Source organism: Lonchura striata, chromosome 2 (genome assembly GCF_046129695.1).
Source record: "Lonchura striata isolate bLonStr1 chromosome 2, bLonStr1.mat, whole genome shotgun sequence".
In the NCBI taxonomy this organism is placed as follows: domain Eukaryota; kingdom Metazoa; phylum Chordata; class Aves; order Passeriformes; family Estrildidae; genus Lonchura; species Lonchura striata.
Genome location: NC_134604.1, coordinates 103,608,137 through 103,680,225, shown reverse-complemented (window position 1 = coordinate 103,680,225; position 72,089 = coordinate 103,608,137). Strand labels below are relative to the sequence as shown.

Genomic DNA, 72,089 nt, shown 5'->3' with positions numbered 1-72,089 from the left:
AGCTCAGGTTGGCATCACAAAACAATCTGGTCACAGGGCAGTGCAAATCCTTTGCTGCTTTCACAGTGGTGCCAAACATGTCCCTTCCTTGGGCTCTCAGATGAAAATGCTGCTCTGCTCTCCACCTAACTTCCTAACCCAGCTAGGTGTGGAAATTTTGGTGATTTGGGCATCTTCCAGTGATGCCTAGATATTTGGAGACCTGTTAGACAAGTGGTTTCATTTCAAACACAGGAGGCAAGCTTGTCCCCAGCCCAGGGGGAAAGAGCTGCCCACACAAAAGCAGGGGCTGAGGCTGGGGCCACAGTGTCTTTGTAAAGGGAAGAGCCACTGAGGAGCTGCTGGCTGCCCATGGAATTTGGCAGTCCAGGGGAATGGGTACAGCTGCAGGGCATCCACGGTTGGGTCTGGTCTATAAGCAGCTTTTACTGTGTTCGTTTCCTGCCCTGTGCTCACCCCCAGAGGTGTCTGCTTGTGGTTTGGCTTTTCCTGGCTGGGAGGAGTTTCTGTACCCATTGCCTGTTCTCCAGTCTGGGCATGTGGAAGTGCAGGAGAGAAGTTTCAGGAAAAAAAAATCATGTGTGTTTGTCAGAAAAGGTCACATTGGTTTAAAGCTGCAATTTACCTTCCCTATATCTGAAAGAAATGGTGTTTTGCTTAGCACCAGAACTGAAAAAGGAGTAGTCAGATTTTTTGTGTATTTCTTTTTAAAAAAAATAATTTCCTGCTTAAGAAATATGCTAAAAAAAAAAAAAAAAGCAGCTGCCCTCACAAACAACATGGGGGAAAGAGAGAGGCTGCAATTCTGCCCACTTTTGTTACGGTTCCTGCGCTGGCACAGAGGTATTCCTGTCAATTCTGCAGGAAGAATGTTTCTGGTGCAGCAATGAAATCTGCTGAATGGAATTCTGGTGCAGCAAAATCAACATGCAGCTTTGGCACTGAAGGTTCAGAAAGAAGTGTTTGGTGTTGCTGTGAGAGGTGCTCAGCACTGCAGCGGCAGCATCTCACTGGGAAGACACTACCTAACAGAACCAGCTCATTCTTGTCTGCTGTGCAGAAACAGGTGTGTTAAAGAAACTGGAGAGGGAATGGTAATTGTGACAAAAGTGCCAAATTCTCAGATGGAAAAAAATCAGTAATGCACAGGAAAAAATCCCAACAAACCTTTAAAATTATAGAAATCTTTCTTAGAATAGAGTGTAGTTTAGTTGAATAGTTCTGCTTCAGACTTTCATTCCCTTTATTATCAAAGCAACATGAAAGGCATAGAAGCTTGGGCAAAAGAGAAATGACTGTGCAATCTTACTTCTCCTTGAGTTGTGCCTTTTGTGCATTACTTATTTCAGTGTTTTCAAAGGTATTGAGGAACGGGATGAAGAAGTGTGCATATACATTTATGGTTTTATTCAGATCTGGAATGCATTTTGAAACAGCTCTTCCAGTTGCTTGCACTAAGGTCATTTGGTTTGTGGTACTGAGTTCCTCAGAGCTTGTGAACTCAGCTCCTCCTGGATGGAGACCAGTGCTCCCATCGCTAATCCAGCACATCAGATCAGACCAGACCATGCCTGAATACATCCCCACTCTCCACCCTCCCTGTTTCTTTTTTAATAAAGTGGCATTAGGTCCTCAGCACTAAGTGTTTATCTCCACATAAATCTTTTAATTGCAATACAGACACAGCTTTAGGCAATGGAAATGGTTTCAGTTGCTACCCCACTGCTCCCCATCTACATCTTTGGAAGATCTTTGGCATTCCCTCATTTAGAGGGTTGATAGTAGGTTCCCAGTAAAGCTTTTTTTTTCAGGAGAAAATGCTATTTAAGTAGCAATTATTATTGGTAAGCATTCATGGTACAACCTTTTGCCTTCTCTCTCCTGAATATTCAATGCACAAAATCCCCCTGGGAGGCAGGGTCATTAAGGAGCTATCTAGATACATATGCTTTTGCAAGTTTTTCATCTAACTCAAAGGTGGGAATGCAAATTCTGAAACTTGGGGACATCCCGTGGCTTTGTGACACTCTCTAGGAGAGAAGTGCTCGTTGAGATGAATAGCTCTCACTCATTCATATTCCTCATTTACTCATGTAACATTTATAATAGGGATAATGCTCCTCATTTTATAACAGCTCAGGGTAAGTTACAGATAGAGTTACACTTCCTCGTACTTAGCTCCTTCAGATGAGGCTTTGCAGAACTGTGCAAGGGGCAGAGCAAAGGCTGCTCTGTTGCAGTGGGAGGCTGGGGAATACTGTGCTGCAGGCAGATGTGAGCACTGGATTTCCTTCAGTGTGCTCACAGAGGTAGCACAGGAGGTGGGGACTCTGGCCTCCCTGGTCTCCCTCAATGCTTTGGGTTGCTCTGGGAGCCAAACTTCCTTATGGTCCTGCCTTCCACCTCTTCTATCCCTTTCCTGGGATCTGCCTTTTGGGCTGGGAGCCAGCAGAAGCTGTTCTGGTGATGCAGGGAGGACATATTAAAGGAATACTTGTCCTGTGGGCTTCTCACTCCTACTTCACGTGGGTCTGGCTCCACGTTATTCTTCACATGCAGAGATATGTGGTTTGCAAAGTCATGGCATGTGACAGCTTAATATTTTTGATGCAAGAGGACACAAAGAGCTGTTGTATCTCAAAGGACACCTCCCCTGTGCCATACAGCTGGATGATTGGACTCAGTGATCTTAGAGGTCTTTTCCAGCCTTAATGATTATATGATGACTCTACGCTTCAAACAAAGGGTTCAGGTGCTGTCCTGTTTCTCCCTCAAGCTCTGCACCACCATCCTTCATCTCACTAGAGATGTACATTTTTACATCAATATCTACAACAAACATTCTAGTAGACACCCTAGTTATGCAGTCCTTGAGTTTCTTCTTTATTGAGATATGAACTCTGCTTCAGGGTAGTATTTTCTGTATTATGATTTTTTTTTTTCTTTTTCCTCAAAATGGCTTTTTTTTGTCTGTCTGGTTTTGGAGGAAGATCATGGCTATTTCACGGAATCAAAGCCTGTGAAAAGATTTCTTAGTCTTTTTGGACGTAAAATTTTCAATAAATAATTTTCACAGACATTTTGAGACTCTTGCTTGCCTCAGTAGCTATAGCACAAAGACTTGAAGAAGTATTTGAATTAATGAAAGTCATTAAAATAGTTTTTTTAAACCATAGAACAAGAACTTTCATAAATTACAGTGTCATGTCAGGGGTGAAAATGGTTGGTACTGGTGACAGAGACAACAAGAGAGGAAAGGAAAAACAAAGCACCAGCAATAAAATCAAGCAAGTTTGTTTAAGAACAGCTGCTCAGTCCTTACAGTAGATTTTTCAGTTCATCTCTAGGACTACAAATATTGTGTATGCAAAAAAATCCGCCTCGTTCTTCTCAAAACAAAAACTAATTACTTGTCTGGCTTCATTGCCAGTATAAATTGGGCAGTAAATTGAAAACCTGTGAACAAGACTTTGAACAATTGTCCCAGTTCAGGGAGGAGTGAGGAGGAGCTTGGGATGGGACTGGTGTGGTGCTGTTGTTTGGAAAAAAGGCTTTTGTTTCCATCTCTTTCTCATGTTGTTAAGACATGTGTGGGAAATGCTTCTGACATGATGGAATCTAGTGGTTTGATGTCCTGCACTGGCTTTTGTCTTAGCAGAAATACAGGAATGTTTTCTAATCTGAAATAAAGAAATAAAAAATCCATCTTGCTTTCCATCTACTTGAATAGGAGTTAGATTGGACCCTAAGTACTTTGAATAGCTTTGTGTTCAATTTCAGCATGAGCTTGGTCAAAATTAAAACATTAACTTGGAGACAGAAATGAAGGCATGGGTGAGGGCACAAATGACAGCTGGGGGAAAAAGACCATTCAACAAGTTATTAGTTTTATCTTCCCTTTCAGTTTTCATTGCACATGACCTGATACCTAGGAGGGATCAGTTTGCTGTTGAGAACTGTAGGCACTCCCTCAAAACAAAGAACAATAACTGTGAAATGCAGAAACCCTCTAGCACTTGAGTTCAAGATCTTGTGTAGCCATGGTGTTTTTTTGTAAGTGCCTTGGATGGTGGCACTGCTGTCAAATCCAGAATCTCGAGGTCCGTAGATTACAGTAAATGGAGGAGGATGATACAAACAATGGTAGACTCTTAGATAACCTATGTTTTACTGATTTACATAAAAAATATTCAAGGAAGACATTTCAGAAAAAAAAAATCCCACAAAAAGCACCATGATATGACAAAACATATTGTTCAAAGAGCATAAGTCAATATTTTAAAAGATGAGCTATTATTTTAGGCTAAAGAAGCACTGACTAGCCTGCCATACAGGGAGTTACTAAGGAGTTACTGCTCCGAGTTACTAAGGAAAGCTAACGTTGTTCTCCCAGAATAATTAAAGCATATCTGGAAAGTTTTAAGAATCTCTTAATCTAAGGAAATGAAATATCTTGCTCAATTCCAATTTCAGTTGCTCCATTTCAAATGTAAAAAAGCAACTTAAGTCAATAAATGTGTTTGAAAAAGGGAGGAAGCAGTTCAGAATACCTATGTCAGAAAAAATCAGATTCCACTTGATTATAAAAAAAATATTGAGAGAAGGGCTTAATGTGTACATTTATCAGATTAAAATGGAAAGATAGGAAAATAATGAAAGAATTTTACAGCACCATAGTATATATTTCTAAAAATTGCACAGTTTTTCCTTTTTTTTTGTTTAAATCTATGTTATAATTTTGGGGATGCTTTGTCAGACTGTGTGTGCATACAAATAACAGAGAAAAGAAACTTCAAGTGCTAGAATTGGCAAGCTTAATTTAGGTTTTTTAAAACAATCAATGCTTGTGGGGATGGTAGTAGTTCTCTTTCTATGTACTCTTTCTAACATGACTCATTTGTTTGTGATTAAAAATTTAAAAAGCCACTTCAGGCATCCCGTGAGGATTTTCTGCAAATCCCTGTATTTGTGTCAATGGGCCCATATGCAATTTTAGCTCAAAAAATGCCTTTGTAAATCTGCCTTCTGGCACCTAGGATGTTAATAAAAGCTGAGGTCATGGACAAAATTTGCCTCTTCTATCATTGCTGCTATAAATGGGAGATGAGCTTGTACTTTCAGAGCAGAGTTTGGCTTTTAATTGGTGTTGGCTCATCCTGTGTGATCGTGAAACACTGTAGTAACACATGGGGTTTTTATTGTAATTCCTTTGCAAGGGATATTCTTGCTTTTTCCCCTTCTCTCTGGATTGCTGTTTAGCAGCTCTGCCCAAAGGAGAATGCCATTTATTCTGTAATGATAATTTGTTCTCTAGCCCAATGTGTGTGATGCATCAAGATTTGCCTGTTCATGTTTATCTCAGCTATTGGAAGCAATTTTGCTAAACCCAGCCTCTGTTTCTTTGGCTTTATTCATGGGGCAATCTTTTTTTGTCTGTATTACAAAGGTGTTCATTACAACTTTTCCTCATCTTGTAACCCAAATCCGCCAGTTCTCAGCCAAAGCATCAGAACCGTGCTCTTAACTTTTGAAGGATGTGGAGATCTGAAAAGGTGATTTTAGTCAGCTGCTTGTTTTGTCTGAAGGTTCTTTGTGGGGCTGCACAAAAGGTTTTTATGGTATGCATTTCCAACTACTGAGAGGGTTAAAAGGGGACTTGTGAATTTGCAGTATAGAGTAGGAGAAATTTATACCTTAGGAAGGCTGAAGAAAAGGTTGGGAAGTCAAAAGGGATAAGGAGAAATTTTGATAAACACTTTTGTCTGCTTCTCATCTGTGATTATGTGGGCCATCTTGTACTTAATTATGCATCTGGTTCTGGTTTTGGAGTCTGAGGTAAAAAGGCTGTTCTATACTGGAAGTATTTTAGATTTAATTCCTCCAAATCTTTTATTTTGTTCATTGCACAATGGTGTTGTGTGTTATTTTAAGATGAAGACTGTGCTAGCATGACTATGCTGAATTTTCTCAAGGGTAAACTGCTGCATATACCTGAAGCCACACTGAAAATCAAGGTAGAAATCCAAGTCAGGACAAGGCAATTTGTTTTATGAGCAGGGTGATTCACCAGAAGCAAATTAAAGATCCAAGAGAATCAGTCTGATGTCAGCAGAAGATTAGTAACACATGAGGATTTCTCATAAAAATCCAGTTCTGACTAAATGTTTTTGTTGTAAACAACTGCTGCTGAAATGATACACAAGAAGAAATACCCTACTTCATTACAATGCTTGGAGTCTTTTTCTTTCACAATATAAATGCACCAATTTTCTTTGGCTTTTATAGCTCTGGCAGATAAAGTGTAGAGGGCTGCTTGAAGGATCACCTAGTTTAACCTTTATTAGCACATGAATGCATGAAACAGTATTAAATAGAAAATAGAAATGCCTGAAGATCGTATCAAGTGCTCTGTTTGTATTTACAGGTTGGACTGTAATTTGTGAAGATACTGGATGACAGGTCTTTGTCTGCCTGGCTGTTAAAAAGAAGAAGTTGACATTCTAGAGGTAATAAAGCAAGAAAGATCCTCTCTTGCATTGTTTTGAATGCCTTACTTTTTTTTCCTTAAATATATTTAACAGTTTCTCTCTCTCCTGGAATAAAAATTGTAAATTCTAAGTGTGTCATTTGGCTTTCATGACTTTTTATTCAGTGTCAGAATGTGACAATGCTCATTTGTTTCTATCCTTTGACATGATAAATATGAAAGTATGAAGTATAAATCTTTTTCTGGAGATGCTGTTGAATTAAAACCCTATTGTAATATTCCTTAAAATGGAAAGTTTAATTGTGAGCTGAACACTGTGAAAACATGCAGCAAATACACAGATTTTTTTTCCATTTGTATATTGTGTACTGGGCTCTTGAAATTAACCTTTTGAGTTGAATAAGTTCTTTATAGTGAGATTTGACTGGTGTGAGTAGGTTCTCTAGTGAGGGAATTCACACACACAAGCTGAAGTTATTTTCTAAAATTCACTACTAAGCTCCTTCCTTCTTCTTGGAACTCAGAAAGACAGATGTAAAAGAGCAGAAGAGGCTCCCCTATCAGCCAAAGCACATCAGTTTGCAACTCATGCATGATCCAGAGGTGTTGAACAAAAGATTCCTGAGCTAGACACCAGGAACTCATTTTCCATGGGATGTAAGGAGGCATTTTCCCGTTCAAATTCCATTTGCTGCAAGTAATTTAGTTTTCTGCTCTTCCTAATTGTGCATGAACAAAAATGAAAGGGTAGCCTATAAATAAACCTTACCAGAAGCTGCGAGCAGGTTGGCCAAAGGTAGCTTTGCTGGGGCAACAGACGTGGCAGACTTTCAGTGCCAAGCCAGGTTCAACTGCTTCTAACCCCTATTCTGCTGCAATTTAATATCCATGTCCTGCTCCTTCAAAGTCACTCCAGCCTTTGTGCCTGCTTTTGCTGCTGGTGCTGCAGGGCTGCGGGCAGTGAGCTGTGCAGCCTCCTGCGCGGGGCAGTGGGGAGGTGAAGGGGGATTCCCGTGTGGGAATGGGTAAAGGGGGCCCACAGAGCAGAATTGGGAGAGGGATGGGGTCTGCTGGAGTGCCCCAGGGGTCCCCTCTGGGAACACAAGTCTTGTTTGAAAGGATTGTGGCACCTTGTCCTCGCCCCATGCCGTAGTTTCCCATCTAATCACAGCTGTCATTCAGACAGATGGAAAAGATTTGAGATTTTTTTTTTTCCCCAACTCCAATTTTCCTCACAGAGCCACATAGCTCTGAGTAGAGCTTTCTGTTTTGTGCAAAAAAAAGGGGTCTTTTGCTTTGTTAGAGCCTGTGCTGCTCTCAGAGGTTTCTGTCAGGGTGGCATGGTGAGGCTGTGTTCTGGTGGCTTTGCTGTACATTATGGCAGGAGGGGAGGCAGCCCGGGGTGGTGGGTATGGGCACTGGGGCCAGGGGGATGGTGCTGGATCCCTGGTGGCAGGCAGAGCTCAAGCTGACAGGGTCACCTTTGGGGCTTCACCTTCAGCATGCTGAGCTCTCTGACCTCTCAACATTGCCCAGATGAAAAATGCTCTACTGGGAACTTGACCTTTTCCTTCCTGGTCACCAGAAGTCTGGGGGAAACAATAAACTTTTATCAAAATTGATATTTTCTTGAGAAAAGGTCACTATTGTTTAAAAAAGAGGAATTTTTTGTTTGTTTTTACTGGCTGGTTTTGTTGCTTAGCTTTTTTTGTAAGGGGAGTGCAAAAAAATCTATCTGTTTCAAGGAATGGATCTGTTTGCTATAAATCAAAGGGAAGTGGAAATGGGCTGGGCACTCCATGAGAATCATAAACCTTGGCTGAGGAACAGATTTCTTTGTTTCCATTAAAGTTAGCCAGTTCAGGACTTCCACCTTGTCTTAACAAATCATTAGTGAATGCCCTCCTCTCCCCCTATAATTTTTTATATTAAAGAAGAAAAGCTCAGCAGAGGTTATTTGTCGCCTTGGTGGAGGCTGAGAGAAAGGGTCCTGTGTGAACAGGTCCCAACATACTTGCCACTTGAGCTGATTAAGATGGCTTTTAATACAGCACTTAAAAATTGGAGGAACTCAGAAATTTTATGTTAGTTGACTGCTGAAAGTCTGAATTTTGAGAGTAAAATAAAACCAGAGCCACTGAGAAGTCATGAAATGTTCGCTGTGTTTTCTCTTTCTCTGTTTTAACCTTGTGAATGTAGAAAATATTCAATAAATCACTGAACTCAAAACATGAGCTTTTGGGGAGTAATTCTTAATTACTTAGAGCTTAGAGGCTGAATTATTGTCTTTCTTGAAAAATCTCAAAAATGTCAAGTTCTAAAAAGGAGAGTGCATGGTAAACATTTGAGGGTGATACCACATGTTTTTCATGTTAAACAACATGATAAAACATAATGCAGCTTAACTGTGGCACAGCAACTTCCAGAAATAACTGTGCTAGATGCAAATGAGTCTCACCAATTTGTTCCAAACTAGGCTGGGGCACCAAAGTATTTTAACCAAAGTCTAGAGAAGAAAACAACCCTTGGATGAATTAGCAATATACTAGAAAAATACAGAATGATAGGAGAGGTTGGGTTTTTTTTAAGTTTTTCAGAATATTTCTTCTCTCAATCTATTAAGAACAGTGTGATTGGTTAGATGCAGACTTAGATAAGACTTTCCAGCCTTAATGATTGTATGATTGTATGATTCTGTGTCTTGGTCTTGTCAGAGGTGTCCCTGTCACGAATGCCATTTCATAAGCAGTGCCAAACAGCTGCAGAGCACTGTCATTATTCAAACGTCCATAAAAACAACCTGGTTTTAGAAGTGAATATAAAGAATCCTGGAGATGAAAAATGAATTGAAGAGTGAGTAAGCAAATTCAAAGTCAAATGGATCTTTTTGGTGCAGAACCATTTTACCTTGTTAATGTCTCTTATTTAGATTAAATCTTCTATACTATGGATCAATGCTGTGTGGTGGTAGGGCTGCAATAGCAACGGTGCTTCCATGGGGATGAGCAGCACAGGCAGCCCCAAGAATTTCATGGCACCAGTGTTTCCTATAAATTAAGTGTGCTGCATTATATTTTATTGACAGGAAATAGCTAATTTGTCTCAAGGCATCTGGCTCTTGATTTTATTAATCTGCTGGATGCCTAAACAAAGAAGCCAATATATAACATTATGTCAAAAGGATAATTATTTCTGGAAGGGTATTGCTTACATATGAGACACACTGGTGTTTCATGTAACAAGCAGTGGAATAATTGTCAAGGCTGTACATAATCAGAAAGTATCTCAGAAGGGGATAAAAAGTCAATAACTTTTCGCTGGCTTCTTGAGAAAAAACATTATGCATACATACATACATACATACATACATACATATATATATGTATAATTGTTACATATCTATACATGGGCAACTTCATCCTATCTTTAGTTATTTCTGTGCATGTAATAATAGTATTTCATCTTCTGTTAAATTCCATCCAAGCAGTTAACAGACATTAATTGAGATCCATGGTCTCACACCTGTCACTTTGATGAGAGATGGTGGAGTGGAAATGGAAGAAAAACGAAGGGTCTGACAGCCAGAGAGGAGGGTGTCCCTGGGAAAGCAGTGTGCTGAGAGTCTGCCTGTGATCCCTTCCTGGTGCTGCCAGCTCTGAGAGCTCTACTGCAGCTTTTGGAGTTTTCCTTGAAGCTTCCCTTTCTGAAGTCACTAAACTGCATTTTAAGGAGGCTTCCATTGCCAAAGAGACCAGGTTGAATAAGGGTAGTCCAAAGGCTCAGAAAACAGAGTGTAAAAGAATATTTAAAATATAATGAAGGATATTTCATAGATTTCATAGAATCAAAGAAAGGCTTGGGCTGGAAGGGACCTTAAAGATAATCTAATCCCATTCCCAGTGACTTTGGCAAGAGCAGGGCTGTTGGGATGTTTCCCTGAGCCAAACAGGCAGTCATGAACCTTGGGAGAGCACCAGCAATTTTCCCCTGAATCCAGGAACAGGCTCCAGACCCCACATTTTCTTTCCCAAGACTTTCAGTCCAAGCCTGTGGTTCTTGGCTGGATGGTGACGCCTTCCAGCTCCTGTTGGATCAGTTCTGCTGGAGACACACAGGGAGTTTGGAATTGGTCCTTTAAATCTATGCCTGTGGTGCTGGATCACTGAGTGCCAGTGGGAAGCAGTCCAGGGCACTGGCACTGGTGCTAGAAAGAGCTCAGAGCTGTTGAACAAGTTTGAGCTCCTTAAGCAGAGGTTGTGGTGCCCAGCTGAGTGAGAGTGACTCCTTGCTGACCCAGCAGCTTCTTAAGCTTCTTGCACATTACTTTGCAAATGAACATATGCCCTGCTTGAACTGTGTTCCAAAGTCCCCCTTGTCCTCATGGGAGCAACCTGAAGCTCCAGGTGCGAGGGGTCCAGCCAGAGCACTGTGGTCTTAAACCAGGTGCTTGCTGATGAGTTTGTCAAGCGGTGAGGTTCATTGGGAGTCTTGCCAGGCTGGCTTCTCATCCCAGACCTCAGGGTTAGGCCTAGAAGGCAAGATAGACATGTCATGGAAAACCAGGCCTGTCTGTGTTTGAAAGGTGATGCTGCAACCCACACTGAACTGTGAACAGGCACTATGACCACCCAGCATCTTGTATCCAGCTGCAGTGATGGAGTCACTTGGAATCACTATAACATCCTTTGTTTGACAGATTTGAGAAAACTCCTTCTAAAATACACACAGCACACTCACATGAGCCTCCTCCCCTGCTAAGGCTATCCATATCTCTGTAGCCAGTATATATGGCAGATGACTCCAGAAAGCCTATAGCTGTCCCAAACTTCTATTTACACCTAAAGATGTAGTTGGGCTAACAGATTATAAATTCAGCATCTAAACCAACCAACCAACCAACCACCCAACCAACCAACCAACCAACCATTATGTAATTTATCATTGCATTATATTATCCCGATATATTATTTATTAATGATAATAATAAATAAACACACACCTATAAAATAGATTATATAAATGAATACTATACAGCTGGGCTAATGTTACAAGAGTAATGCTTGTTAGTCAGCCAAAACCACTTTTAGGTGTGGATAGCAGGTATGATGTTTACAGAGCAGATGCTGCTTTTGTTGAGTGAAGCTGTCTCCAAGTGCCTCTACAGTAGAGACGGGCACGATCATCTGATTCAGCTGGGATTAGGACTGTGTAATTTAGTACTGTAGAGAGATCAAAAGATTTTTAAGAGGATGCTGCCTGTTAGTGGAAGGGATAAATGGGAAGTGCTACTAAAAAGCTTTGGGTTTTGCTTTCAGATATAGAGAAATGATGCTATAGAGAGTATTCTTAATCTCTGAGTAGGAGAGAATTGGCCACCTGACAGAGAGAATTAAACTGAGTACTGTGGCAGTTTAGTTACTGTTTTGTCAGCTGAGGTTGTCTGATTATCCAGATATCACATGCATATTCTTTATTTTTGTAAAAGCTTTCCTTAAATAATGCAGCCAGGTAATCAAGCCTCATTACAGGATACAAAAATATTTATAATTGTTTTTCTATGTTTCATAACTTTGCTAAAATGTAAGCGTTTATATTCAAAACTGTCATTGCCAAAACATGTGCACAATTTCTATTCTCTGAAACAAATTGCCTGTTTGCAAGAAAGAGGGGACAGCCTTGATCAGGTAGAGCTTTAGGGCAGGGGAAAGCTGGGTGAGGAGCAGGGCTGATGTCAGGATCTGTCCCTTACTCCCTCTGTGAAAATACCCTTGAGAGTCTGAAGTTTCTGCTGACTGATTTCATTCTGTGTGCAGAATGGTCATTGTGTGTGTGTGTGTGTCTGTGGTGGAGAGGGACATGGGAATGGGAAGGTTGGGAAGGTTGGGGATGAGGAAGGGGAGCAGGATGGAGCCCTGTGGGATGAGGGTGGGGCTCACCGAGCCCGAGGCATTGAGAGTCACAAGGTGTCAGGAGGGCTGAACTTGGTCTGAGGAATAGAACAGCTCAGGGTGCAAGGGCAAAAATTCACTTACTGCCATTGTGGAGTGTAGTTCCTTTTGCTAAGGAACCAAGAGTGGCCATTTGCTATTGTCATCTTTGTGACATCTTTGCAGAGGATTATTCCTGCCTCAGGGTTGCTTCAGGGCTGCAAGCATGAAACCTGGAACTTCCTAGCCCCTTCTGCACTTGTCCTAAGGGTTTTCTTGCAGCACCAGAAGAAGGTATGGAACTAGAAAAAAAATACCAGTTTTCAACTTGCCTGTGCAAAACTGACTTTATAATCCTGAATGGTAACAAGTGCAATTTTGGGTTACTTGCTCACCCTTCACACCACACACAGGGTTTTCCACAGCGCTGTAAATAGTTCAGGGTACAATGGGCTGGGGGATGTGTCACAGCTATGGAGAGAAACTGTCACCTTCAGGATCTCTGCATTTGTTGTGGGAACTGGGAATCTGTGCAATGAATAAGATGGAACAAGAGGAAGTCTTCTGTGATGGGCTGTTAAATACAGCCCTGGAGAACTTTCTTTCCTTCCTGACGTGCCAGAATTCCACTGGGATTTTAATCACATCACTTCACTGATATTTCTCACAGGTGATGCCTGTGTGTTCTTCAATTTCTGAATTTCTTATCTGAGCCCTTCAGTCTGACTTGTTGAAATGAAATGAGGCATGCTTGGAGTTTCCAATGGAAACTGCATTGCTGTGGAGAAACATAGTGCAATAAAATGCCTGGTTCCCTAAGAAAGTCAAACCATAAACTTTTAAAGTGAGTTAGCCCTGTTGACATTAATATCTCTGTGCCTCAAGCCTCTATTTGTAAAATGGATCTAAGGAAGTTCCTTCATTTCACAGGACATCTGGGAGAACAAAGTCATTGTTCTTGAGAAAATGCTCATATGCTGAGAAGTGGTAGGGAAGTCAATAATTCTGTTTTACAATGGAATTTGAGTGACTTGGAATAAGGGTGGCATTGGTGGAGAACTGAACAAAGATGGAAACAATACAGGGACTTAACAATGTACTTTGTCATTCCCCAGTGGGGAATATCAGGCAAGCAGTGCTGCCCTGTCTGTTCTGTGTAGAAAGGACAGGAGCATGCTAGAGAGGATGATTAATGCAGTTAAAAGGTACCACAGCACACGTGATGGACCTGAGCCAGGTTTACAGGAGCACAGCCCTGCCTCAGCAGCTCCATGCTTGGCACTGTCCCTGGGCTGTGGATGTGTTGCACAGCATAGCACCCACTAAAAGGTGCCAAAAGGAAGTGCAAAAAGGGTGACAACAAAACCCTGTGTAGCAAAGCCAAGTGTCCTCACCCTCGCTGCTCTCTGCACAGAAATGCTTCTGCCCAAAGGTGCTCCTGCACTCAGAGCCTGTGGCTGGGGGAGCTCAGGTACCAGTGGAGACACGCACATGTGGCAGGGCTGAGGTGGAGAATTAATTTGCAATTCAAATGTAGTTACTGAGGTAGATAAATTTAATTATTTAGAGACATTCAAGCCAGATTTCTGAGTGCCACGCTCATGTGTATTTGTCAAAAACGATCATTTGCTTCATTTACTCTGCAATGATTTTCATATTTTGAATTGTCACCTCTGCTCTTAAAGTTGTGATGTATGGCTGGCACTGAAACATCTGAGGAGCTCCAGACAAAGAGTAAATGCTTGGGAACGTGGCCGAGGCTGTTCTTGCTCCAGTGTGATGATGAGCAGGCTGCACTGCTGGGTGCTTGCCGTCAGAGCTAATGCTCACCACCATCTGCCAGGTGTAACGGGGAGAAAGCCAGAGCACCATCATGCCTAGGTGCCCAGCTGTGTGGAGGAGGCCAGGAACAAAAGCCATACATTACAGAAAATGAAGCCTCAGCAGATGAATTCTCTGTGAGGTAGTGAGAAAATCTTGCTTGCCTTATTTACTTCGGTGATTTCATCAAGGTGAACTTTCATAAGAAAGGCAGGAGGAAGCTCTGTTGGTCTGATGAAAGGCACAGAAGAAGCATGCTTAAGGCACAGATGGAAATTGCAACCCTTTGGTACGGCAGAAATGGGAAGAAATTGGAAGTAGATGTGCAGCAAGTTTTCTGCGAGCATACATTTAATTTTATTCTTTTCAGATGCATTACTGTGAGCAGTACACAGTTTTCAGCCCAGGCAGATCTGGCACTGGCATATTTTAGAGGCTTTTCAAGTGGAGTGGCACACTGCAGCTTCAGGCCCTCTGTTCCTCATGATTAATGCATCCTGCTTTCTGTGTATGAGGAACCTCGAGTGCACAGGTACATCACAGGCCCATAAATGCAAAGAATTCAGAAAGGATTTTTCTCACAACCCTGCTGCCTGAAAAATACAGAAAATTTTCCTTCTTTTCACATGACCTCGTATCTTTGGTGAACTTCATTTGTCCCAAAATGAGAAACCTGCTTGTTTTGCATTTCGATGGATGATTCTGCTTTACAACATGACATTTTACAACAAATAGAGATTATTTCTGGAAAGGGTCTTATTGTGCAAATCAAAGATATGCTTTTGCATCATAACAAAAAATATTGTGGGACACTGTCCTTAAAAATAATATTTATTCAATATATTCATTTTATCAAATTTATTTTCTACCTGCTGTACGTCATTGGGACACATTCTTCTGTTTAAAGACCTCTAGATGGAAATACTAAGTTTTCTTTTCTTCTATATTATGTGCTTAGATATCTTGACTTTTAAGAGGGACACAATTCCTCTCTCTGTTTTAGGGCCTAGATATAGATATTTTTGATTATATAGGCCACTCATATATCTGAATTTGTTCTGTTGCTTAGGTGTACAAAGCACACAGTACCTGAAACTGCAAGTCACTCCCTCTGGCTAATCAGCCTGATTGTATATTATCTGTCTTCCCATCCCATGTGAGACATAGAGAGGAGCCTACAAGCCTGATGGCTTCCTCTGGATCATCATGGCTGTGGCATCTAGACTGGTGTCCAAATGAAGAATCATTAGGCTTTTGCACAGGCAAAATGCTCTTGAAGAGCTGAGCCTGTTAGTTTTTAGGATGTGCTTTTCAGTGTGTTTCTGACTCAGGCTGACGCAGGCGGCCCTGTGCTCCTGCCCATGTCCCAGCAGGCGGGCAGGGAGACTGGCAGCTGCTGGCAGCTGTGCCTGCAGTGTCCCTGCTGTCCCCTGCTCCGTGTGCAGTGCCTGAGCTCACATGGAAATCACCTGTCTGGGAAGAAGGGGTGCTCCCCTCGGGCAGCTGCACCACTGGGGTGGGACAGGGCAAGGAGAGCCTGGGAGCCCGACCACCTCCAGCAGAGGGCATGGACTGGGCTCCCGAGGGAGCAGGGCTGGGTCTGGTGCTGTGCTGTGCCCCTGTTACAGACCAAAGCCCCACCAGAGATAAAGTAACTGGGAGATCTTGCATTGGCATCTGTGAGATTGGTGGAAATGTAGGAAACAGGCATCTCCACAAGCTCCAGAAACACTCTGACCACCTGCCATCCCTCTGGATTGTCCTGGCCCCCACTGACTCCCTGCCCCTCCTGGTGACACTGTGTCCCCCTGGGTTCATCCACAGCCCTCCACCACCATGATCACCTGAGCTCCAGGTCTGAAACGAGACCTACTCACTCATTTGCTCCTGTGCTTACAAAACTCATGATTTGCCTACACTGCCAAGAAATCTTTGAACTGCTTCCACTAGTGAAGCATTTATCTAACTCTTATGTGACACTATTACTTCTTTGTCTGGCCCCTGTTTGCAGGTGTCTCATCAGACCCATCAGGTGGATGGATGGAAACATCACTGGTCCAAGAAATGTGGCCTCAGTGTGATGATTCAAGCATTTGAGTACTCGCTTTATGTGATACATTGTTAGTCTGAGATATTGAAATGATTGAGGAAGTTTGTGCTGCTCATAAATTTTTCAGTGTCCTTTGCAAAGGATGGGGGAGAAGCCAGGCAGGCCTGAGTTGCAGTTGAAGAAAACAGAAAATAACACTATTAATAGGTAGTGGAGAGGTGCTGGTTTACCAATTGATTTGGTTTTCCTGTACCTCCAGTTTGCATTAGGTCCAATAAATTAATGAAATTTGAATGAGTTTACAATATTTTTCAGATAAGACCAGTCCTTGTGCAGAGAAAAAAAGAAATGTAAGATGTATTCAATTATGCAAGAATAGGGAGAAAGTACAGAGCAGCTGACTCAAGGTAAATAGACTGAGTGTTGGACAATACTGTGGTGCTGCCAATCTACCCTTTAATGATTATTTATTAAGAACAGACAATATGTGAGCTCTCCCTCACTGGCTTCTCTTCAGCTGAATGCCATCAATTCAGGAAGGCTAACAACAGTGGCTTTGGGATAGATATAAGTGTGTTAGAGGCTACAAAAAGATAGAGAAATGGTTCAGGTATGGAAAGAATATTGTATTTACCTTTTCTACAGTGAAAACAGCATGGATTTGAATGCTACTCTTGCTATTGATTCTTGTTGACTTCATTGAGAGATACATGCAGTCAGGGACATGGAGTTTGATTTTATGTGGCCAAACATTTAAGCAAAGCTGTCAGTGGCTTTTCAAGGCAAAAATTCAATTACTGGGATTTTGACATCACTAGCTATTTTCTCAAAATTATTTTAAGATCTGGTATCATCCCTGCCTTTTCCCAATAACCTTGTTTTCCTTCACTATTTCTTCTTTTCTACTGATGGCATCTCCATATTTTGCCTTCTTTTTCTGCTTTTTTCTCATTCCTCTTATTTCTTTGACTTTCCCCCCTTTTCTTTTAATATCTTTTTTCTCCCTGCATGCTTTCTGTTCTTTCCTTTGCCCCCTTTTATCTCGTCCATGCATGCTCTCTCACTGTTACATTGACTAGCCACAAGCAGTCAGCAGTTTAAGCTGTCTTTTTATGTCAGTAAAGAGAATGAGCCTTTCCATTTGTAAATAAAAATATTCTTGATAACTTTGAATGACTTCTTCTAGCAGTCTAAGATGGTGAAAGAGGAAGTCTGAGGTGAGCTTCTGAGGAAGACAATTCTGGAAAAGCAAGTGCAATCTGCATTCTGAAAATGTTAAAGAAGGAATTTGAAGGAGCTGGACACCCTGAACTTCTAATATAGCGTGTCTCCTTGTCAAGTGCCTCTAGCAATACAAGTATTTCATTGTGTTCAATTATCAAACCAGTAAGATAGCTAAGGAAGTGTCTGCACTGGAGTCACGAGAAAATTTATACAACTGCCTCTATATAATGTGATTATCAAAAGATCTGTCTGCATCTGGAAAAAAAAACAAAACCCTGCACTTCAAGCTTTCCTTCCTATTCAAAATTTGCTTGCTGAAGAACCTTGCCAGTTCTCGGTCATCATTTGGCATTCTCAGTGTTTTACACGACAGGAACAATGCCTGTTGTGTTAGCTGGGCTGTCTGGCATCCCTAAGCTTCATGACAAAGGTGAATTGAAAGTTCTCCACACAAGCATTTAATTCTCTGTTTCAAGGAGCAGAAGGAGCTCCATGAACTGTACCCACAATGGTGGAGACTTCAAGTATGGTGGCAATTTCCTTAGCATAGGAACTATTGAGATTGAAAACTGAGGTCACAATCCTTTGCCTACCTCTTGTGTGCAAATCAAGTGCAAGCATGCATCTAATGCACAGTTGGAGTGAATGACCCTATAGGTACTTTCCAACCTAAAGCATTCCATGATTTTATGATAATGTTGACTAAGAATAGCCAATGGAAGAGATAGGGAATATTAATGGCAGAAATGGGATGCCTGGAGGAGTGCTGCTTTTCTTTCCCTGGATAATCTTGCTTCTCTTCAGCCAGTTAATTTGGGAAGTGGGAGCTCAAGAGGATCCTTAATTTAGTACTGGCAGTAATTCCCACTGGCCAGCCTAATCCAGATGCCCACATCAGATCCAGCTGTTCAGATTAGGAGGTTAGCCCCCTCCATGGCATCAGTGAAGAGAGAGATATCCTGCAGAGGCTGGTGAAAGTGGGACCTTAACTCATCTTGAAGGAATCTTTGCCCTGAGGAAAAGAGGAATTTGGTGGGACCCTTGCCACATGTAGGTGGTATGAAAACTGGATTGTGGAGCAAAGCAACTGCAGTGAAAACACACTCACCGAAGGCTGTATTAATATAATTTTGAATAATGAATATGTGAGAGGAAACCAATTTGCTTCTAGATATCCCACAAACAGAAAAAATATCAGATAAATTATTCATTGTGAATTATTTGCATAGACCGATAGGAACTCATTAAACTCATTAAACACCAAAAGACTGATTTGCAAGAAAGAAACTGGGAAAGTATTTAATCTGGTATTTCTTGTCTCCTAAGCTTCCAATAATTGTCTGTTGAGCAAATTAATTTGTCTCTTTCTTCTGCTGTTATTCTGTACTTCATGGACCCTTCTAACTGAGTGTTTTACAGCCGAGATTTTCCGTGAACTAAAGAGCTTGAATTTCACAGATACATATTAAAGTGCATCAGGAAACAGTAGAAGACATCACATTTTCTCCACTTATTGTGGCTGAATTGCTACGAATTTTAAATTGCCGTGCTTAAAAGTATTAGTTACAGACACATAAATCTCCCATATTTTTTGAACACATCCCAGCCTCTACAGGCCAGGAATCCAGCTTTTATGCTAAGTAACATGACAAGCAATTCAAGGTGCCTCTGTTTATGAATACATAATCTAACCCAATTTAAAAGGACATAGCTCGGGGCAACCTAAATTACTATACCATACTTGAGCTGGAAAACACTGGATTTTCGTTTAAAAAGGGGCTTAATCAGTATCTAGCTTGTTTCAAACAGCTTTTTGTGAAACCTCTTCTTTAAACCCTGCAAAACACGGTCCCACAGCCAGCCTAGGCATATTCCCAGTGCATGCCTATTCTTGGAATTAGGATATACAAATTGACTTATATTTGCTGCAAATTAAAATGATTGTGTCTTGTCCCACCTTCAGGGGACACAAACATTTGATACCAGTTCTTATATATCCTTTTCATACAGAAGATTGTTATTGTATTTCTCAAATTCATCTCTCATAGAATAAACAGGCTTTCCTGAAGAAAGTGCATTTTTCTGACTCCTCATTCTCATTTAATTCCATACTCTTTACAAGGATCATGCCCACAGTGTTCAGTTGAAGATTCATCTCCTCTAAGGAGAACAGAAAAAAAATGTCTTCCTTGTCTTTTGTATGTGATTCTTTTAATAAACTGGATAAGGATTAGTTATGGTGGCTTTGTAGCATTGCCACAGTTTTTACTCACTGTGAAGCAGTGACCAAGTGCGATCTCTGATACTCTTTTGCAAAACTGCTGTTTAATCAGTTTTTCCATACTTTGTGTTTGCACCACTGATTTCTCTTTCCCCCACGGACTTGGCTTTCTGAATTTCTTACAGTTGATTTCACATCATTCTTTATTTCAATGGTCTGAGTGTGTTTTGACTCTGTTCTCGGCCCTCAGATTTCTGCAGTTTTTCCCAAATTAGGCAGATACTAATGCTTTATTAATATATTCTTTTGTGCACTATCCGTGCTGGTAGTAGTGAAAACACTGAATAGGAGCTGGCCCTGAATAGTCATGTGGGATCTCCCCCTCGTGTGTCTGCTAAGAGTACCACTGAGTACACCAAAGGTGAGCATGCACACACATGCAAATGTAGAGATGGATTTGAAATGTGACCTGATAATTCCTATTGCACCACAATTACTCTGGAATTTGAACACAATTAAATTTCAGAAACACTTCTCTTTTTTAAAAATAGTGCCATTTCACATTGTAATTGATTTGTATTCAAAGCACAGACCAAAACTGCTACCACAAAACAATGATTCTGTAACCAGTTGTAAAAAATAATGATATGCCTTCTTAACACATTGTACTTACACTAAACTCACAGTACGTATTTTGTAAAAATTAGTAGCATGCTTGTCTCTTGTTCCCTCTGCAGTAATTTGGATATCTGTCATTAGATCATCTTTCTCTGTTTCTTGTGATGTATTGAGGAAAGGAGAAAAATGATAATTTTGCCAAAATTGTGGATTGCTTTCCTTTGCCAATGGAAGTCGTGTTGACTTAGGCCACAGAGGAATGGACTGAGATCAGGTTTTTGCATAGGAATCTCTTATGTGGGTGTCTGTGAGATAAATGAGGATGAGAACAAGCAAGGAGAGAGAAGGAGGGAGGCATTGCAGGAGGGCAAGGTGCCAGAGAATCTTCCTCTGAAGAAAGAGATCTTGGAATATGCATTGTCACTCCCAGAGGAGAGGGAGAGAGGAGAGATCTCCTACTGGAGGTCTGCAAAGCAGAACCTTTGTGTGTTACAGAGACTTTTTGGGATAAACCATGGGTCCTTGGGCAAACTGGCAGGACCTGACTCCTGTGAGCTGTGTCACCTCCCTGTTTTCAGGGCATGCCAGAGATTTATCAGCTCTCCAACTGCAAGTGGAAGACCTTTTTCCCCTTTCCTTTTTCCCTCAGACTTTGTAGCCGAGGGAGGAGCCCAATTAGAAACCCTTTGGTGTTTCATTATTGGCACATTGCTGGAAAAATGCAGTCCTTTAGGCAGTGACCTAGTTAAGGCTCCTACTTCTGTAGAAATTTGGTGTTCCCACCTAGGCAGCTCCTAGCAAATGCCTGGTGAGCTATTCCTTTTCTTTCCCACACTCTCTAGAAGGTTGTCTCCCTCTCTTTGCAGGTACAATTCAATTCAAACAAGAGCTGCATATTCCTTGCTAGTCATTGCCTACCTCCCCAGGCACTGACCGAGTCACTGCCTCCCCATCAGCCTCGACAGGAAGTTTCATAATGCTGCAGAGACACAATGGAGAAAGGGATATTTTTAAATGTGTGCTTTATTTTTATTTTTTTAAACCTGTATAAATAAATACAAAATGACAAAGAGGTTCATGTTTACTAAACATTGCATTTGATTGTATGACATTACACAGTGTGTGTCACAATAGTTCACTTTGTAATTGTGTCCTTTTAGCTGTTGGTGCATAATTCTATAACTCATAGGATACAATTAGTCCTGAAGCTGCATCCAGCCACCCCTTTAGTGGAACCCCTGAGTACTTACAATAGCAAGAGTGCATTAGGGGAGCGCTTGAGTCAACTGGCCAAAACTGGGGAATTTCATAAGAGGGGTCTGGCATAGCAAAAGGAGAAGGTAATGGCAGGCGTAGGATACATTCTTGAGAAAAGAAAAAGCAACAAAGATTTGGAGGATTTTTATTTCTGTCTTTTGTCCCCTTAGTGGTAAACGGAAACATACTGGAATTAACCAAAGTCAGCAGAAACCATAGGCTCATGTAGGAATATGATTTTTTTCATGCTCACTGAGAGCAGGCAAATGGACAAACCTTGCATGATCAGTTTTTACCTGATGAGCTGGTTCATATTTGAAAAGGGTAAAAATATACTCAACCACTTGATGAAATGCTGATTCTCCAAAACACTTACCATCCTCACCCATTGAAGGTCAACTGCCAAGGTTTTATAGACATTCTCTGGTCATGATTTGCTTGCTTGCTTCTTTAAATTGCACTCCATGTGCATTTTCACATTCATTCTCTCATTCATTCTCTTCAAAAGGCTTGAATAGAGCTACTTTACCTTCACATTTTGAGCTTATAAAGGTATTTGCTGCAAATAATTTTTCAATTCTATTTGGCCTGTTTAAAGTAATTTTTTTTTCCAGGTAGGTTAGAATTTTGTATAGATTTTTCCAATTCTGTGAAATACACACACTTGATATGTATTTTAGGAGTGGGGGTAGCTGTTAAGGATGACCTCTGACTACTTGAGATCTATGTCTGGCCACCTGAGTATGGTTTATATTTGGTCAGTGGCTGAATGTATATTAATGATAACTATGTCTAAAGAAACAGTTACAGATTTGAATGGAGTGTGAAAGCCACAGATCTGGTGACCTTAGAAATAAGCCAGAACAAGAAGTCAAAAACCATAGAAAGTTTTTTTTACAATCTTTCCCTGACTTTATTTTTCCTGCATTAGGGGATTTTTGGTAACATTCAGCCAATTATGCATTCAAATCTGTGTTTCCATGGAAGTGCAATGTTTGCTATTGTTTCCACTTGCTATTGCCTTGATATCTCTTCTCAGCTCACGTCTGGCCCCTCCTCTCCTGAATGGAAGGTTTTGTATATGATTTTATGTGCTTTGAGTTTGTCAGACTTAAAGACTTCTCCTTTCAAAACAAAGGTAAAAATGTGAGCTTCCTTTAAAAAAAGAAAACCCAGTCTTTTCTGCTGAAAATTTCAAACCCAGCAGCTCTATTCACCTCTTCTCCCCTTCCCAATGCTTTATTTCCACTGGGAAACATGGTTTCAATACAGCAGTTATATTCTGTTGGCATATGCTGAAAATCCACAGTTTTTCCTGGATTGGGAGTGGAATAGTGAGCACCTTTTAAAAATTTGGTACTGAAAAATGAAGCTCACAAAATTCCTGGTAATTGAGCCTCACAAAACTAGCTGCCACTTAATGAAATGATGGGACTTTTGCTTGCTATCCAGTTCTCTCCTTCCCACTGTGGCCACCTTAATTTCCAGATGTACTAACAGAGAATAGGATGGCAGGTGTGGGAACCTTCTGGGGCAAATAGAAGAGTTCATATTTAACTGAATGAAGTCCTTTTCACCAAAAAGGTATCTCAATGAAACTTGCAATATGAGTGTCAGAGGGACTGTGTGGCATGAAGCCAAAGGCTGAGGGCTACTAAAATTTGGGAAAGCACAAGCATAAGGATGCCTGGACAGCATCCATAGCACATCTACTACTTAGGGAAACCACAGTGTACCACAGAGGCCAATCTTTCTTATAAGCTTTTAAAGTACATTAGGAATTGGAATGCTTTCTTTTGCACAGCTGTCTGATGGAGGAACAATGCTTTGCCTTGCCATGGCTCAGGTATGGGTTTCCTGTGCTGGTCTGTGCTTGCCTCTGTGCCTCAGGTCCTATGTCACTCAGACACTGTCACAGGGATCATCTGCCTTGAAAACAGATTGACAGAATGAAACTCAGCCTTTGGCTTCCAGGGGAAGGGGAGAACACTTGTCTGGAATATGCTGGATGGTGCTTTAAACAAATGCTATTAGCTGTAACTCCTGAGAAGTCTGTGGAGAGGTGCTGATGAACACAAAGAGTAAGTAATTCAGTACTTTCCCCATAATATTTCAATTCCTCCCCTACCCAAGTTCCACACTTTAAAGCTCTATTGGTTGTAGTTGTCAGTAATTTAAAACTCTTACCTTATTTTTGATCTGGTGCTGGAACAGACCACCTGAAGAGCTTTCCAGGGCTGTAAGTATATTTAGGAGGTTTTCTGTTCAGGCTTTCATGGAGTTCTCTACAATAAATCTAGGCATTTCTCATCTGAGTTGATTTTTTTTGTCTCCCTTGACTTTAAAGTTTCCAATATCTATTTGTCATTTCTACCTGTGACATATTCTCCATGAATTTATTATTTGCTTCTCACTTCAAATACTTTGTATTCTGAGATTCTGGCTTTGAAGCATATGCTGGGAAAAAAAAAAAAAAAAAGAACTCACTGATGTTAGCAATCTTATCCATGATTCTGAAGTCACATATCACTGTTCCACATTTTTCTTTTCTAAGCCAAATTATTTTAATCTTTTTCTGTAAATTAGATTCTTAAGGTTTGGTATCACCACTGACTGTGAGGCAAGAACTCGTCCTTTGATGGAGAGGTTTGGAAAGTGCTGAATGAGCAGTTAAATTGATATTCTCTCTCCCTTCTCTCGCCATTTCTGCAAATTCCATATAATAAATCTTCAGTATAAACATCCTCACAGATGGTGATATTACATGCAATATGATGTCCTGACAGTGAGCTTTGGATGCTTCTCCTTGCTAGATCTAATACTGCTATGTCACCTGTGTGTATCAGAGGCATGGCAGGTCAGCAAACTGTTGTTGGTTGTCCTGTGACAGCCATTGTAGCCACCCTTCCAGTAAGATCCAAGATAGTGACAGAAAGGCTCCCATGAGAGGGACTAATGAGCAGGAATAATCCTGAAATTACAACGTGGCCACTGCTTCTGCAGCCAGCGCCAGGAGATGCTTGGCAGAACCCCACCTCTCCTGCAAAGAGGGATATGATGGACTGATTGGTCAAACTGTCAATAGACAGGCTTGGAACTGCCTGCAATAGTATGCAGAGAGGAGAGAAAAGAGAAATACAATTGCAGATGGATGTCCTTGAATCAGGAATCACCTTAAGAGAGGAGTTTCCCACTTCTTGCTGCGGGTTATGTACCTGAGGGCTCACTTTGTCTGGAGGGAAAATTGATCGTCTCTTCAAAAGAAAAGAAAAGAAATCCTTCCAACACACAAGTATTTTTGTCAGGAGGGCATGACTGTTTCAGAACATTAAAGTCAGCTGCTCTTCTCTAAATAAGAGCTGCAGTAAAATAGTGAGGGTCAAATTGTCATTTTAAAGTAAGTTATGAGCCAGAATCCATGACCAATCTCCTTTTCTGTATGATACTGTTTATAGATCATGTTAAATTCTTCAGCTCTGGGCCCTAGATTAGATTGTGAATTATATTCTCCTTTTATTCCAAAACAATGAGGTATTGAATCTATATGTGAATTCATATAATTAGGCAGCTGTGATTTTTTATTTTCTTTGTATAGACAGATCCTGTCTTTTTTTTATTAAACAGCCTTAAACATTACAGCTGCTAGTCTTTTACATGTTCATATGATTTTTCTGAGTCCCATACTAGCTTACACCTTCCTTCCCTTTGCAGCTCAGAGGGTTTTATATGATTTCTTTCTCATCCTCCTGACACAATAAAACCTGAGTTTTATTGACAGCTCTGCATTTCTGTAGCCAGTTTCTTTGTTCCTAAACTCCTTACCAAACTTCTCTGCTGCTCCTCCCCTGCTGATCCATTACTAATCTCAGTACAGATAAAATATTCTTCCTACCAGCTTTCAACTACATTTCTAGGTTGGCTTTTCCCCCTCTTTATACGGAGCCAACTTGTGTTGGGCGTATAATACATAATTGATATGGGGGTGTGTGCACTATATATACACATTAGTGGGGCATCTCATTTTCCTGAATATAGCTGACAAATAAAAAATCAGTTTTTACTTGTAGCATCAGGGAACAGATTGCTTATTATGAAATATAATCAGTATGTGAAGGCACACTTTTTACAAATTGTGTTTTCTGCATCAGTTTGTTTGTATACATTTAAAATTTTGTTTCCAGCAAACTTTACCTGTGCAAATTGATAATTTCTAAGAAGATAAATATCAGTTTAGCTCAAAAGTATGCCTCCTCACAGAACTGAGCATATTTCAGAGGATTCAGTGTGGCCAAAAAGAATCAGGATGGAATATTCTGCATTATATATAACTTATGCTATGTATAGACTGGATACCCAGCTAAGGCCTTTAACATGATTCTCACATTTCTCACACATATAAATTTTCAAGGGGACTTTCTTCTTTGCTGATGGACTCTTGGTTCTTTCTAGTTAGCACTTGGCATATATATAGTTATATTCTGCCATTAAACTGAAGTCTGCAAAAAAAACCCCCATTCTTCTCAATGAGTTCTATATTGCCATTAACCTTTAAAAGTTTAAGTGATATTTACAGGATGAATGTGAACATGAGCACACTTCACTGTTTTGGGCCCACAATCCTGCCTAGTTTCTGTGTGCAAATTAGTTGTATAAATAAGGGAGTGTGGTATTTGGGAGTGAAAATATTCTGACTTGTATGCAGCAGTGAAAGAATTGCATGTGGAATTCAGACATGCTGCTCACGAACATTTGTTGGGCTGAACTGTATTCCTTGATAAGCTAAAAATCAGATTTAACATGCCTTTATTTTGAAGGTATATGCACAGATGAACTTTCAGAAATAAAACACACTGATTAGACATTTGGAAAGCCTGAATTTTGTAAATTATATCGGTGGAGATTTGCAGGAAGGAGCTCTTACTAACACAAATGAAGAACAGCCTGGTACCAGGGGTTTTGTTTTTTAGGTTCTGGGTGATGTTTAGACATAGCCTTGTACATTACACTAGTAATTGGAAAAAATGATATCATTTGAGTTTCAGTTTCAGGCAGAATTTTTGGCAACAGTGCTTCTGAATTCTCAATTTAAGGCAATGAGAGAAAGAATGACTGAAAGGGACAAGGCCAGGAGCCATAACAGGTGACAGGAATCACCTTTAAATTGCAGACCCAAACTTCCCATTAAACTAAAGTGTCTGAAAGCCCTTGGTAGCCAAAAACCCCTAACCCTTGGTATTTGTTGCAGTGCCTTGGGATTGGATCTGGCTCACCTGCTTTTTACAGTAAAGTGGTGCATATCTTGTTTCTGCAGTCATGTGTGACAGAGCACCGTAGCTGTCACCCTCATCCCCTGCTGGAGTGGTTTGCTTCTGCTTAAGCAGTAGGTCCATATGGGTCTGGAGGGATGCTCCCCTTCTCCAAAACATTAGGAAAGAAATGTAAATGGGTTATCTGCTTGGGCATGGGAAGAAGATGATTGAGCACAGTCATCAGAAGATCCTGGAGCAGCAGCTGTGGTTCTGCTGGTGAGAGAGGTGAGTTTCTCAGAGATGATGGGGCTTCTAAGTTTGTGAATGGTAAGGTATTGGTTAGAACATTTTTAATAGTAATAAGTCTGTTCAATTGCAATGCTTCTGTTCAACAGTAATGCTGCAGGTCTACCTACTTACCAGATCTCAGGTCTGGGTCTTGTTTGAGGAAATAACCTGTAGTTTTTGATCAAATGAATTTCAGATTTTTGCCTTAGCTGTTGGTTTGCCAGCTGAGGCTGGAGTTCTGCTGCTGGATTATCTAGAACACCCCCAAAAAGCACCTAGATCCCAATATCATGGAAATGAATAGATGTGGTTTTCCCTGTGCTTGCAGTGTGCAGCCTGGAACAAGAGGGGTTCCTGCAGAAACAGCATGCCCATCATGCTGGGGACATTGCTGGCTCTGTGCTGAGTAGGTGCCCCTGAACTACTCCACCACCCTCTCTGTGGGGACTTGGAGAACATGCTCATCCTGATTATTTGGGTTAGGCCAGGAAAACTAGATTGTTGCATTGGCGATGGCATGGGATTTCTGTAGCAGTTTGGGAGCACAGGAAGCAAAGAGAGAGATAGCCATTTTATTTTAGGCTTATGCTATACATTGAGATTCATTATACAATTTTTTCCCCTAAATTAATACAAAAATAGTAAAAATAGGTTAAAAAAAGCCTAAATGAAAACCCCTGACATCTTGCAAGCCATTTATTTGATGCACAGATTAAGATTTATTGGAGCTTAAATAACCTAGAATTGTTTCTGCCGACTTATTTTGTTTTGTTATTCCCAAAAATTAAAAAAAAGGTAATGACTTGCAGAATGCCAACGACATCAGAACAATTTGTGCCTGAGAAGCGGCTGCCCCAGGCAGGCGCATGTGATGCTGAGGTGCCCTCTCTCCAGGCAGGAAGCTGTGCCAGGACAACAGGGCAAGGGGTGGCATGTCAGGCCATGCCATTCTGCTCCAACCCACACACCATGGACAGGAATTTGTGTTCAAATGCCCTCCTGGGGTCCTTTTGCCATCTCTTTCCCAAAAAAACCCAACCAAACAAGAAATTCGCCACTGGCAGTGGATGTGTTTCACAAGAGCTTCCTGGGGGACCACACCCCCAGTTTGGAGTTAAAGCTTCTCCCTGTTCTCTAATAAGATTGGGAAGGAGGGATAAGGTTGCCCTCCCCACTGCACTGAGCTGGGGTCACTGGGGATGCCCTGCAGCGATGGTGTAGTGCCTGGCCATGGGTGGAAGATGCTTCCTACCTTTGGGAAAGGGAAGGGGCTGTCCCCCCTCCCCACCTTCTTCTCATCAGACTTGTGTGTACCCCAGAAAGGCTTACTTATTCCACAATGTTTATAAGAAAATAAATGACAGGTACTTTTAGGGATAAATGTAGGGATAAAGCCACGGAAGTAGTACTTTGTCCCTACATAGCTAAATTGTACAATCTGATCTTTATGGATCAGGATTTTAACATGTGCAAAGGCAGGGGAGGAAAAGGCTCTGGGTAATTCTTTCTAACCAAGAGCTTCCAAAAAGTGGTTTCCCACAGGGCTGGTGCCTTACCACGAAAGCACTGGCCCAGCAAAACCAGCCAGCAGTGCTGCCACAGTGTGAGAATCGTGCAGAACTGTTCCTGCACGGCAGCTGATGCTCTCTGCAGGCTGCACACCCCAGGAACCCCGGGGCAGGGCTGTGGGATGGGGACAAGGGAAATGGCACCACCACAGCCCCTGGTCTGGCATCCCCAACACCCACACAGCAGTACCAGCACCGCCCCTCCCACATTCCCATCTGCTGACAGCTCCCAACCATGCCAGAGGAGCTGCTGTACCTGGAGTGCACAGCAAATCCAGAGCTGACTCCTACCAACTCAGCTTCCCTTCCCCGTGTCTTCCTGAACATGCTGTTTGCTTTTCGAGTTAATGAAATAGGAAAAACCACCTCTTTGATAAGTTTTGAAATCATCAGATCTTCTTCCACAACCCACTTGCTTTGCTGGCTCTCTCTGTTTTTCAGAGAAGCCAGCCTTCCTTCTGGACTACCCTGATCTCTGCCCAGACGTGCCACCACTTAGTTTTGTTTTCCCTTTGAATAAAAATAAAAGTGTTGGCTGATGTGGGATTTCATGGCCCACAGGAGGACAGTCAGCCTAGAAAAAAACATTTAGAAGTACACCTTTCAATTTACAGTACATGTTTTACCTGAATTCAGTGCTGGCTCAGAAGGCTTCTGAGAGCAGATGTGAATCCTCTTGTGACTCAACATAACCTCAGGCCACTTTGGTACTGTATTCCCTCCAGGTTCACACAGTTGACCATTGTCTTTGGAAAAGAAGCTCTTTTTCTTTGACAGACAGGTTTTTCTCAACAAGTCCAACTCTAATTTTAATCTAACTAGAACACTTCCACATTTCTGCTTTGGGCAGAAAATTCTGCCTTCATCAATTAATGTTTATGGCATAGTTATTCCAGCTATAACGAATTTTCTTAATTTTTTTCCCTCTAGTTAGAGTAATTGTAAATAGAAAGTGGACTTGTGCTAACACAATATCAGAAGTTATATTACAAGGAAACTGGATTGATCTTGAGGGCCAAATGCACGTAGGTTGGCTCTTTTTTGCCATGCTTACCCTGTAGTAAAAATATACTGTACACCATACCTTACTGTATGGGAATTTTCATGTTTGTAGAAGACATATGTACTCAGTGAGCCATAGTCCTACATAGTCTTGTTAACCTTAACTAAAATTTTCACTGTTAGATTTTAGTCAGTGCCTGACAGTGTATAATACTCTCTTCTGCTCACTGCATTTATAAAAAAATTGGATCATCTATATTGCAAACAAAACCACAGTGATACCTGGGCTAAAAAGCCACTTAAGAGTATGACAAAAATCTGCTTAAGCCTAGGTAGTCTTCCAAACTGGAGGTTCACCAGTAAGGGTAAAATCTCATGCACAGTTAGCCACTGGGAGTGCTTTGGACTGAGAACAGAGTGCTGCATCTGCACCTACTAATCAATCAGTGCAGGGAGGTCCATTGACTTTGGTGAAGATAATTGCTCCAGAGAAAAAAGTTGAAGGGGAGGAAGGCCAGAGTGGCTTAGCATAGTCTGAAACCTTGAGAACATGGTTCATGTTGAGGTATTCAAGCTACCTGCAGAGAAGGAGCATTGGGTGCATCCCTCAGACACATCAGGGTTCAGGCCGAAGTCTCACGGACCTGGGCTGAGTGCACCTTGGACACTTCCATGGCTGTACCTTGCCAATGCTGGAGAGGGGAACAGAATGACAGCTTGATGGGAAACACAGTGAAAAATGTATGTAAGTTGGTTTTGGCTCTGTTCTGGGTTTTCACTCTTTTGGGGATGCTCCAGTCTCCTGCCTGTCCTATCCCTGTGTAGAGAGGGGCACGGCTCCTCTTTTCTATCCCAGTCTTGGGTGGCTAGCAGGAGTTACTGGAGAGGGTAACACGGCATTGAGGGGGGACTACTGGGAGAGGAATCTGCCCTTAAAAAGACTTTTAGGAATGGGCTAGACAAACATCCTTCAGAAATTATTTAAATGTTGTTGGCTCTGCCCTGGGAGCAAGGGCGTGGACTTCATGACTTCTCACCCTGCCTTCTGTGGACACGCCAGCTTCTTCTGCAGCACTTTGTCACAGGAATGCCTCCACATCCTTTTTCTGACAGGTTTGGAGATAGAGAAGTAATTTTATCCCTGGCTTTATCACTTTTCTTTAAGATCTCTGAAGGCCTCACATGGTGAGATTTAATAAGAGATCTGTGAAACTGCAAGCTTGTCTTTGGACATTGCTTTAAAGATGCTCCTGCTCTATGCACTGCAAGTAGATGTGAGGAGGTTTATGGTAACTATCTTGGAGTCTGGTGTTTGCAAGTGAATAGCATGAGGGATAGCAGAGGTGTAATCCGTGTTTGCCATGCATTCCTCTCAGCAGTGTACAAACAACCTCTTTGACACGTCCCATTTCCAAGCGTTGCACAAGTCAGTAGATTACTGCAGAGGAATTGCAATTCCTCTGTAACTCTCAGCTAATTAGCTAATGCCCTCAGAAGTTTAAAAGCCACTGCAGCTTCCTGTTGAACAGCCAGGGGACAGGGTGACTGGTATTTAAACAACATACTGACGATCACACAAAATCTAGTGAAGTATATTTAAGGAATATTTTTTGGCTGGAAAACATAGCCCCGAGCCTGAGTCTAAAAAAACAGGGGAAACATCTTTTTCCTAGCCTTACATTCATTTGGCTGTCTTCAAGGTGTCCGTCTGTGTTCTGCCAAGGCTGAAGTTGTTGTTACAGCTTCCCAGCTGCTACCTTAGCAACTGCTGTTTACTTAAGCAAAGAGCCCGTGCATTCCTGGGCACAGCTTCCTTTCTTCTGGTCAGGGAAAGGACTTATCCAGGGGAAAGTAAATGTTGCCAGCTGCTCTGCTGATTTGTTTTGCTAGTGAGAATATAATATTTTGCTTCAGGGCAAAATATCTGATTATCTTATTTTCTGCTAGGAAGGATGCTTCAGAAATATCTCTTTGCTTGAAAATTAATATTCAGTAGGTGGCATTACAGGTTTTTTTATAGGGCATTTGGGGGTCACTGGGATTGGGATGCTAAAGAGACGTTTCATGCAATGAACCACATCCTGGGTTTGTGACCACAGACGTCCTAGTGACTGTGCAGGTACCACAGGCAGCCTCCCGAGCCACGGTGCTCCCAGTGCTCCAAGCCCCGTGGCTCTTGCAATACCCCTGCCGCCCCAGATACTCTCACTGAAGCAAACTTTGTGCCAAATGCTGAAAACTTTTCAAGTACTCTTAGTTTCCAGATGAGCTGCAAAAGGGAGTCTGGTTGGAATACATTCATGTTGCACCACAAGGCAACAGTCCATAGGAAACCACCTGGCACACCAGCCAGCTTCCTGCTACTGAGTTTCCACAGGCAATGTATGGTCAGAATACTCTCAGCAAAACCTACAGAACTGGCTTACATATCCCCACTAGGGTTCAACCACACGATAAAACCTTACTGTAATGAGGCTGTTGCTCTTAAGGGTGGAGGGGTCAGAGGAGGGAAGAGATGCTGCTTTATCTGTTTTACTCCACATCACAGATGCTGACAAAATTATTGATTTAGAACTCATGGCTCCAAAAAGACTCAGTACTGTAATCTTTTTAAGTTGTTGTTTTTGGTGGGTTTTTTTGGGTTGTTGTTTTTCCCTCTCACACATGATGTTTTCAATAGGCCCCTTAGATATGGGCTCTTTGGGGACGTTGATAAACTTGCTGCTGCTAAACCACAGCCCCAACCTTCAGTTTGTTCCACACAACTCTTACTGCCTACTGTCTCCTGGAAGAGCCCATAGCTGCAAGGTCTATTGCTTTACAGGTACTCTAGGAAGATTGAGGGATTAAGGTATACATTATGTAAAACTACCCACTAATCCTCTTAGTGTGCATTACCAGTGAATGGCCTGAAATAGGCTCTCACTAAAAGAGCCCCAACATTCACTTTCTTGATGACATTTTAGTAGTTGAGGTTTGTATCATGGATTTTGGTGCTGAAATATTCAGTACACCATCTTCTGTCTGCTGCTAGATCCACTCACATATCTTAGTAGAGTGCTAACAAAATTACAGTTGGTAAAGCAGTTTACATGTTTAACTAGTAGCGAGACATGTATAAAATAGAATTATATATTTTCTAGAGTGACAGAGTCACATGGATTTTTTGTTCCTTTTTTTTGTTCTTTTTTGTTTTTATAAGAAAAAGAAACAGTTATAAAACCATGATTAAAAATGTTACAAGGGATGATTTAAATTTTAAAATAATGATACTTTTAGAAAAAAAAAAAAAGTGATTCATAACATAAAGGTGTTTGGAAAGCACTTGGTTGCTGTGTACTGCCTTCTTTCCCAGTACAGTTTGCTATCTTTTATATAGTCTTGCATAAATGTTTAGATTAGGGGAGAAAAGAAATATTAAATGTGATGGCAAAGACTTATAAGAGCTGACTCACTGACTTGAGTTATTGCTGTGCAGAAAGTTTGTAAAGCCTTTACATCCAGTGAACATTTAGTGCTACTTCAGCCTTGACAGTTGACCTTTCAACATGATTCGGTTTAGCCACAATAATTGCAGCATCTGCAGCACAGACGATGCAGACGACTGCTTAAGAATCCAACTTCTTCCATTAGATCTTACTTCATGCATCTAAAATTTAACCTCTCTTTGCATGGGTGTGCAAATTCTCCCATATTACCTGTTATAGGAACTGAGCAAGGTACAATACCCCTGGCTCTTTTGATTTATTTTCTAAAATTTATTTTTAATTTCTCCCATAATTTTGAATATTACTGGATTTAGCTTAAAGGAAGGAGGGGAAAATCTCCAATCTTCCTGTCCCCACACATTTAGTCAGTACTGGTTTCTTTTTTTTTTTTTTTTTCTCAGTAAGACCTAGTGTAAAAAAACAACCAACAAATCAAGTTAGACTGTTGTAATTTGGTCAACCACTCGGGTGCTATCCATATCCACCATTTCAACACACTCTATTTCCTCACGGTTTTCAGGATTCTTCTTCTCTTTCCTCTTCTTCTTGGAGGGTGGCAGGAAAGTCAGTATCACAGGTAAAATGGCAAAGCAGTGAAAGAAGGTGACTAATGCTATTAAAAACAAGCACCTGAACAGTGTACGGGTCAGATTTGAAGGCACAGCTGCGAGAGGAATCAGACCAACAATATAGCAGAGGTAGCTCTGCAAAATAGCTACCCCATGCACTTCCAGGGCATTTTTCACCCATTTAGTTCTTGTGAACTCTTTGCCCAGGACAAAGGTTGATAACAGTGGAGCACAGTTGTCAATTGTATAATTAATTCCGTAAATTAAGCACAAGACAGAAATACAATCTAGTTCCACTTTCCACAAGGTCATAAAACCTATAACTCCAAATTCAACCGAGGCAACAGTTAGAGTGAGCCAGACATTGATCAGAGAGTCTGCCACCAGGAATGCAGAGAAGAAGAGCAGAAATAAAGCACTAATGCAGGAGTTTTGTAAGGGGGCTCCCACTGAAGAGGCATAACGATCCATGTACACAAATGATGGATTGAAAACGATGAATTTCACCTTGGAGGTGAGAGAGAGCTTCCTCAGGGTCTCCAGGAGGTCATAAAGTTCTTCCCTCTTGGTTTCCATTGTCTTGGCCACCAAGAACATCCTGGAGGCCACAACATCAACTTCATTGTTGTATTTCTTGGAAAATATGATATCCTCTGAAAAATGGGCAAACTGAGGGGTCTTCAGGAAGGAGTTCCTCAACATATCAGTGAAATTCTTTTTCGGCAATCCAGTAGATATGTTGAGTTTCCTAAGGTAATTTAAGTAGCTTTCGAACCAAGATATCCTCACAAAGCCCTTGGTATACTCCAACACATCCTCCTGGACACTGGTGTTCCAGTACTCGATTGACTCGTAGATGTAGAACCCAATGACCGGGCTGTAGTTACTGAAATACTTCTGCTGGGCAGTCGTGTACTCGATGGTCCGAGTCGCAGTCGCTACGATGTTGCTCAGGTCTGACCCCTCACTGACCTGCAGGTAGCCCATTAAGGCAAAGGAAATATAAACAAGGTAAAAGAGAACTACAAAAGGCTTGACGTAAGTGTTTGTTATCCAGTCACAATAATAGCGTTTCAGGAACCACACCAAAAGATGACTCTCGTAAGTGTTCGTTTCCTCTGAATCATCCGTGTCCTCACTGAATCTGGCTGTCAGAAGAAACCTATACCATGCAGGCTTCTCTTGCAATACCTCTGGCTTTGGTACCTTTCTGCAGAAGATACTATGCTGGTAGTTGTTTTCTATGTAGCCAGTAAACACCAGGCTGGAACCATAAAAGGAAAGTACATAGAGGTAGTTGAAGAAAATTGCAATACAGGAGTTGCAGCAGAAAATCCTGGCTGCTTCAATGTTAGTGAAGGGACTGGCACCTATTCCAAAAGTGACCAGGTACATGGCAGTGGTGAGAGAAAACGAGAGCATGGAGTCTGCAAATACAGCTGCAGTCCTCTCTTTAACATGTTGGTCTTCTCTAGTTTTTCTCCAGGAGGACAACATTTCAAAAGTCCCATACAACCCATGACCTACAATAGAGAACAAAGGCAGTGTTTAATGTATTCAAATCCTGAATTACACAGAAGAAAGTAATGTTGACACACTAAAAGGCTCAAAGGAGACACAGCTGGATGCTACCAGTGCTTGAAGGAAATGTCCTGCAGAAGAGAGAAATTATTAGGGAGGTGTAAACCACAGGAGCGCGTTTGCTACCTGCCTAGCACACCTTACTGCCAGAGCTTGAGGAGAGTTCTGCACTGCTGGCACAGGATTCATGGGTTAAAGAAACAGGATTTTTTTACTCTGCTTGGCTGTTTAGTTTCATTATTTCCAAGTGCCTGTGGTGGAAGATGCTTTCAAATTAGTGTTTCCTGGTGATGGCAGCTGACCTGTGGTGAAAACAAAGAAATACGACCTCGAAGTGCCTATGCTGGAAGCAGAGCATTAGTTGGCTGCATTGTAGAAAATCTGTAAAAAATGAAAATTCCACATAAACTGAAAATGATCAATTCAATCAGTTACTGATTTCTCCACTTCTTGTACAAATTTTCCATCGGGAAAAAGAAATCCTAGAAATGAAACAAACAAATAAAAGAACAAATAAATTTTAGAGGGGAGTGGTAAAACTGATATGGAGCTGCTTAAGGCATTGATCTTTATATATCTAAGAGCTTATAAAACCAAATATAGCCCTATATTTCTTGGCAATGCCTACATTTTGTAAAGTATTTAATTGACTCTTAAAATGGATATACCATTCACAAAAGGAATGACCTAAAATCCTGTGTTTAATCTCCAAGTGCAGGTAAATCAGGAAAAGTGCATGTTTTTATTTTAATTCATGGTTGATCATCTTCCTCTTACAGTTTCTATGTTGTGAAGATGCATTTGGAGGATGCAGACCTCTGCTCTCCCTGAGCTGGGAATGCAGCCACTGACCATCTACCAGGTAAGAGGAGCTAAAGTCAGTGTAGTTTGATGATTTACACAGAGATAAACAGAATATAGTCTTTGCATCATACTTAAAATGTGAGATGGTAATATTTTCTCATAATAATTCATTATAATGTTCATCTTTACTTAAGAGCTCTTTACCATATAATCCCAGCCTCTTTGCTGCCTTTTAATTCCTGCTCCTCCTTATTCTTTTGCTGATTTTGCTGTCACTTTTCTGCTTCTCTGGTCTGCTCTTGGATTATCTCCAGAAATTCCCAAAAGTCAGTCCACTGTGTTGTGCTCTTACCATCTTCTCTGATAGTATTAGATAAAATTATCAGTGCTAAATTAATTGCTGATAATACTGAAGTGCAATCGCTGAACTTTTGAAGCTGATGCTCCAGTCAGAAAGGTCAAGGTAATTCACAGATATCTCTTAGAATTTCAGGCTGTCTGCAGAGTACCAAAATTGTTGTATCAGCTCTGTTCTCTCCACCTGTAGACAATAATCACTTTTGCTACAAGGGCTATAAATGCCAGTCCATGGAACCCAAGCAAATGAGGTATTTTGAAGAACTGGAATTCCACAAGTTATATTAGGGATGTTGGAACTCTATGATCTTGAAGGTTCCTTCCAGTCCAAACCAACCTGTGATGCTGTGAGTCCATAACCATGTTAATTCTTAAATGCCTCATACAGGCTAAATATTTAATTAACTTGACAAAATAACCCTTTTGTGGTCAGCACCTTTTACTGTAGGGGCAGTTGTTGCTGATTCAATCCACACTTCTTGCAATCTGTATTTTGACAGATGGCAGATCTGGTCACTCTGTTATGCTGAAAAGAATAGGTATGGAGTATTTTATAAAGAAGTCACAGCACAGAGCTCATAAGATGAGATAATAGGGCAGCTGGTGTATCTCCTTATCACCTGGTGTTTAGTGTAACACAGTTCACACTCATGTATATCAGATATTTTACCTATTTTGTTATTTAGAGTCGTGGCATAGACCTCAAATGTCCAATTTGTAGCAGTATTACAGACCTGGCTTTGGCATTCATCTTAATTTTCCCCAACAGTGTTTTACAGCTGCTTTCAGAGGCCAGGTCAAGACTGTCAATTTGATAACTAGCACTGTGCCCCCTCTTAAAGCTAACAGGGAATACTGGAACTCCCCAGACATAAAATCAAGCAAAATGCACAATCAAGTGACTGGCACCCCATTGCTAATTATGCTTCAAATAGTTATGTTCTAGGCTCAGTAGGGAAAGCTATTAAGCTTGCTTTTAGTGTGTTCTTTGTAAAGACAGAGTGACCTTTATTTAAATGTAACTGATCACTTGCCAAAGTAGGGAGTGAGAGGTTTAATCCATTTATGGCTCCCATGAGTCCTGCAGACAAGCTTGTCTGCGAATTTCACATGGCATCATACACATTAGCATTGAGTGAACAAAACAGAATAAAATGAGGTCATTGAATATTACAAATTACTTCCGTCATGAGCTTTAGCTATAGCATGTTTTTGAAAAAAAAAAAAAAAAAAAAAAAAAAAAAAAAAAAATCACCATTAATAGGCTCTGGCCTAAAAATACTCAAATAGCCATATTAATATGGGGAACATTTGACTGTAAATGAGAGAAGGAAATTACAGTGAGTTAAATATGATGCTGAACATGACGTTTTAACAGGTATAAAGCTTTGGATAATGCTTGATAACATGACTTCTGATACCACATTCCTTCTTTAAGCAGAAAAGATAAAACCACATTTGCTCTTACATAATCTTCAAGACTACCCTAAAATGGAATCTGATTTAGAGAACTGCTCAAGTAAATGCATGAAGAGGCGTCACCAAATGTGCTCCACAAAGTCAAGAGAAAAATATTTGGATATTTTCCTATTTTAGGATGGGTTCGTTTTGTTGCCTTTTGTTGTTTGCTACACAATCTGTGTACTAAGAGCTGGTATTTTCCTTCAGTTGTACAGTTGGTGATTTCTCTGTCCATGTGTACAATAGCTACAGAATTATCATTTACATTGAGGAGGACATGCCTAAAGTTGCAGGATTTTGCACCAGTGACACTCCTGACCTGATCCAGTTTCCTCAGAAAAAAAATTAGGCCCAAACTCAAGCACAAATTAGGCTTGGCAGTCAAAAGATTAGCTGTATTCAGCTAGGATGGGATTTACCTAACCTAATTTGCCTCTAAATACGGACTGTAAACACAATCTGGGTAAAAATCTCCAAGACTCTAACTTGCTGATGTTCATGTAAGTCTAGCCCACAGAGACTAGGGTGATATCTCCATGGAAGTATTTTGAGAGAATTTCTTTTACTTCTCTGTCATTTCAGAGTTTTCATTTTTTGCATCCCTAATCAATTTGCACCAATTACCTCTATTTCTCTCGCTGTTGCTACATCTACTCCATGTAATATTAATGAGATGAAAGGAATTTTTTCCTTGTAAATAAATTCTGTAATTGCTTCAACTGATTTTCCCTTTTTAATAGAGATTTAGCCACAAATCTGTAATCATTTAGAGCAACTTGTTCATTATTCACGGTCATTCAGTAAATAATAAATATGAACTCAAACAGCTAATGGGCTACTGGAGATCTTTTCCTGCTGACATTTACTGTTATGATTCACCGGTCGTGCCCTACAGTCAGGCTGTACAATCATGAGCTAACAAGAAGAACACAGAAAAATGTGAGTTTTTTAAGAAAAAGAGGTTCAGGGTCAAAGGAAAATGTTAAAGGGATAGGAGAAAGGTATTGGACAAAATGGGAATCACTTTTTTCCTTATTCTCTTTTTCTGCTGCTTTGCATTTAGGAGATACTCCTACCATATGCTGGAGGACTAAAAGCAGACAATCTGACTTATGTAGTCAAAGAAAATGAAGAAGAAAATTATTGTTAATGCTGAGGATTTCCACAGGTTTTTCAACCTGAGATGGGCTACCTTTAATTTTAGAACATGATAATAATAGTAATACTACCAATAAATCAAATAAATTAGGCCTAGCTTAAATACAGCACTTTTATGAGTAGCCTGAAAATGCTATAAAAAGTTTCATTTGCCTCCTTCAGAAAGAAATCTTGCAATTACACATGCTCTACAAAATCAATGCAGAGCATACATCAGAAAAAAAGCACTTGTAGGAAGTTGTGAAAATGAAAGCAAAATTTTATCTTCCTTAAGATTATCAAATAATTAACCTCATTTTAAAATACTATGTGCAGGCACTGAAACAGTTCTTTCTAGTACCTCAAAAAAGAAATGCATCCTTTCCCTTGTTAAGTGGTTGTTCAAGCAAGGGGCCTTCATGAGCTGGCACGGGCAGCCCAGGCTTAGTGTTGGCTCTGCTCCTGACTGCAAATGGCAGGACCAAAGCAGAGGGAGGGAGGAGAAGGGATTTAAGCAGCCCTAGAGCCTGTGAGAGGGCAGCAAAGTGACCTTCTGGTCACTGCAGTCACAAACCAGTTTTCTATTTGCTTGGCTTAATTGCTTACCTGAAGCAAGGGTTCCTGCATGCTTTTGTAAAACAAGTGAGGGGTATGTTCCATTTTGAACTAAAATCATGTGAAGTTTTGATCTCATTGTGGTAATACGAGGCTTGGATATCCAAATAGACTTCTTCCATCAGAGAAATAAAGGGGAATGACTAAAAAATAAGTTTTTGGTTCTCTTTTTTGCACTTTTACCCATCTATGAAAGTAGAAAATAATAGTACACTGTGGGTCTCATCTTTTTTGTCCTTATTGTTTTGAAGGTTGTATGTTTCAATATGTGTCTGATACTTGAGTAAAATCTCTCTGAGTAAAATACCACTTACAGGTTGTGAAGTTCTAAACTTCTATGAGGAAGGTAGCATTTCAGGGCTAATAGATTTTATTAATCCCACTTTAATGCAAAGGTACAAAACACTAATAACAACAGATCTGCCCCTCAGGGAGGCTGAGTACTGCACCAGGATGTATGGTGCCCATTAGCTACCACAATTAACACCAATAAAGCATCAAAGTGTCTTCCAGAGGGACCAGACTTCACTAGTGGCAAAGCTGGGCTATGGGGTTTCTCCCTTCTCAGGCATTACTTCTCCTCTCCTACTGTATTAGTATTAATAGCCACATGGTACTAATTCACCTGTTTTAGTCTACACTGGACTAAAGGAATGGTGAGGATCAGAAAGTAGCCTTTTTTATTATTTTTTTTTTTTTAGGTTACTTTTGAAACAAAAAGTAACCTTTTCCTGATGCGGATGGCACAAAAGACTGTCTGAAATGGGTGATGACTCATGGTAGGATATATGGGAGCCTTGTAAACTGGGTGGCTGAAAATTTGAAATGGAAGCATGCTCTGATGGCATTTTGGAGCCTAAGTGAGGATTTTGATTTAAGGTTTTTGCTTGCACTGTAATGGCTGCATCCCTGTAACACTATCAGTTCAGCTGGACCAGTGTTGTCCCACTCAGGTTGATTTAAGCCTGAAATCACCCCACTGAATTGGAGCACTTGTCTGCAAGAGGAATTTAGTGTCCTGTGAAAAAGGATGTGAATGTACAGAGGATAAACTATGTTGCACCAGCTTTCTTTGTGGGTATCTGTGAAGCACAGCTTGATTCACATTCAAAGTGGAGTGAAATATCATCTGCAGAGACAAACACCAGATGAATTAACATGAAATAACTAGGATGCTGTAAATTCATATCCCAGCTTGCTGCCAACGCAGGCAAGGTCTCAAGAACTGCTCTTGTGTGCAAAAATAGTACATAGGAGATCAGAATCATATCGCAGGAATTGCCCTTTCCAAATCGGTACCTGCAATAACATATGATATAATGAAGGTGCAATGAATTTTCCTAGCTGACAGTATTAAAAATAACAGTGTACACTGCTCAACTCTAGAACTGCTTTCTACAGTAATGTCAACAAAGAGGCTGAGATAATTTCCCCCTGCTGACTTATTTTTTTCCAGCTAGATCAGTGATCTCATCTCCCGTCTTCTGACAAGCCAAGTGAAACCACTAATCCAGACTCCCTTTGTCACAGGGGCTGCAATCCACCAGTTGTTGCCTAAATACCTGGCCAGCCTCATGTGGCATCTCCCAGCAGGCTCAATTTCAGCCTGGACCATGTAGCAGGCTCAAACTGCTACTGAATGTGACAGGCAGAGCAAGAAAGTTTGCATCCAGCTGAAGCAAACATCTGGCTCCACACCCTGTTCTCACTAAAACAATAAAATACTACAGCTAAACGAGATCCTTCAGCATGCAGACAGAATCAGCACTAGCCTAATTTATACAACACTTTTCACTGAGTGGATAACAATTGACTGGCAAAGGTTGAGCTGACCAGCTATACCATCATTAGCACACTGTTGTAACAAACCCTAAGCAATGTCCAACTCTGTGGTCCATAAATGGTGCAACACATGAATGTAAAACATAAATGGTTTTGCTGCATGAATGTCAGACGTGAAGGAGGGTGTGGATTGCTGAACATCCCACAGTGCAGACTTGTCTGTCCCAAACATTTGTGCAGAGCTGAGAAATGCACAGTGAATCCTACTTGCTTTTCCTACACTTGCCTGTTTGTGGGAGCCCAGTTCACAGTGTAGAGTAAAATCCTGGAGGATACTAACATCCTGTAAGGTAGTCATCTAAACAACTGTGTTTCCAGGCAGCAGTGTTTGTCTCTGGGAAATTGTGACTATGGGACTGCAGGCTCTGGACAGTTGAGTGGTGCTAAATGCATCCTTTTTGGCAAAGTGATTGAAGTCCCCGCCACACAACTGCAGCCTGACCTCATTTCATACCTCTAAGAACAGGTTCAAAGGACAAATAAGCCTGAATGCTATGTGCAGGCATGGAACATGGATTCAGGACACATGAAGAGCAACATGGGATAGGATGCAGTGGTATAAGTATGGGCTATATGTATTGCAGTGCTTTATTCACCTCCTGTCCCACAGACTATGCATGTCAGTATTGTAACTGCATTACAGGTATGACATCACACTTCAAACATATGGTAATGGTACTGTTGGGTAGCTTGAGTATTTGCAATTATTGCTTTAAAGGGTACTAAATTTTACACATACTATCACCTAAGATGTACTATGGCTGCAAGTGCTAACATCTGACTTGGGATCTTCCCAAAGGAGAAACATACTGAAATTAGGTAGGTGAGCCTGTTAGGTATCTAGGCATTAAACTGTTTGATCAGTCTCTGGTTTTGCTTTATATTTGAGTAGTAGCCATTCACCCTCAAGTGTCAGGCTGATCTGTCCAACAGATTTACAACAGCACTGGCCATCCCAGTCAGAAAGCCCCATGCATGCCCAAGTATTCCTCAACTTACTACCAGCATCAAAAACACAGGATCCTGGTGCATGCACACCAGATAAAAATCTGCCTCAGTCTCTGGAGAGAGAGCTGTGTTTTGTGCTGTATCTACTTGGCAACAAAGTAAGAGAAACCAAAATGTTTAATAATATTCTCTCAGAATCTGCTGTGTTTCACAGCTGTGGGCGGCTGTGCCCACAGAAATGCACTGTGAAGAGAAAGTGTCCCCGTGCAGCACACACTGGCTTGGTTGGTGTGTGCAGAGAAGATCTTCAGCTGGTGCTCAGTGCTTCACACTGGAGACCACAATGATATTTTCAGTCATAGATCCTGCTGAAAGGCTCTCCGGGCCATTAAGCCTGCGCTCAAATTGCTGGATGCACAGTCAGGAAAATGGAGTGTGTCTGCAAATCCAGCCCAAGGCTGAGCCCTCATTCAGGTCTTGTCCAGCCCAGTCCCCCAGTCACAAAAGGGGAGTAGGTTCCTCATAAGACTCGTCTGGATTTGCTGCACCAGAGTAATTTAGGTCCCAATCTTCTGGCAATGAATGTCTGCCATAATATCCTACATTTTTAAATGGAGCTTTTGAAAATGGAGCACCCAGTCAACTGTTTGCTGTCCTGTGAAACTGTTTTGGTCAGGTGCAGCCCTTTCTGACTTGTACTAAAAAGCACACATTTGCACAAAGCAGGCACAGACAAAATTAAATCATCCCCTTGGTCTCACCCTAAACTGTGGGGACACGGTCAGCAATGCTTGGGATACGTGGTGCACACCAACTATAAACTCCCCAGTATGATTTTTTTATCATGGAAAACAAACAACAAGGAGCCAATATTTTCACAACCTAATTTTAAAACTATGATCACATACTACACATACACACACACACACATATATATATATATAAACCGTGATGACATATAAGTATTGAAATGAAAATCGTTCTACACATAAATCTCTGTCTTTGAAGAAATACATACACATACACAAGAAACACATAGACATTCTGTAATTTTTCTATCTATTTAAGGGGAAAATAAATAAACAAAGATAATTAAGTAGAATTAAACAATGCCTTGGTATTCATAATCCTAGACTTCACCACAATCCCTAATCAACAATGGTGGTAACATGGTTCACTACTTTTTCTTTTTGGAGTATTTTAGAGTGCTTTACTAATACAAAAATCTTACTATTTAATATTGCATTTTCAAATTATTTTTTTAAAGTATGCCAAATTCTGTTTACATTAACAAGCCTCCTACTGTAATGATTATACATGCAATTCAGCACTTACTGAACAGACCCATTGATTTCAATTAAATAAAGTTATTGTTTTAGGTTTTGGGAGAATGATGGATGCTTTTCTTGTATTACCCTTTTTTTACTTTTGAAACAATGTAATATTTGAGATTTTTTTTGTTACAGTGATAGCAAGAATGTCATATAAACACATTTTAAAAAAGAGATACATTTGAGAGAAAGTTTGAGTGGCTCTTGTATTTTGATAAGCAAACTGAGTTATAGTTCAAAATCTACTTTTATATATAAAGAGAACATTTATTCCACCTAAAAAAAATCAGTAAAGGGTTGTTTTGGCATTTAAATAGCATGCTGACAACTCTATTTAAATGTGTCACTTGCTTTCCTATGTTCCTATGTTTCCAAAATACCTGGCAAAAGTTAAAAGTCATATTTCTTTCAGTGCAAGAGAAGGAGCTGTGTTTTAGCAAAATTTGGTTTTAGCTGCTGGAATATTTATATCTGCATGGTTTGCTCATCTACTGACTCCCCAGACCTGTTGCAGATCTGAACCAAAAACCAGGTGGTGCATGTAACTCAAGCCTCGCTGGCTGAGGAGGTGGTCACAGGTGGAGTAAGTCTGTTAAGAAACCTGGGCTCGTCTCACACATGACATGCTATGACTCATATCAGCAGACAAAATTGAAAACTGATTTTCATCACTAAGTGATTTTTGGACAGATTTTATGCATGCTGTGGAAAGGAAACACTTAAAAGTGAGAGCCTCCTGCAATCACCCATGCTAGGTTAATATTTACCATGTTACAGAACAGCCAAAGGACATTCAGCAAATCTCCTGAAGATGGAGTAAGACATTTGGATACATTTGGGGCAAACATCTTTTAAATCTGCTTTAAATTTCTAAGGCTAAAATATCATTTGCTTCTAGGATTGCTGTCCCAGAGGAACATGAATTTGTTTACCACTCTTCAAGTTTCTCTTTTTCTGGTGAGAAAGCTACAACTGCAACATCTCAGGCATACACTTAAATTCTCCTGTTTTAGTGATGTTTGTCACTACTCTTACTCATAATATATAGATCAACCATATGTGAAACACAATGTTCAGAAAGTTGCAAAAATTCAGTTAAAGCACATCCAACCTACTATTTTTACTGATTAAAAAAGGAAAAAAAAAAAAAACTGCTTTGGTACTCAACTTGGGCTTTTCACAAAGCATCCAGACTTATTCCAATTTATTTAATCCACCTCTGGATTCTCTGCCAGAGGTTTCATGACCTGAAAATGACTGGTCCCCTCTCTGCATACCTCTAGGCTGTTGCATATTTGAGGGATGTAATTTATTTGAAGCTCACAACCTTCACCTTCTCTCTCACAGCCAGACCTAAAATGAAGTCATATCAGTTCCTTCTGACATTCCCCAGGTCTTCATTGACCATCTAGGCCCAGTAAATAAAGTGTACCACAAATATACATGCGTTCTACATGTAAATATAGACATAGAGAAAAGGTTCCTTTCTTTAACCTTTGAATAACCTCAACTTCCAGTATATTCTCATATATGTGAAAGTTTCTCTTGAGGGACTTCACTACTTGAAGAAAATCAGGATGTTAGTGCCAAACTCTTGGTACCTGTGACTGTTTGGGACACCTCTGACAAAGCCCTCCATTGAGCCCTTGCATGCACTGAGTTCCCCACAGTTAAAAGAATGCAGACAGTAAAAGTGTAAAAGCTTTCTCTTTGCATAAATGAATGTTCATTGAACACTCTGCATCACCTGTAAGGTACTTTTCACAAGTGTATATTGGAGCACCAAAAATGAAGAGGAAATGGCTGTACAGCACTTGGTTTCAATATTAAGATGTACTCTGGACTGACTTCCTATGGATACAGCTCCTCTCTTCCAAAAAACATTGTAAATTATCTGAGTCATCAGCAGCCTTCTGAAGCCAAGAAGCACATACGTGTGCAGGGATTTCACTGGGCTTTGTGGTGGTGAAGGGGGAACTTGAACACCATGTTGGCTCTGTGTCATGTGTGCTCATGTCATATATCATGTAAGCTCTACCTGCTGCTTTTGAATTGCCCAGGAAAGGGCTAGCATCTAAAACAGTCTGCCACCATTAGTTTTTCAAGTATATTTCTTTTTCACACAATAATGGCTCCTGTGTTTGGGCTCCTTAAAGGGTTTGAGACATCATCCCTCAGGAGGAGAGCTGGAGTGAGGAAGGCAGGTGAAGGAGGTGATTAATCAGCTCCACTCTGGGTGGAAAGTGTTGACTTTGGTGAGAGGACTAATCGGTACACTGAGTGAGGAGGGGTGGCCTGGGAACCTGCTTCTGCTCTTACTCCCTCTTCCACACGAGGAACAGAAATGCCAGGTGATGCTTGAAGGACTGCAGAAGATGCATGGCTGCTTAGAGATGTCATAAAAGACTGAGGGACTGAGAACAGAAAAGGGAGAAGAAAAAAGCATGATGAGGAAAATGACACGCCTGGGATTCTGTCTGTTCAGGGTAGATAGAACCAGATAATTTTATTCATTTCTTAGAAGAGGGATGAAAGGAACAAACCACAAAATGCTTTAGGACTGTAACTGAGCTGTGCAGGGTTGAACTGGGAAAGCTGAGCAGATGGAGTGACAAAAAACCAAGTGTACTTCCAGGGCACTCTTGGAGTGCTTTGGCAGTATGAAAAAGGAAAGGATGAATGGTGGAAATCACAAGCAGCTGAGATACAACTGCAGGGCATAGTGGGGACCTATCTGAGTGCCAAGAAAGTTGTTGAGGAATATAGGGAAAATGGTGGGAGCAATGGGCCCAGCTGTGGCTGAGGAGAGGGGAGGATGAGAGAGGAGAAATTTAAAGAAAACCCAACCAAAATGGCAGAGGACACACTGACAGGAATGCGAAAAACAGCAGAAAAGATGAAGAAGGAAGCTTAGGGAGACCAAAAGATTCCGAGAGTTGTGCAGGCATTAGGAAGGAGATGCCATGGCCTGGAGGAGGAACATGGGTGAGACCTGCTGGAGAAGGCTGTTAGATATTGCAAAAGAGATGGATGAGATGGGAGAAAGGGACATGGGGGCAGCCAGCTGAGCCAGCTGAAGGAGGTCATGCTTCTTCACAGCATGAAAAGACAGCAGAGGGACAACTGGACAGGTAGAGTGAGAAAGCTTAGCTGGGGAATTAAAAAAACAGACTCAGTAAGCTTCACATTTTTATTAACTGGCAGCAGGGAAATTGGTGGAAAAATATGAAGTCAAACATTTAGGGGTGTGTGTTACTTCTGTATGCAGACTGAAAGGCACTGGGGAGACCTTTGGAGGGGCTGTTTCTCTCTTTGAAACTCTCTATATGGAACCAGTGTTGACTCTTCAGCTTTATGGAACATAGCAAACACTTGGATGCTTGATAGGGAGGATAATGGATGCTTTTTGGGTGTATAAATTTGGCATATGTTGCAACTCCCTACCAGCATGTTCTTCCAGAGAACTAAGCAGCAGCCAGTCCAGATGCCTTACAGGCACTGAGGCACAGCACCAGTGAGCCCCATGTACTGGTGTGTGCTGGCCTGAACACCCTCAGGTTTTTGTGCTAGTTGTCAGCTGTCCTGCTTGGTTTAGTTGCCTGCTGCCTTGGGGTCTCTAACCTTCAGCAGTCCTCTCATTTGCTCTCCTGTTCTTTTCACTCCTATCATCAAACACATTGACCTCCCCTCTTCTTCTTTTGCCTTTTTCCTTCCAGCTTTCTTTCCCAACTGTCTCTGACCTCAGATCTCATCTATGCTGCTCCAACTTTTTGCATCTGTCAAGCCCCCATACAGGTATCAGTTCACTTCTCCATGAGCACAGTTCTCCCCCAGGCAAGCCATGTGGACAGTGTGCAGTCAACAAATTTGTGTTTCTAAGAAGTGACTGGAACTTCTCTGCATCTATAAGGTGCCACTATGAGTCCTGGTTCCTCCAGGTGCTCCAAAGTGCTCCACACCTCACCTGCTCCTGTGATTCCTCCTGCCAGATGCAGCCCTGTAAGGCTGTTCTTCTCCCCCTGACTTTCCTCCACTTGAGACTGAACCTCAGGAGAACCCTGCCTGGGTCCTACCTGACATTTCCACCTGCTCCTTCCCACTCATCCCTCCCTGCATCTCTGTTGACTGCTTTTCCCTTCTCTCACCCGAGAAAGGGCATGCTGCAGGGCGGGATGCGATGGAGGTTTTAAGAAGGGGTTTTCATTTGTCCCTCTTTTTGCTGAGTTTCGCACACGGCTGGCTACCATTTCCTTTTACAGTGTGCTACAAGCTCAAGCCGCTCTCATAACTTCTACCTGGTTTTCCCCTGCCAGCACTGGAGGCTAAATATAAGCTCTGGGAGCTGGCCCCGAGTCCCTGCCCATATCTGGCAGCGCCCGGCGTTCCGCCGCGGTTTCACACAGCCGATGCTTTTCACGGACTTGGCAGCTGAAGAGAGCCACTTCTCCCCGAGTAAGCTGCATTCATTTCTGGAGGAACAGCAAACACATTACTAGTTTGCAGTGCAAAGGGCTATGTTGCAATTTTCTTTTGAGTGCCTAGGTTCCACTCTGCCTCTGGGAAGGAAGAAAAGTCACGCCAAAAACTTGTTCAGACAGCGCTGGTTGTTGTCCAATGATTTGAGTGGTAACATTGTGATTTTTTTGAGGAAAACATTATTTTTAAAGGTTTGGCAGTTTTTAAACAGCATTTAATGTGTAAGGGAAACTTACAATAGATATATTAGCATCTGTGCCAGACCAAACATCTGCAGTTTTTAATGAAGAAGGCAATAAGAAATCAGAATTTTAATTCTGTTTTTCAGCTGACATTATAAATCAGCTATTTTAAACCCAACCTAATTGTAGGATTTTTCTTTTTTTTTTTTTTGTTCCTATGGTCAAAAATGAACATCCCTAATTCAGCAAAGTATTCACAAGATCTAGACATGTCAGCAAACTTGTCCTTAAATTACTTTTTTGCACACTGATAGATGTGGATGGCAGTTTGAAAAAACCACAGAGACATATGCTAATTCATAAGACGTCCTGATGAATAGCAGGAGCCTGCTAGTTTTCCCAGGTTTTAGGCTTTGCTTTCAGGTTAGAAGTACCTGTGTTAACCTATAACTGGAGAAGAGCAGTTCCCAGTTTGACTTGAGAGAGAAAAGAGTAGCTGCAGCCAGCCTGCACTCTGCTGCCTCACCCCACAGCACCTCGGTGGGGTTCAGGCCTGCCCCAGCCACAACCTCTTGCAGCTGGACCTCCAGGCACAAAAGGAAACCTTCACTCTTTTAGTATCTGCTGAGGAAGGGAGTGTTTGGCAACATTTCTCCTGGCTTCAGTTTTTGCCATCGAGTTAGAAATCAGGGATGGCAAAAAAGAAACATGCCTCACCATAAAAATCGTCACAGTAGTGACATATTCAGACTATGTAGAGTCATCTTTTGTAAGATGGGTTACAGTAATCTGCTTTAATTTAAAAGTAAAATAAATTAGAATAAACTACCATGATTAAAACCAAAATATGAAGTATTTAAACTGACATGTCATATTTAACAGGCAGAGTAGGCAAAAGATATTCCTGCCTACACTTACACAGCCTGAGTTTAAGACTGTAATTTGGTAAGTCATGGTAATTTAGTAACTTTTAAAATTCCCTGTTGATGCAAAAGCTGAGGATTCAACATCTCCAGAGGCTGGTACCCTTCACCGTAGCTTGTTTGTTCTTAGAAATGGCTGATGAATAAGGGATGTCAAAGAAAACAGGATAAATGAAAGAAGTATTACAAAGCACTTTGATCAGACTATTTTTCCAGATATACTGCCTATATTTTTAGAATGGGCTTGTGACTGGACAACCTATTCAGAAAGTAATTCTTGAAAATATGAAAAGGTTGATAATTGCAAAGCACTGCTGACCAGCTAATACATCTTGGAGACAGTGATGGTCTCCAGATAAACTTATTGAGGAGAAACGGTGTGAGATAAACAACCTATAATTCAGCAAGGACAAGGGCAAACTTCGACATGTTGTTTGGAATAAATGACTGTGAAAACAGGGTAGAAAATGACATGAAGGATCTGTGAATTACCATGTACCACCAACCAAATGCCAACCATTTCATACCGCTGAGAAAAAAATGAATGACATATGGCGATGTATGAACAGCAGTGCCATATGCAAGATGTGAAAAATCATCCTCCTACTCTACGTGCTGCTGAAAGCCTCAGTCTGAATCCTGTGCCTGAATTTAGGCACCACACTCCCTGGAAGATGTGGAATGGTCAAAAGTAAGAAGATTGCTGGAAGTCTGGTAAACATAGTCTGAGGAAAGCTGGGATGAAAAGGAAGAAAACAGGGCAAGTGAGAGTGGTACCAAATATGCAAAGAAAATGACAATAAATTATTTTCTAGATGCAATGGATAAATAAGGAGGACAGCTAAGTTGCAAAAGGGGAACTCAGGTTAGACATGATGCAAATGTTGTAGTGGTTGTACAGTGAAACACAGGAGGAAGTGGTCCAAGGAGGAGACAAAGTGCATGATGAAAACTATTTGCTATGAAAGATGTAATCTCATCCTGTGTCAAATGATGTCTGGAGAGTGTCCCCCCGCCTCCGCAACGCCAATGAAAAGTTAAAAATCCTCAGCTGCTATAAACCAGGGAAACTTCATTAATGATGTATAGCAGTAAAGGGGCTGTGCCTGAAATGTGTCCGGTGTAATCATTTTTTCTATCTCATTTCTGCTTTTAGCCATGAGATTATGAGTAATAGATACAGGGCTACATCGTTAGCCAGAAATCCTTTAGCTTTCTAAAGGTCAGTTAATCTATGATCTAATCTGACGGTCACTGCAATTAAGTGGAAGCAGTTCAGCAGGCTATAATGGAGGGTTCTTGGGGTCTGCAGCCTTCAGTTGCTTTGACTTAAAACATCCTTTATAAGCAAAACAACATGTAGGTATGAAATGCATTTCAAAACACGTGCTGAATCTTTTCGTTGTACTTCAGGAAGAGAAAAAAAAAGGCCAACCTGCCTTTCTAGCTATCTGCCAGTTTAAACAGTTCTTATTAAAAACTCCATAATGCTGTCAGTGCCTTCTGTTCACCTGTTGATATTCCCATCCCTTGGGATGTTTTATGCAGCTGGGGAAGCAGGCAAGATTTACATGAACTTGGCTACTTTATCTTGACTTGTTCACAGTGGGAGCTGAGCTGCCTTTTTTAGAGTGGAATACTTCAACCAAGCAAGAAAAAAAAAAAAAATCAGGAAAAAGAAAAAAAAAGAGAAAAGCAGAGTTGACTATACAGCTTGGCACTTAATGGAGCAGTAAAATAGACATGTGAAACTTTTCATAGTTATCTGTAAGTCTTCAAGGATTTCAGTTCTCAGCATTGTCACTACTAGTAAATTAAAGATCTGAAAGATTGTCCCAGTGAGCAGATATTTCATCCCTAATCAAAGCTAATATTTCATATTTTTGAGTCAGTTTCCCCATGTACTTTCAGTTCATATGTCTGGACTTTAGATTACTTTTCTGTTACTCTTGTAACATGTCTGAAAATCCCGTCCTATCTAAAGTTACACTTGATATATACAACTACTTAGTTTGAGGAATTTAATTTTATAATACATAAACAGGCATAAAAACCCACCAAAGAAACCAGAGACTCAGATCAGAAAGATACCCTTCTTTTGACTCTGACTTTCTTGCTCTGTATTTCCTCTAGATTACAATGTAGTTTAATTTTCACAGATGTCATCTGAAAATGACAGCCGATGTAATGTAGCTGAATTCTGTTTGTCACTGAATATGCTCTGTATGTTAACTGGTAGTGTGATGCACTGAAGCATAGTCTTTAATTAAAGTGCAACAATACCACAGTGCAGCAGCACTACGGTACCGGCACGGCACAGGAACCTGGTGCTCAATATAAAAATAGCTGTGCTCAAAACGTGTCATATCACTACATGATGAGACTAAGCCAGTGGAAACACTCTTACACTTGAAACCTGAAGTATTACTGAACACTGATTTTCAGCTGGGGAAGCTGTGACCAAATCAATGCATGTATTATTCTCCACAAATGAATAATGGCGTGAACAAGGACATATTAAACACCTACAGTGCACAAAGCTTTTCACACTGGTTATGAACCAACAACAAACAAAGAGACTGTGAACTCTCCAGAGCTCTCATTTTGTCCCCTGTGAAGTCCTCCTGCCTCTCTGGGTACAATATGCAGAATTCCCACAAATGCCCTGGTGCCAGCAGGAGAGGGCTCTGACTCTGGGTTGGGAGCAAGATGACCAGACTTCTGTCCTCCCCTTTCCTACCCTTGACAAAAACAAAACAAACCAAACTGAAACCACTCCATACTCCACAGTGAGTGAAGGTGGTACAAAACCCAGGGAGATAAAGATTCTCTGCTGGCACAGGAGCCAGCGAGCAGCCAGTGCCACTTCCCTCTGTAACCCTGTGCTGTGGGATGTGCTGGTGCTGAGCTTGCAGGTCCATCCCTGACCAGGGGTGCCAACGTTCTCTCCCCCAGGGCTGTGAAACTCTCCCTACACTTGCTCAGCCAATACAGGGACTTCTGGAGAAATGCAACCCAGAACCAACCACTGCTCTTATCCCACAGGCAGGCACCTGCCAGATCAGGACAGCATTGCTCTGGTCTCCAAAGGAGCCACTCCCTACATGCCCAACATGGGCAGGCCTTTGACTTGCCAGCACAGCTGATGCTGTCAGTATTGCATAGGGACCACTGCAAAGGTCTCCCTCCAAAACCAGAATCAAACATCCACAGAGAAGCAGCAGCTGGGCTCCCTCTCTGCAAAAGGCATGGCATTTGCACATCCTTGTTCCTTGCTACTGCACAGGAACACATCCACATCCCTCGGCTCCACATCCCACGACACTGTGCTATGCCATACTGGAGCCCCAGGCATAATTTTAACATCCAGGCACCATAAAAACAGTTTAGGAAAAGAGGCAGTGTGGATGTGGCATGGGGCAGTGCTGCAGGAATGAGACAACAGGAACCATGCAGTGATGCTTGTCTGCTTGCTGGGAAATGCATCAAGGAGGCACAAACACACAAAAGAGAGAGAGGAGATAGTTACCTAACATGACGAAGGGGATTCCCAGGAAGGTGGAATTGTATTTCCCACCAGTGAGATTGATGATCCCAGCAGCAGTCAGGGTGGCAAGGGTCACTGTCAGCAATCCCAGCAGGCCAAGCCAGGGTTTGCTGCGGACACAATCCTGCATGGAGCAGCAGAGAATGGCCAAGGTGACCACAAGGACCAAGCTTGTGATCAGGTAGCGTTCTGACACCCTGCTCGTCTTCTGGAAATCCTCCTTCAGCGAAGAGGAAGTGAAAGGATACATTTTGACTTTCCTGTTGGATTTCTGGAAAAGTTCAACAGTGTCACAAAAAATGGATTCCCACTTCTCTGCCACCATGTCATTCAAGGAGTTGATTGCCTGCAAGTAGTAGGTGAGCTGAATGGCTTCTGCAGACTTCACCCGGTCCTTGCTGTGCACAGTAACCCCACCGAGCTGATGCCCATTATACACTTCCCTGCCATCCTTTAAGTGAGTAATCGGATAAGTGATTGCAAAATTAGTTCGATTAGAAGAACGAGCAGCCTTTAATTCCTCCAGTACATGCACTATGTCGTCCACTATGCATGTCTTGTCATTGTTCAGGATACATATATGGGCAAACGTGTAATTGAAACCAGGTCTTTGAACTTGGATCCTGGTCACTGCAGAGTGCAACTACAAGGGAAAGAGAAATCACACACGTTATTCATCAGTTCATCTCGCACAGTAGCAGCCAGAACGACAGCAGCTCCTCAGCACCGTCCCTTGTCTGTTTGATCTAAGCAACAACAACAAAAGTTCCGGTCACTGCAGTATTAATAGCACACTCATTGCAAAAAAAAAAAAAAAAAAAAAAAAAAGAAAAAAAAAGAAAAAAAAAAAAAAAAAGGAAACATGCATCAAACTAGCAGTATTATTCCCCTGCTGTGTCCTTTGCTGGTAACTCTGGCATAATGTGATGTGCGTATGTGCCACATGCAGCTGCTGTTTGGCCTCTCTAAATAAGTAAAGTCAACAGGTCCAGCTAAAGTGTCCAGGGACACTGTTGTGCTCAGGATTGCCCAATTATTATCTCAAGAAATCAGCTTGAGGTGTAGAAGGCAGAAGAACATCGTGACCAGGTGTGCCGCCTGCGCAGGACGCACTGGCAGCCCGGCAGTGCAGGGCACCAGCACAGGCCACAGCTGCATGTCCTACGGATAGAGATGGTTGGCACAGCAGGGAACAGAGATCTGGCAATAACTCATTTGCCCTCTTTTCTCCTCTCTCTTTCCCCCGTCAAATCCTCAGTAGTCTGAGAGCAGGAAGCAATGGCAGAGACAGACACTGGTTTTCTCTTGCTCTCTCTGAGAGGTTCTGTTAATGAGTGAGGGTCCCCTAACTTTAGGGTTTGTAGGTTATTTTTGGGTCTAGCAGCTCTTAGTACACCTTCCTTTTTGTTTCTCATCCTTCTGAAATTTTCCATGCCTGAGCTCTGACCCAAAAATATTCAGTTATTTCTGAGCATCAGAAAGACAGAAAAAATTAAAAATCTCTTGTTGAAAAAATATAGAAAACTCTTGCAACTTTTTCTGAATCTGTTTTAGTCAACACAGAAGAAAAAAGAAATTTAAAATATGGCAAAAGTTACAATGTTTTTCAAAAATAAAATATTGAGTTTGCTAATGTATATTGTTTTGTCTGATGATAAACAATTTAAAAAATACAAGCTAGTGTACAGGAGAGTAGTAGAGCTTGTACATTCTACTGAGGACAAAGGAAAAAATGTCTAATAATCCTGGCTAACCTCCTGTGCCTGTTGAAAACTAAACAATCATAGTGACTTTTGTATGGTATTTGAGACACTTGCAGCACCCCACCGAGCCACCCTCCCCCTTCCTAATTTATATGGTACTATCAATATTATTGTTTTGTGATTACATTGCACACTCTGTGATGGGTAGAAATTTAGTTATGTTGCCTCCATTCCTCAGGATAATGTGACATCATATAGAAAAAGATTACAACATTCCTATATTCTCATCTTATTTCTCTAGCAGTTTGAGGGTGTATTTTTCCACCTTTGAGTAGTTTTAATTTTTCTGACAGAAATAACATTTCAACATTGACATTAGGAAGATAAGTTTGAGATAAGTTTAGGAAGATTACAGGTTAGAAAGACATTAGGAAGATAAGTTTGAACTGAACTAACAAATCTTTTTACAGTACTGTGAGAACATGATACCTGACCATGGTGAGAAGCAAAATTTTCCATTGTGGTGGGAGAAAAAATGTAACTGTCTGTGCAACAGATTAGGGTCTTTTGCACAACTTTCTTCTAAAACAAAATATTTGCAGGAACATGACAAAGAAATTAACTTCTATGGGGAATGCTTCCCATCTTTTCATATTGGAATTGCAAAGTTCCACTGTTTTGGGGTACAAATTCTATTGTATGTGACTGCACTTGGGAAAAAATGCCCTGATTTACCAGATCAAAGACAGAGATCTGATTTTAATTTTTTTGCAGTGGGAACTACTGAATGGTTTTCATTGACAACAACTATAAAACAAGATGTCACATAAAGAAGTGCAGCTGAGAGAAACCAGGAGGAATATAAGGAATTTCCTGCCTTTATTAGATTCACAATACAACTCCTTCAGAGAGAATCTGTGGAGTGACACGATGCAGAAGAAACTAAACTGACACGCAACTTTTATCAAACACTGTGTGTTGCTATTTACCCACCCAGCCTCACTGCAGCATTTGCTTCCTTCCACATCTGAAGCACTTTCTTTTAATATTTAGTTTATAAAATAACCTCATCTATTACAGCTATTACTTCATCTTTAGTGAATGGCTAGAAGCTAAATGTCATACCTAAAATACTCCTTTCCTCTTGGAAATGACCCTTTCAGGCTGAGGAGTTTGTTCTGCAGCAGTGGCCTGGTGCTTCTGAAATCGTGCTGGGCTGGACAGGGCAGTGCATGGGAGGACCTGCCCATCCCACCTCTCAGCAATGGGGCTTTGGGGAAGAGAGGGAAGCAGGCAGACAGCTCTGTGTCCTGGCACATCCTGGCAGCTGAGCAGTCCTTGGAGCTGGCTGCAAGCTTGTGCAGTTTAGAGCAGCTATGAGATATATTCTGAGCTTTGCCAGTGACCACGGTGTTTGGTCTCAAATTGGTGGCAAACAGCCAAAGAAGAGGAAAACTTGCCATTCCCTCCATCCCAACAAAGTGTGCTGAGAACTGCACCAGCATGCCCAAGGATTCAGCACTGGGAATTCAGACCCAGACCTTCCTTCTCAAGACAAACACAACACTTTACCTGCACTTTTTTCAGACTTGATGCTAGGAAAGCCCTCTGCTGCCTCAGTACAGGGCAGGGGTGTGCTGCAGCATGGCTGCAGGCTCTCTCTCCCTTGTGTGCCTGTGGCAGCCTGTGAGCCACAGGATGCTGCCTCCTCCCTGATGAGAGCTGCAGTCCCATGGCACTCTCCTTTCTGCTGCCATGCTGGGAATTCAGCTGCAGCCACACAGATTGTTCCACCCATCCAGAGCCCACAGTCATAACCCTGGGTGACTGGTTTCCACAGAAAACAGAAGCTCCAAGAGCTTACAAGGGCACATCCTGTGAGTCCAAAGGATTGCACAGTCTGCAATTTGGCTTGCTTATGGTACACCAGGAGGTCTCCCAGGAAACTTCAGTCTGATGGTAAAGGCTGTTGTGTGATGGGGACAACATCAGCAATTTGCTAATGCATAATGCATATTGCACTCCTCAGTGCAGAGGATTCTAATAGCAAGTAACCATACCCAGAATAAACCTGGCACCTAGTCCTGGGACAAATGACTGACTAAATGATCCTCATTTATCCAGCTGTTCTTATCCTTACCGATCCTATTAGGAGAAAGGGAAATTTAAAGGAATAACAAAACTTGAATGAATGTTTTTTCTTGAAGGGAGACACGCACTGCTTGCTCATCACTCCCAGCTTTTTCAGCTAGCTAACAGTGCAAGGAACCAAAAAGCAGTTCACTGCTGAGATGCCAGAGCACTGCAGCATGAGAACTGCACAGCACCACCTAAGCTCCCTCACCACGGTGGCACACGGTCCCTGAGAGTGTTCAGACATGAAATAATAACATCCACTTCTTCCTTTTGCCATTGTTTAAACAATGACCATTCCTTGGACTTCCCCTCTCCCTTCTGAAAATGGTATTAATGTGTCCTGCACCACATCAGAGATTTCTAGAACAGTGTTTTCCTTTAGTCTTTAGTCATTGGCATTTGGTAACATCTTGGTCTTGGTCTTTGCTTACTTTAAGTCCCATGCTCACTTGGTTATTTATTTTAGACAGAGAAGAATGATGGCTTCAACAAAGAGACAAATCCCTTTCAGCCAATATCTCCAGGTGAGGGCTGTACTGGTCTCACACCTCCCCACCAAGCCATGTTTAAGCCTGTGGCACAGCTGACAGATGAGAGGTGGTGAAATTGCACTTTCCTGTCTGTAAATACCACACCTGCCAGCTGGTTCTGTCCACAGGCCAGGAGGGGATGCCAGGAAACAAAAATCCTTCCACTTATCCTGGGCTGTGCCTTTTGCACCAGGGCCTCAGAGAGCCATGGCTGGAAGTTCTTCAAACTGTTTTATTTTTGCTGGTCCTCCTACCTCTGCCACCAGCACAGGAAGAGAGGTGCTGGGAAGCAGAGCCCCTCAGTAGTGTCAGTTTGGGTGCCCTGGGATGGCCAAGCCCCACACTGGGCTCTGTGAGCTGGCTCTTCACTGTACAGAGCTTGGCACAACTTTCAGCAGTGCCATCAAAGCTGAGCCTGAAGGCAAAAGGGTTGTACTCGAAGATGTATGGTCATGACAGAAAGGAAAGCTTGTTTTTATTCTTAAGTCCTTGCAAAAAATTCAGGAAGCTACAAGAAGGGGTGAGAAAAACCTGTACCCCTTTGCTTTGTGGAGAAATCCTTGAATTCAAAAGTGAGAAGGTATTACCAGAATTTTGTTAATTTAATCAGGTAACAAAGAAGCCTGCAGCCTCCCTGTGAAGGAAACAGATCCCTTCCCAGCAGGGATGGGTTAGAAACTGCTGATTCATCTGCAAAATGGTCCAATCTCAGAAATCCTTTAAGCTCACATTACATAATTTCCTACCTCAATCAAATCTATGGGCAAAGGGGATGAGGACCCAACCACCAGTGTCCGACTTGGATCTCACCTCACTGGTGGCACAGCTTTGCTCCCAGGGAAACTCCACAGTGACAGTGACAGCAACATGCAATGGGACCATTCAGTTTTCAACAAGTTGCCATGCCCAGCTCATGAAAACACATCCTGACTCTTGGAATCAGGGTCAGTCACAGACACCATTTTTAATCATAAGGATGTGTACAACTACCTCCTGCTTATCATGTATACCTCAAAAATATGTTTGGTTTTGCTGCTGAGCAGTGATATGTGGTGTTTATAGAGGACATCACTCATTGTAAGGACTCAACTATACTTTGTACTTGACATACAGTCAATGAATGGCCAATGAGACAAAACTAGCTGGATATATGGATGTCCTCCTGCACTGCAAATGATCTGGCACGCAGACATGTTTTACTCTCAGGAGCATCATCTTTGCAAAGCAGTATGACTTTGTTGTTGTTGCCATTATTTGACTTATTTAGTCTTGCAGTCTCCATCTGATGGTTCAAATCCAATATTAGCTTCGCTTTTCAGTGTTGCCACTCTTAGAATATTTTCGCTGTCATTTTCACCAAGTCTGTTTTTATTGTGAGTCCTGGAGCCTGAAGTATTGTGATTTTTTTTTTTTAATCTCAGCTTTCATTAAAAAAAAAGAAAAAAATAGACTGATCTCGTGGTTATGGAGGAAAGACTGAGAAGGCTCTGAACTCATTACCTATTACTGCTTAAAATTTTATCACTGTTTTGGATTCAAGACTTAAAAACTAGAAAGCAGGATGAAGACAATAATTTTAAATATACACTTCATTTTTATGAGAAGCTGGTTTACTCTTTTAGTAATTTTCACAGGTAACTTGTGCCAAGGAAAATGAAGAGGAGCAAATGCCTTTAATGGATGGCTATAAATTTTGCCACTTTTTCTATGATCTCAGTAATCTCTGGCATTTCATGCCTTTGCAGTGTACTTTTTTATTCACGTCAAGAGGTGGCCTCAGTCAAAACGTACAAAGGTTATGAGAAGGAAAAGACTTGCACAGCTTCCAGCTTAATTTACAAAAAACATCCCCACTGTGGGTTCTGCAGATATGGGCAGAATTAAACTTTCAAGAGTGCATTTTCATCAGAAGGTGCAGAGAGGGAGGGTAAAGAAGCCCCTGGCCAGGGCTGTGCCCTGCTGTCAGTCCGAGACTGTGGGTCCAGGGCAGAGGTTCAAAGAGGGTGGTGGGCAGTGGCTCCTGACCACGCCAGCCTACAAGGGATGAAGAAGGGGCACACAGCCGAGGAGGAAGCCAACAGATCCTAATGGCTCGGGAGAAACATTAGAAGTCACAGCTGGAGAGCAAGCAGCAAGGATTGCTATGAGTAGTTTGGCTTTTTCTCAGCCCTACAATCAGGTTTCCTGAAGAGACACTAAGATACTAATTATGCACGGGATTTAATTTTGCAACTGATTTTTTCAGCTTGTCCAAAACACAATGATTTATCTTTTCTCCGAACATTTTTCAGAAAAATAAAATCTAAAAATTGTTCAAACTACAAGTCATCAACTGAGGGATAACTATTAGTGCTCGAAGCGGCAGATGTGCGTATATTTACATTTCCATCTGTCTTCTTGGTGGCTACAGAAAATCGCTAGGTATGATTTTTCTTTTCTAATCGGAAGCGGAGAAGCTTTTCTAATCAATACCATCTTAATTCTGACACCTTGTAAATCTGCCTGAATTTGTTCCACCGAGAGAAGCCCACTGTGTTTTTTTGGGCTGACTGCTGCTGGATGACAGGACACCTGGGCGGCAGAAACCTCCCTGCACAGCCTGGTGTGCGGCAACAAGATCAATTTTTCATGATGGGGAAAAAAGAATAAAACTTCGCTCTTGTGTCTGATCTTGCATCAGTTCCACCACGGGTGGCTTTCTCCATGCCCTTCAGATGTCTCCATGAACACCCTTCCATCTTTATACTGCTTCTTGGGGGGTTCTTGCCAAGCAGAAGCCTGAGGAACAGCCCCTTTTGCACCGCAGGGAAACCTTAACAGCTGCAGGTTCACAGCCCACGGTGTTATTAACAACTCGGCTCCTCCTTCTGTCTTCCAATAGGAGAGAGGGGGTTCTCCTGCTGTAAACCCCAACTTAAAGGCAGGGCCTTGTCACAGCTTTTAGGAAGTACAAATGTGGTCAATGGGGAGGCCTGGCAGCTCTCCCTCAGCCCTGTGACACCGCCTGGGGGTGGCCTGGTCTCGGTGGCTGTGACGCACAGACATCCCTGGCTTCTGATGCCTGCCCTGCCCGCTCGTGCGCTCTCCCTGAGGGGTGATGCCCCCAGCACACACAAGACATCCAGCCACCTACTGAAAACACCTATCCTCCGTGTGTTCTGTTTGCTAGAGAGGAAGCAAAGTCTGACCTTCCAAGGCAGGAAAGGCAAGGCAGTGGGATGCTGGGCATTCTGAGCACGGGCGGCTCGGCTGGCAGCAGCGCAGGGTGGTAGGGAGCATCGCACCACGGAGTGAAGCAGGAGGGAGAACGGAGGGGCCCTGTCCTGACTGGTGCTACTGGAGCAGGGCCGGGGGTGGTGGGCACCAGGGGGATGTGATCTTCCTCCCAGACAACTTTAGGACTCCTGCTCCAAGCACTGACCAGTGCCTGCGGGAGAGACCGAACCATCTTGCCTGCAGGAATCACTCTGAGGAGCTGCTGCTGCTGCTGACACTGGGAGCTCAGGGGGGTTTCTGCACACACTTCCACACTATCCTTGCAACGTGCTATTTACCTTCCATCTTCCTTGGCTGTGCCCAGATCTTACCTGCATATCTTAATTCTCATCTGTTTTCGCATAAGATACATTTTAGCCCTGCAGCATTGTGCTGCTATGACAACAGGCTTGCACTTCTGCTGCTTTCACACCCTTGTTTTTCTCGTATTAGGACTCTTCCCCTCATCTTACAGCCTTGCTCTAAAGACATGACTTCATCCTTTATTTTGTTTTCAGCAGAATGCACTGTATGTTCTATTGACTGTTTCCCAAGAAGTGTTTTTAGTGCCTGAGCTACCTTGAGAATGTGGAGACCTACTACATCCATTGCTAGATCCACAGCTGACTGCCTGTGTCCAGGCATTCAGGAGTAGCCAAAAGTTTCTCAAAAGGGGTACCTTGCATTACTCAGGATCACAACAGACCAAGCTTTCTGCTCTGCTGAACAACCACAACCCATCTCCACTGACTTTGGAAGTAATGGTTTAAGTGTGCCATGTTTGTACAGCAAAGCAACTGGGAATACCACAGACAAGGGAACATGGTTATTTCTAAACAAGGTTGTTTCCTCCACGAATTTCCTCACACGTACAAAGTGAGTGAGGAAATCCGTGAGGACCGTAGACAGAGCGTGCCAACACACATGTTAACAGGAACAGAATAATTAAGGAGCAGAGAGAGGAAATAAAACCCCAACAAGTATGAAGTCTGCAAGATTTTGAAGCTAAACTGTTTTGTTCTGCAGCTATCAGAAGCTATGAAGTTCTTAAATAAATGTGTCCCTAAACAGAAATACCTGACTTTACTTCATTTGTGTGTAAAAATACATATTTAGTTACCTAGAGCAAATAACGGCCAGTGTATGAGAGAAGCAATCTATAAGCACTACAAATCTGTAGTTAGTAAAGGTTTCTTTAAGAAAAAAAACCCTGTTATCTACAGATTTTTATAGAAGGAAACTGCAAATACAGTCCCCTTCAGTAAGGCATGTTACATTTCAATCCCTTTTCATCTTTATGTCTTGATATCTTAAGTGGAGTTTTCACCAAAAAAAAATATTAGTACTGTGTTATTGTTATAAACACAGTAATGGAAATGGAAGAGAGAATATTTTTCTGCAAAAAAAGGTAAATCTTTAATTTAAAAAAGTCTTTAGTACGGTGCAGTTAACTCACTGTTAGCATACAGGAATAAACAGAATCAGAAGGATCAGTGTCTCAAATTCTGTCTAAGTTAGAATGTATTTTCTGAGGTTCAAAAATCTGTCTAGGTCTGTATTCCCAAGAGTTTGTATAACTTTAACCTAACAAGTCTCTTGCTGCAAGTGAAAATATCACTGTGAAATGATAGGGGGGCCGTTCTAACACTATTTTTAGGGGGAATTCTAGGTTTTCTTAGACAATTTCTACAGACTTTATATAATCATCTGAACCTCTGCAGGATGGTTCACACCAAGTATCCCAATTATTTTTGCTTCACTAATCACTCATTGGGAATACAAGGGTAAAACCACACTTTCTTAAATTAGGTGTTTTTACCTCCTACCTCTCTCTCTCAAAAGACAAATCTTGAGGAAGAAACGTCCTGCACACCAACAGCACAGGATGCCAGTTCCCTATGCTCAGCTATAGAGCAGGTACTGCAGCAAGTAAAATTTCATTATTGTCCTCCCACGGTATCTCAGTCTCAGGATGCATCTCTTCCATATCTGGGATTCTACCAAGGCTTTTTATTGGAACACCTATTCAAGATCAGAGACTGATGATATGTTTAGATTTCTCCGTTCTGCAGATGACCATGGCAGCTGAAAATGCAATGTTGGGATGGCAGGCCTAGAATGGTGTAAGCACAGGGAGCTATGAGAACAATGGATAGAGATTTACACAAAAATAAGAAATAGAAGAGTACTTGGCATTGTCTCAAAAGCAAAACTATTCAATAAGGGAGCCACACACCTCTCTGCTAATGAGGAGAGACCCTGTGTGGAGCAGCCTGTGTGTCCAGCAGGACCTGGGGCTGTTCTGGGAGCAGCCAGCGTGGCGCTGGCAGATGTGCGCTGACAGCGGGAGCCCTTCAGCATCCCCTGCTCTGGGAGCGCTGCCTGGCCCTGGGCTGAGGCTGTTCTGAGGCTGAGCCCTGCCCAGAATCCCTGCCCAGCCAGCCACAAGGTCCCTGCAGCACTGGCAATGGTGACTTTCTCAGCCTGGTAACGAGCCCACCAGGTACTGCACTAAGCTAACCAGAGCGCTTTAGAGATGTACCACAAGAGTAATTTCATTGAATAATGAAGTGACTTGGATGTTAGACTGATTAACTTTTGACAGGTCTATGTTTCAGTTTCAATCGCTCAGAGGCCCAAAACTTTGTATCCCTTTGCTAAGGAACAGTAACAGAAGCTGACTTCTTCCTCTGCCTAGATCCGGGAAAACCTTTCCTTGGCACATGACTAGGGAAGCTGTAGCTGCTCATTCTTTTCCCTCTTTGGCAGATGAAGTGGGATATGGCAGGTAGGGAAACCGACATGATGTGCTGCAAGAGCATTCAGCATCTGCCTGGGGCAACCATCCTCCTGTGTCTCCCATCCTCCTGCTTGTGGGTGGAGATGCAGCAACAGCCATGTGGGAGGAGCCAGCGCCCAACCTGACATTTATTCTAAAGCAAAACCTCTCCCTTGGGGAGGTCATCCTCCAGAAAAGGAAAGATAAGCAAAAGCTGCCGTGTAGGTTCTCTGCCCTGCCTGTGCTTACATGGCAGCTTCAGAAACGTGAGTGGGATTTACTCTGTGGTTTCACCCAGGACACTGACTCACAAGCACAGTCCTTGGAGCTGGTTGGCTCTGGACTGCAGCTGGGGCTGCCTTTGCTCCCTTCTCCCTTTCATGCAACCGAATGTGCATAGGAAAGCCATGACTGGCCACCTTTTCCTTTCCCCTTCCCCTTCCCTTGTGGGCCCTGTTAACACAAGATGATGTAGGCCTGCATCTCCACAGATGTAACAATATTGGGAGCTAGGAGCCCTCATCCTGCCCTCCTGTTTTGCTGTTCTGTGGCCCATGGGACGGGTCATCCAGAGGGTTGGACAGGCAGTTGCCTGAGCCTGCCTCTGCCCTCAAACAGAAGCATAATCAGGACAAGGAACTTAATCCATTGTACACAAAGCATATTGGAATTAACTAGATAAGTAAAGAGTTGGAAATAATGCATCAGACACGCCTGACAATGTCTAAACAATCAAATGGCAATGGTGTTCATTATCTCACTAAAAGAAAATAATAATTTTTTAGTGAATTCTGCCTGTTAAAAATGAGGCTGTGTTAAATACTGACAGAACTTTTAAAGTTTTAGCTCTTTTGCTGACATGATAAATCTTATGCAGAAGTTTGCCTGCAGAAAGATTCTGAGTACCATTTATTTGTGTGTCACTCTGCTATTGATAAAACTACAGATCTCCAGAGAAAGCAGTACAGAGAAAAAATCCATTATCATTATTATCCTATGACTGAGTAAATGTGCACATACTGGATGCAAATGTAATTCACAGTGCAAGAAAATGAAGGAATGAAAATCATTTCTCTAGAGTTTTCTCATTCGCCAGTAACATTGCTGTTACTGTACTTAGTGAGTCGACACTCATTAAATGTTTGCTCATTACTGTTGGGTAATATGTCAAAAGGAAAACAGAAAACACTGTGTAGCTCGGTACCACAGTTCTCTATGTGCCTACAGTGGAAATAAAATATAAATATATTCACTGTAACACTTATTTAATTGTTTAGTAAAGAGAGAGGTCTCCCTGAAGTCTCTTACAGTAGGTGTTTGCGTCTGTTTTTTCATTTCAGAAGAGACACTTCTTGAAGCGATAAAGAAGAATTAAGATTGGCTTTTATATGGACTAACAGTTTGACATTCAGGGAAAAAAAAACACAACAAAATGATGCTGAAATCATTTGGGTTTCCACAAGGCAACAGCAAAAATGTGCAGGATCGAGCTAGCCACACCTCTGCTTATTTCCAAATGTTCCTTGCCTTTTTCTTGAGTAAACTTGACCCTCTTAACACTCAAGTTTTTGCATCTATCATCCCTGTTTTTCTTTCCAGGATTGTTCAAGACTACTGGGGCATAAACTAGAGTACCAGCTTCAAGAAGCGCAGGTTTTTTGACATGTTATGATATACAGTACAGTGAGATGTCCTGTCAGATTGTGACTCGCACACTCCGTACTGCTCAAGTGGGAAGATACTGCCCGCTCTAACTTGAACAGGCAGCACAGGCTGCACCATGCCTGCAGTCTGTAGCTGGGCTGGATTTTCTCTTCATCTATGAAACCGGTGGTGGTGGGCTGGGAGTGGAGGGGAAAAAAAACACTACTCACTAAAAATAAGCTGCTGAGTTATATCATTTGCCTTGATGAGCAGTGAGAAGAAGGTTTTGTGCTGCCCCTCTCCATGCAGAAGTGCAGTCCAGACACAGCAGCAGCCCCCCAAACCATTCTCGGCAGCCTGATAGACTGGTACCTAACTGTTTTTGAAGTTTGAGTGTATGAAAGCCCGAGACGCCCTAACTCGGGAGCACAAACTGCCACGCGAGTAGAGAGACACCGAAAAAATTATTTAAGCCAGCCAGACTGCTCTTCTCGCTCACCCAAAGCACAGAAAAGCAAAACGGGGAAAACAGAAAAAGATGGGGGGGGGGGGGGAGGGGGAGGAAAAAAAAGAAAATAAAAAAAGGAGGGAGAGAGCGGAGCCCGCGGCGCTGGCGGGGAGCGCGGTGCCGGCTCCCCGCGGCGGGCTGGCGTCCCAACTGTTGCAGGGAGGTGACCGGGGAGCTGCGGTGGCAGCGCCCGTGCCTGGCGGGCAGAGCGCGGCATGCGCGGGCGGCTCCGCGCCGGTGGGCAGGTGCGGGGAGCGGGGCGGGATGCGGAGCGCCGGGAGCCAGGCGGGGTAGCGATGCTCGGGGCCGGGGGACCCGCCGGGGTTACCTTGAGGATGAGATCAGTGTGGTGCTGGTCCAGCATGTTGGCCTTGCGGAAGGAGGTGATGATCACCCGGCCGTACCTCCCAGGCGTCTGCAGGTCGGAGTAGAGCCGGTGCTTGGAGCGGTTCACCGGGAAGAGGCTGTCCACCAGGTTCCTCTCGATCTTGGCCAGGCTGTGCGTGGGGGCCAGGAGGTGCTCCACGCTCTCCTCCACCTGGTAGCGGCTGAAGCTGGCGCCCAGCAGGATGGAGATGAGCACGGGTGCCGAGGCGAAGAACACCGGGTGGCTGGCGACGAAGTGGCCGAGCCGGGAGAAGGACGTCCCCAGCCCCCTGTGCAAGACCTGCCGCAACATCCTAGTGCGGAGGGCGCGCAGGAGAGCGAGCGCCGCGCCGGGGCCCCCGCAGCTCCCCCACGGCCCCCTCAAGACCATGGGGCAGCCCCGCCGGGCGCCGCCTCCCCGCCGGCCGCGGCTGCGGGGGGCCGGGGGCCGCCGCCGCGCGTGTGCGTGTGTGTGCGGTGTGTGTGCGCGCCCGCCCGCCCGTGTGCGTGCGCGGGGCGGCTCGGGCGCTCGTCCTCCCGCAACGCCGCCGTGCCCGAGAGGAGTTTCCCAGCCCCTCGGTGCCTGACTTCCCAACCCGCCGCCCCTCGCCGCGGAGCGGCGGCGCGGACCGCCGGGGGGTGTGTGTGGGGGGGCAGCCCCGCCGCCGCCCCGCCGCGGGAAGGGGAAGGGGCAAGCGCCGCTCCCCGCCCCCGCCGCGGAGTTTGCGCGGGAGCGGGGCTGCCCGCAGACTGCTGACTAATCCCCCGGCCGCGGCGGGCGAGGCGAGGCGGGGCGGGCGCGCACAGCCCTCCGCGGCGCCCCCGCCGCCGCCGCCCTCCGCCCAGGGGCGCGGGGCCACGCCGGGCGGCGCCGAGCACGGGGCGGCGGGCGCAGCGCCGCGCCTCCCGCCGGGGCCGCCCGCCCGCCGGCCGCGCTCGGGACGCCGCGGCGCGCCCCGCCCCGCCCGGCCCCGCCCGCCGCCGCCGGCACCGCCGCCCCCGGGACGGCGGGGCAGCGCGGGCTGCCCCCGGCCCCGACGGGCGGGCCGCGGAACGGCCGTGCCCCGTGGAGTGGGGAGTTGGGTGTGCTTCGTGCGGGGCTTTGTTGCGGGGACCCGCCGCCAGAAACGTCCGGGCGCTTCCCCGGCGACGGGGCCGGGTCGCGTCCCGGGGTGCCCGACGGCGCGCCCCGCTCCCGCCGCACGGCTACCGCGGCGGCGCCGGCAGCGCGGCGCGGCACAGCCCGCCGGCCCCGCGCGGCCGAGTGGGCATGTGCGAGCGCCGCACATGCCCATTAGGGAAAGCGGGTGCCGGCGGCGAGGCTGTCCCTGCCCGGCTCACGGTCCCGGCCACCCGGCGTCGTCTCCGGAGCCGCCCCGGGCTGCCCCGGCAGTGCCCCGCGCGGGGAGCCCCGGCACCGGCCGGCTCCGCGCCGCGCCCAGGGAGCGCTGCCGCTCCCCTCGGCGCGAACCGCAGCTCCGGCGGCGGTGCCCACCTGTGTGTAGGTATGACCGGACAGGATTCGGGGGCACGGCCTCGTTTTTAAACACAAATTGTATCTAAATAGCAGGAACGAGCACAAGAGCTCTGGGTGTTGGCATATTCGGGCACGCTGATTCCTAGCGCTGTTAACCTGGCCCAGGCTGCTACTTCCCAATCCGAAGGTGTTGGTAATGAACGTGCAGTTACTACCCAGGCTGGTGGTTTTACAAATCTGAGACAAGGACGTTTCTGTTTGACAGCTGTTACATGTATTGCTGCATAAAACGGCAGTGGCTCCCTGTTCTGGTTGTTGGTAGGCTGACAGTCATTCTCCCTTTTACATTTCAGTAGTGTCTGACCTAAGCTGATGTTTTGTCATGGGCGCTTCATGCACAAAACCTTGACATCATTCCTGTCTCCTCACTGCTAGGTCACACAGCTTGAATGCTAAACTCTTTCCATGTTTCACTTGTAACATGGCGAGCGAGTGGCTTGATTGAGCACGGCCAAGGTCAGAACCAGCATCTTGTGATTCTTCTGGGTTTCATGCCCAAGACCAGGAATTACTCCATGAGTGATCTGCCTGTGAGGGCAGTGCTGCAGCTGCATCTACAGTGCCCAGTCCAGGCATGCCAGGGTTTGTAACACAATCATACCCCTGCTTGGTTCCACTCCCACAGACGTGGGTCCCCACTGCTTGTATCAGTCCTACATAAGGTTAAGAAAGAGAATCTAATTTGAATATATTTTAAAGAGCATTTCAAAGGTGAACACGGAATCAGAAGCACAGACGTGAGAGAGGACTGGACCTGAGTTTAGGTGACCATGCACTATTAGTTCAGGCTCAGAACCCAGGTCTCTTGGCTCCCCGTCCAGCACTTTCCCCTCCCTGCCATGGCTGTACACAGATCTGAACACAGGCTTACTCACCCCTGTGTGTGTCGAGGGAACGTCGGGATGTGCCTAGTGCTCTACATCATTAGCAACAAGTAAAGAACTTTTGTCATTGCTGCAGGCAGTATCATCTATGCTGGTTTTTTTGGGTCTCCATTAAAGATATTTTATAATTATTAAAAAGGAAGGGAGATTATTAATTGTTTCAGTAACCATCCAGTGGCCAATTCACAGTTCTCCAGGGTATCTGCCGTGTCCCCACTCCACAGGTATCTCATGAAAACTAGTTTGAGGAATTGACATCTAGCCCAGTTCTCAGCACATTAACTTTGGGAAAGCTATAGGTGACCCCAGGAAGACTCATTTGACATAATTGAACCCAACCATTAACAATATATATGCATTTTTGCAGGAGCATAGAGGAAAAAACTGATGTATCAGCAATTCTGCTGCATGTTCCTCTGTCTTCCCAGAGCAGTCTCAGTTTTACTGCCTGTTGTAACCAGCATCAGGCTGCACTGTTAGCTGCACTGGAAATTATGTCTTTCCAAGAAAAGCCATAGGATTTCACTCCACAAAATTCTTACTCTCTTTGGCCCAAGGAATTTCCCTGCCTTTAACTGTGGGGTTGCCTGTAGGGGATGAATATAGGGGGGATGTTGACATATGCTATTGGACATGTCAGAGACCAGCTTTGTGTGCTGGAACTGCGCTGAGTACATTGCAATGCTGCGAGCACCCTGTGGATGTTCCCAAACCAGCAGGGAAACCTGCATACTGCTGACTTTGCAGGTGGTGAAATCACCTTGTTCCTGAGCGTGCCAGAAGTTGCCATCACAATGCGTTCTGTGGGAAGGTGGTTGTCAGGAGTGGAACAGCAGGACGCCTCCCACAGCACTCAGTGAAGACCAAAGCCTGGTGAGCTCTGGCCTCTGCTGCAGGGAAAGCTGGCAGCACGTGCTGCACAGTGAGCACTGAGTGTTACCCTGCTCTGCATTTCTCTTGGAGCAAAATGGAAGGGTAGGATTTCTGTCACGTATGTGTGCCACTCTGCTACGGCTATGAATGGCGCTTTACAAAATAGATAATGATGTCTCATTGCTCCAGAGAGTTTCCAAACTAAATTAAGAGAGAATGATGGGAAGAGATGACCGTACAATGAGGTGCAGATGCTGGGAATAGGGATAATGAGGGGGGAAAAATATGATTATGTCCTTTCAAAGCAAACGCCTCAGGGTAGCTACTTTTGGGGACAGAGTATAAAAGGGAGATGGGGAAGATGTGACTCGAAGGCAGCATCTGCACAGGGTTCAGGTCTGCTCTCAGGAGCAGATTTGTCTGCTGGGGAGCATTTGTTGACTCTCAGATCCCTGCAGGAAGGCTGCCTTGACCCACACTCAGAAGCTCTCAAGGTCAAACAGATCATGTGGATTAGCATGAGGCCATGGTGTCATTCCCAGGGCCTGCAAGGCCTTGGTGGGTTCAAACAACCCTCAGCCCAGGCCAGAGGGCTGAACATCCAGAAATGAGCATATCTTTATGCATCTGCTCAAATCGTGTTACGATGGGAAGTTTTAAAACTAATGTGAGAGAAAGAAGTTGGCAAGGTTTTATTTAAAATAACTTTCTCCTAACTCCCTAAAAGTGGTCCAATGAAAGAAAAAACTGAGAGAAGTGATGGAGGAGGGCATTCCTGATGAGTAGCTTCAGATGAGTGAAGAGGGCCTAGGGGAAAGAAAAGGTGTCAGGAGCAGCTGGGATGGCTGTGGGAGGTATGCAGAGAATCAGGAATCTGCATTGTTTAGTTAGGCATGAGGAACCACAGAAGATATTTTAGGAGCATGTGCAGGGAATGTTTTTTGCAACAGGGCACTGAGAAAAGTGTAATGCAGGTTCCAGCTGGAGCTTGGAGAGGAGGTTACCCACAGTGAGGAGATGGGTAGCAAAGACTTTTTTTAAAAGGGAATTAAAAAAAAATTCAAGGAGAGTTTAATAATTATGGTTAGACTCTTAAGGTTTGCAAAACCTTTCTTATTGACATTGGTTATGTTATGCTCATTTATACTGGCTGAAAGTCTTGCTGGTGAGATGGAAAGGCCCTGTGCTTTGTGCCAAAGGATCAAGACAACATGTAGCCAGTCCAGGATGGCTGGGGAGAGGAGTAAACTCTGCTCTATATTTCTTGGCCTCGGGTCTGAGACCTGGGCCAATGCCAATTAAATTGGTGAGGGCACAGACGAGGTTAATTATAAAGTTAATCTCTCATTGCTGATTGGTGAGGGATCCTCTCAACTTGCAACTTTTGTCCATTTGCAGTTATCAGAAACATGAAGCAGAAGGAGGCATCCACCTTATTTCCAGCCTGACTTCCATCACAGTAGGGATATTATACAAAAGTATCACTCTTTTTGCTCTTATGTGCTGCATTTCTCCCAGAAGGATGACAATTTTCTTAGACTAAAAAGGGCTTTCTAGAAGTAACCTTGGAAAATTGAAAGCTGGTCTCAGGGCAGTTAGTAGTTTATATTTAATCAGTGAAAATTCACTTGCCTCTTTTCCTTACCTCAGTCCCACCTTCTTTTGGCTGGGACCGAGGAGTGGGGCATCATGCACCCAAACAGCATGATTAGAGCTTAAGAACCCCACAACTAAAGTGAGTTTTTAAACTGTGCAACCAGAGAAAGAAGAAATAGAACAACAAAGCAGCATCACAACCTGTGTATTCCCTCTCTACACGAGTCCTTTGGGTCATGAAGGATGGGGCTGTCTCAAGAAGAGCTGCCTTTTTGACCCAGCGGAGGAACCAGGAAGCAATAACCTGCCGAGGGATGGCCACACTTTTTGCCAACTGCATCCACAGGTTTCATTGCTGGAATTTAAGATGGCTGATTTCTTAACTCCCTGAAACAGGCTACTGACAAAATCAGTCATGTTGGAAGTTTGTCTTCAGTGTGTGTAAGCCCCAAATGTTCACCGAACGGAAGGGAAGAGAGGGACAAAGATGAGGAGGAGCTATGGCTGGGCATGCCCTTTGCCATTACACTCCCCAGTGCCCTGACGTGCTGCCACCGTGAGAGCACACACACACTCCACACACTGCACTTGCTAATGCAGATCTTGGGAGAAATCACAGGAACTGAAATAGCTTTTTGCATCTGCTGAAAGGAAAGAAATCTTCCCTCCTGCTCCTGCATGGCAACATCTCTTCTTTGCAGTCTGTCCTGTAAAATACAAACATATAAATGCTCCTCTCTGGCCTGTTACTCCAAGTGGAAAGAGAGATATACGAAAATGATGTAAATCACCAAGAAATACTTTGACAGCTGGCACCTGATTCTCTCCCAAGTGCCCTGGTGGTCACTCTTCGGCAGCTCTTTGCTGATTCATGAGGACTGCTAAGAGAAAGCATGTGTGACATCTTCTACAGAGTGCAATAAAAGGAGGAAAGTGCCCTGTGTGGCTGGAACTGTAGTCTGTCTCTGAGATGCTCCATTAGGCTGCTCCTGGCAGTGATGATACAGAAACAGGAAATCCCCAATTGCACCATTAATATGAATAGATTAGAAAAAAAACCATGGAATTTAACAGGGAGCCAGTGAGCCTGTGCTATTTTTTCTTTTCTTTTTGCCTCTTCCCCCCCCTTTTTTTTCCACCCCTCTGCTTCAATGAAAGCTCAGTAGAGGGGAAGGATGAATCTGTTCCTTTGCATATTGGCATAGGCTGCACAAAACCACAGCTCTGCTTTTGTTTGAGTTCCCCTACATTTTGTTAGATCCAGATTTGCTTCTTAAGCTGAAACCTTTGGGTTGCTCTCCGGCT

General features: G+C 43.0%; 1 protein-coding gene and 1 long non-coding RNA gene across 2 annotated transcripts in view; one reads left to right on the top strand and one right to left on the bottom strand.

Moving 5' to 3' along the window:
* Positions 1-6,609, top strand: part of LOC116184269 (uncharacterized) — an 11,124-nt gene extending 4,515 nt beyond the window's left edge. The window contains exon 3 of the long non-coding RNA XR_004149032.2: positions 6,425-6,609. This is a non-coding gene — a long non-coding RNA (uncharacterized LOC116184269). The remainder of the gene's footprint in view (positions 1-6,424) is intronic.
* A 21,091-nt stretch (positions 6,610-27,700) lies between these two features.
* On the bottom strand, positions 27,701-66,298 carry PTCHD1 (patched domain containing 1). Its single transcript, XM_021553022.3, has 3 exons — positions 65,857-66,298; positions 52,956-53,616; positions 27,701-35,292 (listed from the first exon to the last, which is right to left on the bottom strand). Exons 1-3 carry the CDS (start codon positions 66,283-66,285, stop codon positions 33,638-33,640), a joined length of 2,745 nt encoding a protein of 914 aa, XP_021408697.1. The 5' UTR covers positions 66,286-66,298; the 3' UTR covers positions 27,701-33,637.
* Between the last annotated feature and the right edge of the window lie 5,791 nt (positions 66,299-72,089).

Excerpts from the sequence above, each read along its gene's own strand:
- PTCHD1 (XM_021553022.3), bottom strand. The coding sequence starts at position 66,285 with ATGGTCTTGAGGGGGCCGTGGGGGAGCTGCGGGGGCCCCGGCGCGGCG. Across the intron at positions 53,617-65,856 it reads ACACTGATCTCATCCTCAAG|TTGCACTCTGCAGTGACCAG; the intron begins GTAACCCCGGCG and ends TTTCCCTTGTAG. Across the intron at positions 35,293-52,955 it reads AATCCCCTTCGTCATGTTAG|GTCATGGGTTGTATGGGACT; the intron begins GTAACTATCTCC and ends TCTCTATTGTAG.